This window comes from Bos grunniens, chromosome 20 (assembly GCF_055505025.1).
Source record: "Bos grunniens cultivar Pamir isolate PY7600 chromosome 20, Bosgru_T2T1.0, whole genome shotgun sequence".
In the NCBI taxonomy this organism is placed as follows: domain Eukaryota; kingdom Metazoa; phylum Chordata; class Mammalia; order Artiodactyla; family Bovidae; genus Bos; species Bos grunniens.
Window position 1 is genome coordinate 33,563,168 of NC_141184.1, and position 59,720 is coordinate 33,622,887.

Sequence of the window (59,720 nt, forward strand, 5' to 3'; positions counted from 1 at the left end):
TTGTTCAGACAGAGAAAGTATGATGCGTAAAACCTGGTGGGTCCAAGAGACCTATTAACACTGTTCAAGACCCTGGTAAAATGAGATACAAACAACTTGAAAAGCCACAGAGGTTTGAAAAATAAAGTTTCAATGCTTAACACTTGAGTTTTAATCTGGTGGATTCCTAAACCGTAAATCATGAGGGCCAATGCCTTTCTACTCTGGGTAAAGATTACTCATTAAGGAGGAGAAAAGAATTTTTCTCCTCCTTAATGAGTAATAAGGAGACTTTTATTTTTTTTAATAACGAATTAGTTGCTGCAAAGTTGCTGCACTAGTCATTAGATAAAATGCAAAATCATCAGAAAACACATTGGTATGAAGCTAAAAACACTGTTACCCACTGAAAACAGTGAAATATTACTTTATATCCTATGACATAGTTTAATTAGATAGGGGTTTAATACATGCTTCAGCAAAATACTGATGAATATGATACACTGTAAAATCTATTTTTTATATAAATTTATTTATTTTAATTGGAGGCTAATTACTTTACAATATTCTATTGGTTTTGCCATACATCAACATGCATCCGCCACGGGTGTACATGTGTTCCCCATCCTGAACCCCCCTCCCTCCTCCCTCCCCGTACCATCCCTCTGGGTCATCCCAGTGCACCAGCCCCAAGCATCCTGTGTCATGCATCGAACCTGGACTGGTGATTCATTTTATATATGATATTATACATGTTTCAATGCCATTCTCCCAAATCATCCCCCCCTCTCCCTCTCCCACAGAGTCCAAAAGACTGTTCTATACATCTGTGTCTCTTTTGCTGTCTTGCATACAGGGTTATCATTACCATCTTTCTAAATTCCATATATATGCATTAGTATACTGTATTGGTGTTTTTCTTTCTGGCTTACTTCACTCTGTATAATAGGCTCCAGTTTCATCCACCTCATTAGAACTGATTCAAATGTATTCTTTCTAATGGCTGAGTAATACTCCATTGTGTATATGTACCACAGCTTTCTTATCCATTCATCTGCTGATGGACATCTAGGTTACTTCCATGTCCTGGCCGAAGTGAACATTGGGGTACACGTGTCTCTTTCAATTCTGGTTTCCTTGGTGTGTATGCCCAGTAGTGGGATTGCTGGGTCATAAGGCAATTCTATTTCCAGTTTTTTAAGGAATCTCCACACTGTTCTCCATAGTGGCTGTACTAGTTTGCATTCCCACCAACAGTGTAAGAGGGCTCCCTTTTCTCCACACCCTCTCCAGCATTTGTTGACTTTTTTCTTATTTCTTGAGGTATGCCTCTATTGCTATGAACCTTCTCCTTAGCACTGCTTTTACAGTGTCCCATAGGTTTTGGGTTGTTGTGTTTTCATTTTCATTCGTTTCTATGCATATTTTGATTTCTTTTTTGATTTCTTCTGTGATTTGTTGGTTATTCAGCAGCGTGTTGTTCAGTCTCCATATGTTGGCATTTTTAATAGTTTTTCTCCTGCAATTGAGATCTAATCTTACTATATTGTGGTCAGAAAAGATGCTTGGAATGATTTCAATTTTTTTTGAATTTATCAAGACTAGATTTATGGCCCAGGATGTGATCTATCCTGGAGAAGGTTCCGTGCATGCTTGAGAAAAGGGTGAAATTCATTGTTTTGGGTTGAAATGCCCTATAGATATCAATTAGGTCTAACTGGCATATTGTATCATTTAAAGTTTGTGTTTCCTTGTTAATTTTCTGTTTAGTCAATCTATCCATAGGTGTGAGTGGGGTATTGAAGTCTCCCACTATTACTGTGTTATTATTAATTTCCCCTTTCATACTTGTTAGCATTTGTCTTACATATTGTGGTGCTCCTATGTTGGGTGCATATATATTTATAATTTTATGTCTTCTTCTTGATCCTTTGATCCTACATAAATTGATCCTTTGATCATTATGTAGTGTTCTTCTTTGTCTATTTTCACAGCCTTTGTTTTAAAGTCTATTTTATCTGATATGAATATTGTTACTCCTGCTTTCTTTTGGTCTCTATTGTGTGGAATATCTTTTTCCTGCCCTTCACTTTCAGTCTGTATGTTGTCCTGTTTTGAGCTGGGTCTCCTGTAGACAACATATATAGGGGTCTTGTTTTTGTATCCATTCAGCCAGTCTTTGTCTTTTAGTTGGGGCATTCAACCCATTTACATTTAAGGTAATTATTGATAAGTATGATCCCGTTGCCATTTACTTTATTGTTTGGGGTTCGAGTTTATACACCCTTTTTGTGTTTCCTGTCTAGAGAAGATCCTTTCGTATTTGTTGGAGAACTGGTTTGGTGGTGCTGAATTCTCTTAGCTTTTGCTTGTCTGTAAAGCTTTTGATTTCTCCATCATATTTGAATGAGATCCTTGCTGGGTACAGTAATCTGGGCTGTAGGTTATTTTCTTTCATCACTTTAAGTGTGTCCTGCCATTCCCTCCTGGCTTGAAGAGTTTCTATTGAAAGATCAACTGTTATCCTTATGGGAATCCCCTTGTGTGTTATTTGTTGTTTTTCCCTTGCTGCTTTTAATATTTGTTCTTTGTGTTTGATCTTTGTTAATTTGATTAATATGTGTTTTGGGGTGTTTTGCCTTGTGTTTATCCTGTTTTGGACTCTCTGGGTTTCTTGGGCTTGGGTGATTATTTCCTTCCCCATTTTAGGGAAGTTTTCACCTATTATCTCCTCAAGTATTTTCTCATGGTCTTTCTTTTTGTCTTCTTCTTCTGGGACTCCTATGATTTGAATGTTGGGGCATTTAACATTGTCCTGGAGGGCTCTGAGATTGTCCTCATTTCTTTTAATTTGTTTTTCTTTTTTCCTCTCTGATTCATTTATTTCTACCATTCTACTTCACTAATCCTATCTTCTGCCTCTGTTATTCTACTATTTTTTCCCTCCAGAGTGTTTTGGTCTCTTTTATTGTATTGTTCATTATATACTGACTCTTTTTCATTTCTTCTAGGTCTTTGTTAAACCTTTCTTGTATATTCTCAATCCTTGTCTCCAGGCTATTTATCTGTGATTCCATTTTGATTTCAAGGTTTTGGATCATTTTCACTATCATTATTCTGAATTCTTTATCAGGTAGATTCCCTATCTCTTCCTCTTTTATTTGGTTTGGTGGGCATTTATCCTGTTCCTTTACCTGCTGGGTATTCCTCTGTCTCTTCATCCTGTTTATATTGGTTTGTTTGGGGTGGCCTTTGTGTATTCTGGCAATTTGTGGGGTTCTCTTTATTGTGGAGTTTCCTCACTGTGGGTGGGGTTGTACTGGTGGCTTATCAAGGTTTCCTGGTTAGGGAAGCTTGTGTCGGTGTTCTGGTGGTTGGAGCTGGATTTCTTCTCTCTGAAGTGCAATGAAGTGTCCAGTAATGAGTTATGAGATGTCAATGTGTTTGGAGTGACTTTGGGCAGCCTGTATATTGAAGCTCAGGGCTATGTTCCTGTGTTGCTGGAGAATTTGTGTGGTATGTCTTGCTCTGGAACTTGTTGGCCCTTGGGTGGTGCTTGGTTTCAGTGTAGGGATGGAGGTGTTTGATGAGCTCCTATTGATTAATGTTCCCTGGAGTCAGGAGTTCTCTGGTGTTCTCAGGATTTGGACTTAAGCCTCCTGCTTCTGGTTTTCAGTCTTATTTTTACAGTAGCCTCAAGACTTCTCCATCTATACAGCATGATTGATAAAACATCTAGGTTAAAGATGAAGTTTCTCCACAGTGAGGGACACCCAGAGAGGTTCACAGAGTTACATGGAGAAGAGAAGAGGGAGGAGGGAGATAGAGGTGCCCCGAATGAGATGAGGTGGAATCAAAAGAGGAGAGAGCAAGCTAGCCAGTAATCACTTCCTTATGTGTGATCCCCAGTCTGGACCACTCAGAGATGTTCACAGAGTTATACAGAGAAGCGAAGAGGGAGGAAGGAGACAGAGGTGGCCAGGAGAATAAAGGGGGAATCAAAAGGAGAGAGACAGATCCAGCCAGTAATCAGTTTCCTAAGTGTTCTCCCCCATCTGGAACACACAAAGAGATTCACAGAGTTGGGTAGAGAAGACAAGGGGGAGGGAGGAGATAGAGGTGACCTGGTGGAGAAAAAGGAGAATCCAAAGGGGGAAAGAGCAGTCAAGCCAGTAATCTCACTCCCAAGTAAAAACGGGTTCTGAAGATTGGGTTCTTAAAGGTACAAAATTGATAACAAATACCAAAAAGCAAAGATTAAAAATCTAGAGTACAGGTTGGATTTTCAAAAATCTTCTTTTAAAGAAAAGAAAAGAGAAAGTCACAAAAATTATTAAAAAAAAATATATATATATATATATGAAGTTTGCTTAAAAAATAGGGTCTCTCTTTTTTTTTTTTTTTTGCAAAGTAACAGGAGGTTATAAAAATGAAAATTAAAGGAGTAATAGAGGACTTAAAATTAAAAAAAAATTTTTTTTAACATTTTTCAACTTTTTTTTGTTTTCTTTTGTTTTGTTTTTGTTTTTAATTTTATTTTATTTTTAAACTTTACAACATTGTATTGTTTTTGCCAAATATTGAAATGAATCCGCCACAGGTATACATGTGTTCCCCATCCTGAACGCTCTTCCCTCCTCCCTCCCCATACCATCCCTCTGGGTCGTCCCAGTGCACCAGCCCCAAGCATCCAGTATCGCGCATCGAACCTGGACTGGGGACTTGTTTCATATATGATATTATACATGTTTCAATGCAATTCTCCCAAATCATCCCACCCTCTCTCTCTCCCACAGAGTCCAAAAGACTGTTCTATACATCAGTGTCTCTTTTGCTGTCTCGTATACATGGTTATTGTTACCATCTTTCTAAATTCCATATATATGCGTTAGTATACTGTATTGGTGTTTTTCTTTCTGGCTTACTTCACTCTGTATAATAGGCTCCAGTTTCATCTACCTCATTAGAACTGATTCAAATGTATTCTTTTTAATGGCTGAGTAATACTCCATTGTGTATATGTACCACAGCTTTCTTATCCGTTCATCTGCTGATGGACATACAGGTTGCTTCCATGTCCTGGCTATTATAAACAGTGCTGCGATGAACATTGGGGTACACGTGTCTCTTTCCCTTCTGGTATCCTCTGTGTGTATGCCCAGCAGTGGGATTGCTGGATCATAAGGCAGTTCTATTTCCAGTTTTTTAAGGAATCTCCACACTGTTCTCCATAGTGGCTGTACTAGTATGCATTCCCACCAACAGTGTAAGAGGGTTCCCATTTCTCCACACCCTCTCCAGCATTTATTGCTTGTAGATTTTTGGATCGCAGCCATTCTGACTGGTGTGAAATAGTACCTCATAGTGGTTTTGATTTGCATTTCTCTGATAATGAGTGATGTTGAGCATCTTTTGATGTGTTTGTTAGCCATCTGTATGTCTTCTTTGGAGAAATGTCTATTTAGTTCTTTGGCCCATTTTTTGATTGGGTCATTTATTTTTCTGGAATTGAGCTGTAGGAGTTGCTTGTATATTTTTGAGATTAGTTGTTTGTCAGTTGCTTCATTTGCTATTATTTTCTCTCATTCTGAAGGCTGTCTTTTCACCTTGCTTATAGTTTCCTTTGTTGTGCAGAAGCTTTTAAGTTTAATTAGGTCCCATTTGTTTATTTTTGCTTTTATTTCTAATATTCTGGAAGGTGGATCATAGAGGATCCTGCTGCGATGTATGTCGGAGAGTGTTTTGCCTATGTTTTCCTCTAGGAGTTTTATAGTTTCTGGTCTTACATTTAGATCTTTAATCCATTTTGAGTTTATTTTTCTGCATGGTATTAGAAAGTGGTCTAGTTTCATTCTTTTACAAGTGGTTGACCAGTTTTCCCAGCACCACTTGTTAAAGAGATTGTCTTTAATCCGTTGTATATTCTTGCCTCCTTTGTCAAAGATAAGGTGTCCATATGTGCATGGATTTATCTCTGGGCTTTCTATTTTGTTCCATTGATCTATATTTCTGTCTTTGTGCCAGTACCATACTGTCTTGATAACTGTGGCTTTGTAGTAGAGCCTGAAGTCAGGTAGGTTGATTCCTCCAGTTCCATTCTTCTTTCTCAAGATAGTTTTGGCTATTCGAGGTTTTTTGTATTTCCATACAGATTGTGGAATTATTTGTTCTAGCTCTGTGAAGAATACCGTTGGTAGCTTGATAGGGATTGCATTGAACCTATAAATTGCTTTGGGTAGTATACTCATTTTCACTATATTGATTCTTCCAATCCATGAACATGGTATATTTCTCCATATATTAGTGTCCTCTTTGATTTCTTTCACCAGTGTTTTATAGTTTTCTATATATAGGTCTTTAGTTTCTTTAGGTAGATATATTCCTAAGTATTTTATTCTTTTCGTTGCAATGGTGAATGGAATTGTTTCCTTAATTTCTCTTTCTGTTTTCTCATTATTAGTGTATAGGAATGCAAGGGATTTCTGTGTGTTGATTTTATATCCTGCAACTTTACTATAGTCATTGATTAGTTCTAGTAATTTTCTGGTGGAGTCTTTAGGGTTTTCTATGTAGAGGATCATGTCATCTGCAAATAGTGAGAGTTTTACTTCTTATTTTCCAATTTGGATTCCTTTTATTTCTTTTTCTGCTCTGATTGCTGTGGCCAAAACTTCCAAAACTATGTTGAATAGTAATGGTGAAAGTGGGCACCCTTCTCTTGTTTCTGACTTTAGAGGAAATGCTTTCAATTTTTCACCATTGAGGATCGTGTTTGCTGTGGGTTTGTCATATATAGCTTTTATTATGTTGAGGTATGTTCCTTCTATTCCTGCTTTCTGGAGAGTTTTTATCATAAATGGATGTTGAATTTTATCAAAGACTTTCTCTGCATCTATTGAGATAATCATATGGGTTTTATTTTTCAATTTGTTAATGTGGTGTATTACACTGATTGATTTGCAGATATTGAAGAATCCTTGTATCCCTGGGATAAAGCCCACTTGGTCATGGTGTATGATCTTTTTAATGTGTTGTTGGATTCTGATTGCTAGAATTTTGTTAAGGATTTTTCCATCTATGTTCATCAGTGATATTGGCCTGTAGTTTTCTTTTTTTGTGGGATCTTTGTCAGGTTTTGGTATTAGGGTGATGGCGGCCTCATAGAATGAGTTTGGAAGTTTACCTTCCTCTGCAATTTTCTGGAAGAGTTTGAGCAGGATAGGTGTTAGCTCTTCTCTAAATTTTTGGTAGAATTCAGCTGTGAAGCCATCTGGACCTGGGCTTTTGTTTGCTGGAAGATTTCTGGCTACAGGTTCAATTTCTGTGCTTGTGATGGATCTGTTAAGATTTTCTATTTCTTCCTGGTCGAGTTTTGGAAAGTTGTACTTTTCTAAGAATTTGTCCATTTCTTCCACGTTGTCCATGTTATTGGCATATAATTGCTGATAGTAGTCTCTTATGATCCTTTGTATTTCTGTGTTGTCTGTTGTGATCTCTCCATTTTCATTTCTAATATTATTGATTTGATTTTTCTCCCTTTGTTTCTTGATGAGTCTGGCTAATGGTTTGTCAATTTCATTTATCCTTTCAAAGAACCAGCTTTTGGCTTTGTTGATTTTTGCTATGGTCTCTTTTGTTTCTTTTGCATTTATTTCTGCCCTAATTTTTAAGATTTCTTTCCTTCTACTAACCCTGGGGTTCTTCATTTCTTCCTTTTCTAGTTGCTTTAGGTGTAGAATTAGGTTATTTATTTGACTTTTTTCTTGTTTCTTGAGGTATGCCTGTATTGCTATGAACTTTCCCCTTAGGACTTCTTTTACAGTGTCCCACAGGTTTTGGGTTGTTGTGTTTCCATTTTCATTCATTTCTATGCAAATTTTTATTTCTTTTTTGATTTCTTCTGTGATTTGTTGGTTATTCAGCAGCGTGTTGTTCAGCCTCCATATGTTGGAATTTTTAATAGTTTTTCTCCTGTAATTGAGATCTAATCTTACTGCATTGTGGTCAGAGAAGATGCTTGGAATGATTTCAGTTTTTTGAATTTACCAAGGCTAGATTTATGGCCCAGGATGTGATCTATCCTGGAGAAGGTTCCATGTGTGCTTGAGAAAAAGGTGAAATTCATTGTTTTGGGGTGAAATGTCCTATGGATATCAATTAGGTCTAACTGGTCTATTGTATCGTTTAAAGTTTGTGTTTCCTTGTTAATTTTCTGTTTAGTTGATCTATCCATAGGTGTGAGTGGGGTATTAAAGTCTCCCACCATTATTGTGTTATTGTTAATTTCTCCCTTCATACTTGTTAGCATTTGTCTTACATATTGTGGTGCTCCTATGTTGGGTGCATATATGTTTATAATTGTTATATCTTCTTCTTGGATTGATCCTTTGATCATTATGTAGTGACCTTCTTTGTCTCTTTTCACAGCCTTTGTTTTAAAGTCTATTTTATCTGATATGAGTATTGCTACTCCTGCTTTCTTTTGGTCCCTATTTGCATGGAAAATCTTTTTCCAGCCCTTCACTTTCAGTCTATATGTGTCCCCTGTTTTGAGGTGGGTCTCTTGTAGACAACATATGTAGGGGTCTTGTTTTTGTATCCATTCAGCCAGTCTTTGTCTTTTGGTTGGGGCATTCAACCCATTTATGTTTAAGGTAATTACTGACAAGTATGATCCTGTTGCCATTTACTTTATTGTTTTGGGTTCGAATTTATACACCCTTTTTGTGTTTCCTGTCTAGAGAATATCCTTTAGTATTTGTTGGCGAGCTGGTTTGGTGGTGCTGAATTCTCTCAGCTTGTGCTTGTCTGTAAAGCTTTTGATTTCTCCTTCATATTTGAACGAGATCCTTGCTGGGTACAATAATCTGGGCTGTAGGTTATTTTCTTTCATCACTTTAAGTATGTCTTGCCATTCCCTCCTGGCTTGAAGAGTTTCTATTGAAAGATCAGCTGTTATCCTTATGGGAATTCCCTTGTGTGTTATTTGTTGTTTTTCCCTTGCTGCTTTTAATATTTGTTCTTTGTGTTTGATCTTTGTTAATTTGATTAATATGCATCTTGGGGTGTTTTGTCTTAGGTTTATCCTGTTTGAGACTCTCTGGGTTTCTTGGACTTGAGTGATTATTTCCTTCCACATTTTAGGGAAGTTGTCATATCCCACGTATGATAGACAAGCTGCTGAGATTCACTCGGTATAAGAGACCCTGAAAAGAGAGACAGCAGACATCTCAGGAATAACCCATGTGATCTGAGTTACACTCTTCCCCACCACATACCAGACTGAAGAATCATAGAACAGCTTAAGGTGGGAATTCCAAGAAAGACTTGAGTTACCTCCAGCCAGAACTGTATTTGAGACAGAACTGTGTTTGAGTGTCTCCTGTGGAGGTACGGGTCAACAGTGGACTGCCACAGGGGCAGGGGCTCTGGGTGCAGCAGACTTGGGTATGGCAGAAGACCTCTTGGAGGAGGTCGCAATTAATCCCAACATGGAGCCCCCAGAACTTACACAGGACTGGGGAAACAGACTCTTGGAGGGCACAAACAGAACTTTGTGCTACCAGAACCCATGAGAAAGGAGCAATGACTCCAGAAGACACTGACCCAGACTTGCCTGTGAGTTTCTAGGAGTCTCCAGCAGAGGCATGGGTTGGCGGTGGCCTGCTGCAGGGTTGGGGGCACTGAGTGTAGCAGTACATGCATGGGATCTTTTGAAGGAGGTACCCATTATCTTCATTACCTCCTCCATAGTTTGGTTTCAGGTCAAATAACATGGAGGGAACACAGCCCCGCCCATCAACAGAAAATCAAAGATTTACTGAGTATGGCACCGCCCATCATAACAAGACTCAGTTTGCCCCTCAGTCTCTCCCATCTGGAAGCTTCCATAAGCCTCTTATCCTTCTCTATCAGAGGGCAGAGAGACGGAAAACCACAATCACAGAAAACTAATCAGTCTGAACACCTGGACCACAGCCTTGTCTAACTCAGTGAAACAATGAGCCATGCCATGTAGGGCCACCCAAGACAGACAGGTCATGGTGGAGAGTTCTGACAAAACGTGGTCCACTGGAGAAGGGAATATCAAACCACTTCAGTATTCTTGCCTTGACAACCCCATGAAAAGTATGAAAAGGCAAAAAGATAGAACTCTGAAAGATGAACTCCCGAGGTCAGTAGGTGCCCAATATGCTACTGGAGATCCGTGGAGAAATAACTTCAGAAAGAATGAAGAGATGGCGCCAAAGCAAAAACAACACCCAGTTGTGGATGTGACTGGTGGTGAAAGTAAAGTCCATGCTATAAAGACCAATATTGCATAGGAACCTAGAAAGTGAAGTCCATGAATCTAGGCAAATTGGAAGTGGTCAAACAGGAAATGACAAGAGTGAACATCGACATTTTAGAAATCAGCAAACAAAAATGGACTGGAATGAGTGAATTTAACTCAGATGACCATTATATCTACTACTGTGGGCAAGAATCCCTTAGAAGAAATGGCATAGCCCTCATAGTCAACTAAAGAGTCTGAAATGCAGTACTTGGATGCAGTCTCAAAAACAACAGAATGATCTCTGTTCATTTCCAAGGCAGACCATTCACTATCACAGTAATCCAAGTCTATGCCCCAACCAGTAATTCTGAAGAAGCTGAACGGTTCTATGAAGACCTACAAGACCTTCTAGAACTAATACCCCCAAAAGATGTCATTTTCATTATAGGGGACTGGAATGCAAAAGTAGAAGTCAAGAAATACCTGGAATAACAGGCAAATTTGGCTTAGAGTACAGAATGAAGCACGGCAAAGTCTAATAGAGTTTTGCCAAGAGAATGCACTGGTCATAGCAAACACCCTCTTCCAACAACACAAGAGAAGACTCTACACATGGACATCACCAGATGGTCAATACCAAAATCAGATTGATTATATTCTTTGCAGCCACAGAAGCTCTATACAGTCAGCAAAAACAAGACCGGGAGCTGACTGTGGCTCAGATCGTGAACTCCTTATTGCCAAATTCAGACTTTAACTGAAGAAAGTAGGGAAAACCACTAGACCATTAAGGTATGATCTAAATCAAATCCCTTATGATTGTACAGTGGAAGTGACAAATAGATTCAGGGGATTAGATCTGATAGACAGAGTGCCTGAAGAACTATGGACAGAGGTTCCTGACATTGTACAGGAGGCAGGGATCAAGACCATCCCCAAGAAAAAAAAAAATGCAAAAAAGCAATATGGTTGTCTGAGGAGGCCTTACAAATAGCTGTGAAAAGAAGAGAAGCGAAAAACAAAGAAGAAAAGGAAAGATATATCCATTTGAATACAGAGTTCCAAAGTATAACAAGAAGAGATACGAAAGTCTTCCTAAGTGATCAATGCAAAGAAATAGAGGAAAATAATAGAACAGGAAAGACTAGATATCTCTTCAAAAAAATTAGAGATACCAAGGGAACATTTCATGCAAAGATGGGCAAAATAAAGGACAGAAATGGTATGGACCTAACAGAAGCAGAAGATATTAAAAAGAGGTGGCAAGAACACAGAGAACTTTACAAAAAAGATCATCATGACCCAGATAATCACGATGGTGTGATCACTCACCTAGAGCCAGACATCCTGGAATATGAAGTCAAGTGGGCCTTAGGAACCATCGCTACAAACAAAGCTGGTGGAGGTGATGCAATTCCAGTTGAGCTATTTCAAATTCTAAAAGATGATGCTGCAAAAGTGCTGCACTCAATATGCCAGCAAATTTGGAAAACTCAGCACTGGCCACAGGACCGGAAAAGGTCAGTTTCATTCCAATCCCAAAGAAGGGCAATGCCCAAGAGTGGTCAAACTACCACACAACTGCACTCATATCACATGCTAGCAAAGTAATGGTGAAAATTCTCCAAGCCAGGTTTCAACAGTATGTAGCCATGAAATTCCAGATGTTCAAGCTGGTTTTAGAAAAGGCAGAGGAACCAGAGATCAAATTGCCAACATCCATTGGATTATCAAAAAAAAAGCAAGAGAGTTCCAGAAAAACATCTACTTCTGCTTTATTGACTATGCCAAAACCTTTGACCGTGTGTATCACAGCAAACTGTGGAAAATTCTTAAAGAGATGGGAATACCAGACTGCCTGACCTGCCTCTTGAGAAATCTGTATGCAGGTCAGGAAGCAACAATTAGAACTGGACATGGAACAACAGACTGGTTCCAAATAGGAGAAGGTGTACGTCAAGGCTGTATATTGTCACCCTGCTTATTTAACTTATATGCAGAGTACATCATGAGAAATGCTGGGCTGGATGAAGCACAAGCTGAAATCAAGATTGATGGGAGAAATATCAATAACCTCAGATACACAGATGACACCACCCTTATGGCAGAAAGTGAATAAGAACTAAAGAATCTTTTGATGAAAGTGAAAGAGGAGAGTGAAAAAGTTGCCTTAAAACTCAACATTCAGAAAACTAAGATCATGGCATCTGGTCCCATCACATCATGGGAAATAGATGGGGAAACAGTGTCAGACTTTATTTTTTTGGACTCCAAAATCACTGCAGATGGTGACTGCAACCAATAAATTAAAAGATGCTTCCTCCTTGGAAGAAAAGTTATGACTAACCTAGACAGCATATTAAAAAACAGAGACATTACTTTGCCAACAAAGTGCAATCTAGTCAAAACTATGGTTTTTTCAGTAGTCATGTATGGATGTGAGAGCTGGACATAAAGAAAGCTGAGCACTGAAGAACTGATGCCTTTGAATTGTGGCATTGGAGAAGATTCTTGAGAGTCCCGTGGACAGCAAAGAGATCCAACCAGTCCATCCTAAAGGAAATCAGTCCTCAATATTCATTGGAAGGACAGATGCTGAAACTGAAACTGCAATCCTTTGGCCACCTGATGGGTAGAACTGACTCATTTGAAAAGACCCTGATGCTGGGAAAGATTGAAGGTGGGAAGAGAAAGGGATGACAGAGGATGAGATGGTTGGATGGCATCAACAACTGAATGGACATGAGTTTGGGTAAACTCTGGGAGTTGATGGACAGGGAGGCCTGGCATGCTGCAGTCCATGGGTTTGAAAAGAGTCGGACAAGACTGAGTGACTGAACTGAACTCCAGCTAGCTTGAATGGGGCAGTGAACCAAGTCTGAATGAATCTCTACTAGAGAAAATTACATTTCTTATACATCCGACTAGTAGACTATGATATAAAGATACATATATCCTTTACAAAAGAGGAATAGAAAAGGAAATAGCAAGTCAATCTTGCTAGAAGATTGAGGAAAGCTTTGCAAAATTTTAAACTTTTGAATTGAACCTTTAAATATGAGACAGTTTAGCAAATAATGACTTAGCTTGTCACTTAGATTGCAACCCCACAGGATATAGTATAATCCACTTCTGGCACTTACTACCCAGAGTTAAAGCTATACTGTGCTTAGTCACTCAGTCATATCCAACTGTTTGTGACACCATGGACTGTAGCCCACCAGGCTCCTCTGTCCATGGGGATTCTCCAGGCAAGAACACTGGAGTGGGTTGTCATGCCCTTCTCTAGGGGATCTTCTCGACCCAGGGATTGAACCTAGGTCTCCCTCATTGCAAGAGGATTCTTTACCATCTGGGCCACCAGGAAGTTAAAGCAGGTCCCAGAAATTAAAGGGCACAATCTCCAAAAAGAATGTTCTTCTTTCAGATATTTTCTCATTTCAGGGATCCCCAGGCTACTTCTACTTCTGTATTAGTCAAGATTCTCCAGAGAAACAGAACTAATTGTGTGTGTGTGTGTGTGTGTGTGTGTGTGTGTGTGTGTGTGTGTGGAGAGAGAGATATACAGATAAAGAGAGAGAGAGGATTTCTTTTGAAAAATTGGTTTGCATGATTGTGAGGACCAGCACTTCTGAAACCTGTAGGGTAAGCTGGCAGGCTGCCAGCAGATGGGAGTTGATATTGCATCTTGAGTCTGAATTCTGAAGGGCAGGCCAGGTCACCTGGAAACTCAGGCAGGGTTTCTATATTACAGTCTTGAATTTATAACCATTCAGTTAGAAATGAAGGTTCCCACAGCACCCTCAGATTCACCAATTCCCTAGAATGACTCACAGAACTCAGGAAAGCACTTTGCTTACAATTAGTTTTATTATTAAAGATACAAATCAGGAGAACCAGTCAGATGAAGATGCACTGGGTGAGGTCTGAGGGGAAGTTCAGGGAGGGACTCTTTGCTCTTCTCCTGGAATCAAAGTTTATCATCCCCCAGCGCATCCATTTTTTCACCAACCAGGAACTGCTACCGAACCTCAGTGTTCAAAGGTTTATACTGGGACTCTTTGGGTGGGCCTGCTTGATCAAATCACTGTCCACGGAACTAAATTCAATCTCCAGAACACTTCCTCTCCTCAGAGATTGGGATGCCCCAAAGTTTCCACTCTCTAATTATATGTTAAGTCTTTCTGGTGACCAGCCCCTCTCCTGAAACTATCTAGGTGCTCACCCTTTGTCACCTCCTCCCCTTGAAGTATCAAATCATGTCATTTGGTTATTCTGATGAAATATCTCCAGATAAAATCATTATCTTCTGATTTAATTTTTCCCTCTAGGGTGAAACAATAAAGTATCTTATTTCTATTGTCAGTTCACTGGGGCTACAGTAAGTTACACTCCAAATAATAGAAATAGAATAGCCCTGAGAGCAACATAAAATGGCTGTGGTATTTTATACACAATGAATTAGAACAGAAGTATATAAAAGCAGCCTAAAGAGAAAAAATCACCCGCAAGCAGGCAAGGCAGGCCGGATCCTGAGTTATTGCATTGACATGCTTCATTAACACATCCAAAGTGAAGTGTATGTCTTTCCTATGGGCTGTTAGTCAGCTATGACAAGTCAGAAAAAAGGCAAGTCAGAGAGGGCATCTTTGTTAGCCCCTCCATAGACTGGTCTCTGGAGGGTCTCACTAGAAAATAAATGCAATAAACTGTCGATCTAACTTCATTAAATATTTTAATCTTCATGTCCTATGTTCTGATTCCAGTGACTAAATAACTTCATGATTAGGTTTCCAATTAGAAGTCTGTCTCTAGGGCAAAATTTTTCTCATTTTCCAACATGAATAACTTGGTTCCAGTATGTGTGATGGGACATAGCTGCACCTACCCACAAAAATCCCTTACATAGATAATGTAGGGGAAAATGAGATGGAAAATTCCTAGGTCTTGTATCACAGGGGCAAATAAAGGATGAGTCACCTCGATGTTGTTAGGCCATGACTATCAAAACCTGGAATGGGGCCATGAGGTACAAATGACAGGACTTGCTGATTAGAAAACGATTACTTTATATGGGGGCACCATCCTTATGGCAGAAAGTGAAGAGGAACTAAAGAGCCTCTTGATGAAAGTGAAAAAGGAGAGTGAAAAAGCTAGCTTAAAACTCAACCTTCAAAAACCTAAGATCATGGCATCCAGTTGCATCACTTCATGGAAAATAGATGAGCAAACAATTGAAACAAAAACAGACTTCATTTTCTTGGGTTCCAAAATCACTGCAGATGGTAACTATAGCCATGAAATTAAAAGACACTTGCTCCTTGGAAGAAAAGCTATGACCAACCTAGACAGCCTATTAAAGAGCAGAGACATTACTTTGCCAACAAAGGTTTGTCTAGTCAAAACTATGGTTTTTCCAGTGGTCATGTATGGATGTGAGAGTTGGACTATAAAGAAAACTGAGTGCTGAAGAACTGATGCTTTTGAACTGTGGTATTGGAGAAGACTCTTGAGAGTCCCTTGGACTGCAAGGATATTAAACCAGTCAATCCTAAAGGAAATCAGTTCTGAATATTCATTGGAAGGACTGATGCTAAAGCTGAAACTCCAAAACTTTGGCCACCTGATGCGAAGAGCTGACTCATTTGAAAAGACCCTGATACTGGGAAAGATTGAAGGCAGGAGGAGAAGAGGATGACAGAGGCTGAGATGGTTGGCTGGCATCATCAACTCAATGGATATGAGTTTGAGTAAGCTCTGGGAGTTGTTGATGGACAGGGAAGCCTGCAGTACTGCAGTCCATGGGTTCGCAAAGAATCAGACATGACTGAGCAACTGAACTGAACCTTATATGGTTATAGAGGTTGTTTTCTTCATTGCCATTATGCCTAAGGATAGAGAGACCTCCATTCTACCTCCACCCTGGGAGATATCTTACTCCATGTTGGTTCCCAGACCATGAAGCATGCCTCCTTAAGGAAATGGAAGGCAATGAGGGTGCTATTTCAAAAGTCACTCAAAAATCTAGTTGTCCACCAGAATTTGTACTTTTCTGAAATTAGATAAATTTTCACTGGTGGGACTGCCTGGGACTACACTTCCTTAGATAAATTTTCACTGGTGGGACTGCCTGGGACTACACTTCCCAGCCTCCTTCGCATTTAGATGTAATTGCGTGACTCTTTGCCATCAAATGGAGTGCAAGCAGAAGTGACATGTGTCACTTCCAGACCAAAGCTTTTCAGAAAGCTCTTCAGCCTCCTCCATACCTCTTTCCCTTTAGCAGCATGGGTATCATTGATGATGAAACTCTAGAGAGCAAGAAAACCACAACACGGAGGACTCCTGCAACCCAAAATCCCTGCATGGAGGAGAGCTGATCACCGACTGTGAACAGCAGATACATACTACTTCAGGAATGAAAAATAATTATATATTTTATATTTGAGCTTTTGTATTTTGTTTTGTTATATTTTTAGTTAATTCTTATTGGAGTATAGTTGCTTTGCAAAGTTGTATTAGTTTCTGCTGTACAAAAAAGTGAATCTGGTATACATAGACATACATCCTCTCCTTTTTAGATTTTTTCCCATATATGTCATTACAGAATATTGAGTAGAGTTCCCTACAGCAATAGAGTAGGTCCTTATTAGCTGTCTGTTTTAAATATAGTAGTGTGTGTATATCAAACCCAATCTCATATTTTATCCCTCCTCACTTCCCCCTTGGTAACCATAAGGTTTTTTTTTTTTTCCCCTATATCTGTGACTGTATTTACTTCTTATAAATAAGTTCATCTGAGCTTTTGAAAATGTGTAGGTTTATTTGTTGTAGCAGCTAAATATTTATTGTAGCAAATAACTATTTATTTGTTTATGTGGTAAGCTAACATACCACATAAATATCCTCTTGCACTTCTTTGTCATATCGAGAATAAACTGCTAAAGGCAACCTTGAACTGAGAGCAAAGCTATCATTCTCTAATCCTCAAACCCAGATGAGGTCTTCTGATCTGGTCTAAGCAAACATGAGAATTGCATTCTCCATAGTCGATGAAGGATTTGGATTCCAGTTTTAGCATCAGTTGCTATGAGCTTGTTCAGTGGAGGTCTCTCTTAAGAGGTAAACCTTGGTGGCCTGGCACCCTCCAATCTTTGAGGCTGGAAGGCTGCAGGACTAGGTCTTGGACTATGAGAAATTATCCAATTGAAATGCCACCCCACAAGTGCTACTTCTCTCCTACACATAACCGGGAAGCACTTGCTTTCTTTGGCACTTTCTTCAGATTTTCACACCTTTAAAGTCGTGAAAGAGGATGGCCCAGCAGTCAAAAACCATAAATTAGCTTGGCCAACAAAGTGGGAAAATAATAAGCCAAATGCGCTGGAAGTAACCAAGCTGCTATCTCTTTACCCTCACTGCTGAAAGTTTTACCCAGAGACCAGAGGCATCAACATCACAGGGAAGCTTGTTAGAAAACCTGAATTTCAGTCCTCACCTCAGACTTCTGAATCTGAACTAGTGTATTAACAAGATCCAGGTGATGTGTAGGTTCATTAAGGCTTGAGAAGCCCAGCTTTAGCCTTCTGTCTCTTTTTCCACCTGCACTTCTTTTCCAAGATGAAGGACCTATGGGTATGCCCAGCTGTTTTTGTTCCCTGAGAAGCAGTCATTAGAGGCAGAAAAATGAGTCAGAAAATCTGACATCACGTGCCTTGGGGAGTAGCCTAGAAGCATGAGTTCGAAAGATGAATTCCAGGGACTTCCTTGGTGGTCCAGTGGCTAAGATTCCATACTCCCAATGCAGGAGGCCTGGGTTCAATCCTTGGTCACGGAACTAGATCCCACATGCCATAACAGAGTTTGCATGCTGCAACAAATGTTGATGATCCCACATGCAGCAACTAAAACCCACCACAGCCAAATAAATAAATAAATATTTAACAATAACAACCAAAAAAGATGAATTCCCAAAACAGTTTCAAAGTCCTCCCTCCCCAGTTTGCCCCAAAGTCCCAGAAAGCCTGCCTGGCTTCTAAAAGGCACTTCTCTTTCCCTTTTCATCTCTCTCAACCTAACAGGCTGATCCAGGAAGTGAGTCACTCCAGGAAGCTCCACCTTCAGTCAGGTGAGCCAGTTCAACTTACCTTCCTTTGGTCACAAGAGGTGTTTAGGTCCTCTGTTCATGCAAGTGTGGCAATTTGCTGAATTTAAATCCCCAATTAAAGTATTAAAATAGCCCCCCCAAAAGCCCTTGAATTTCAGAATAAAATAAATTTTATTTGTAAAGTAGTCACCAAGAGAAATATTAAGATGAGTAAGCTCAGGAAATTTTACACAGATGGATATTCCTCCAATTCTTTTATTATCACCTCCTACTACAGACTCCAAAGACGGCAGATAAAGTGAAGGTGTAGACAAGCAACTACATTTACATCTAGAAGAGGCACAACTATAACAAGGGCATTATTTCACTACGAAACTCCTCTCGGTCTCACTTCGCAGTTTTCTTTCTTCCTTCTTTCTTTCCTTTATTTCTGATTTGAAAGTATATCCTCAGGCATTTAAGGAAATGAACATGTTCCAGGTAAAGAAATAAGATGACTGAAGATCTATTGCTTTTAAACTTCCAGATCTCCCAGAAACTTCAGTTTATCAAAATCTACAGCATTGGACTTCTTTCAAACTCATTCCATTCTCTGAAAGTCCCTGATTTGCTAAAGAATTAATAGACAAAAGTCATAATCTCCAGGATTCTCTCATCATTAAAATGAAATAGGCATCGGTGTCAATAGAAGCACTAACACCAGCATAATAGTTCAAAAAGTCTTCTTTTGAAACCTGAGAGGGATAAAGGGCAAGGGGAAAGAAGGAAATGGTGTCAAAACATGTGGGTCATTGTAGAGCAGTTTACATCTCCCTGAAATCTTTTCTATTGAGTTTGCTTTGCAACTGGCCATCAGTCAAGAACAGGCAAATCAGGCAGGGGAGCCTGGCTTGCCTTTCCCCTCTGACCCTGAAATGGGGCGTCTGCAAGGGCCTGCCTGCCCACTGGCCAGCTATAGTTCCCCCATGACCATCATTTCTTGCATTAAGATAGAAATCACAACCATCATTTCTTGCAATAAGATAAATATCTCTAGAGCAGTGCTATCCAATTCAGTAGCCAAATACAGTGTTTTAAATCAATTGAAATTAAACATAATGAAAAATTCAGTTTCTCAGTCACACTAGTCATCTGTGACTAGTGGCTGACATCTCAGAGAATACAATACAGGACACTGCCATCATCACAGAAAGTTCTATGGGACAGTGCTCCTCCAGAATTTACTTTGTATGCTCTTACTGGTGGTTGTTATTAATACTTTAAGGTAGAGAAATTTATAGCATAAAAGAACAGGTGAAAAACTTTTTAGTGAGGGGGAGGCTAGACCAAACACTTAGATAGGGATAAAACTAGAGAGTGGAGTACTTCCCAGGATCTTTGAGTACCCAGGAGTATATGATGCCTAGGGCTCAGTAACAGGTGCAGGGGACTAGCCACAGGGGAGCTGCTAAAGGCAAACTTGTCCAGCCTCTCAATTTGGCGAGGATATGTGTTAGTGTTTCATGCTTGGCCCTGAGCTTCCTATAACAGGCAATAGAGTTAAGAGCAAAGAAACACAGAGTAGTAACCAACCTCTAGGTTCTGTCTCTCTCCCCCACCCTTAACCTCCCCTGTTCCTTAATACCAGCCCAGAGAGTAATAATATTCCCCATAGTCTTAGAAGCATCGCTCAGAGGATGGGCATTCTGGGAACTTGCTTGGCCCATTAGGTGGCAGTAATCCAACCCTGCAGGAAATGGAATATTAACATCACATTTTCAAACTCTCATTCTTGGCTGTCAAAAAAAAAAAAATGGTGTTTATGGGTAACTGAGTTTTGTTCCTTTAAAAGCACAAGAGAGTACAACCTGAACAGGCCTCATCATTTTCAAAGAAATTTCATCACTGTAACTGAAACATCACTCAGGTAAATTTTTAAATACTTCAGAAGCACCATCAGGGAAGTAAACCTGAAGAAGCATGATACGTAACATGTTTGTTAGTAAAAAGAAATATATTCTGGAAATGCTTTAAAATGGAACTAGAAAAGCTAGATGAATTCTTTTAAGACTAGTTAATGCTTCAGACTTCCCCTAGTGGCTCAGAGGTAGAGAATCCACCTGTCAGTGAAGGAGAGGTGGGATCCATCCCTGGGTCGTGAAGATGCCCTAGAGGAGGAAACAGCAACCTGCTCCAGTACTCTTGCCTGGGAAATCCCATGGACAGAGGAATGTGGTGAGCTACAGTCCATGGGGTCACAAAAGAGTCAGATACAACTTAGCAACTAAACAACAATAACAGTTAATGTTTCAAGCCTTAAAACTGCAGAAATCCTACTAGATCAGAATCAAGTTAACAGCAGGGCACAGTCAGATAATGTAACAAAATGACACGGTTGGTATTGTAAATTAGGCCATGTCTAACTTTGCAGCTCAAAAAGTCTCAATCTCTGGTTCCTAGAAATGAAATCCTAACTATTGCTATGAAAGAGAAGTTCTTGCTTTCAGTGTCTACCTAGCCTACCTCTAGAAGCATGCACAGTTTTTGAAACAGAATACTTAAAATTTTATATCATAAGTATCTTGGGAAATCTGCTTTATAAAACATTATTTTGGAGCATAATTCTATTCAATTTCTATTTAAAAATCCTACCTGGAGAGGATTTACATATAGGAACACGTCACTATCTTTAAATATCTAAAAACAAAATAATTTGTTTTCCAGTTATGCAATGAAAGCATTGTCAACTAACTGTTGACCTGGGATTGTTTTATATGCAGGAACTGTTTATGACTGGCATAAATAATTACATTTGCATGCAAATATTAATAGATATCACCAAGCACCTGCAAAGCACATATGAATATAGGTGGGCTCAGCCTTCACCATCTTCTTCAGATTACTGATTTGTCCCACTTGTTTTAGTATAGATGAAACAAAAGTAAACTGTCACTCAAACCCTATCTAAATGAGCTCAATTATTGCAGCCTGAATTAACGGTGATTCACTATATTCACTTTGTAGTTTCAGAGATCACCTGAAGCAAATGGATAGTGAATGATTTTGCTAAATGAGATTTTAGGCATGACTAAGTATGAAATTTGTAGAATGGTATTTTATTTCCCAGTGTTCTGGGAAACTAAAGGACCAATCTGGGTTTACCTGATGTAATGCCTGACATTTGATAATACCCTGCATTCACACAGCACTTTATCCCATCAAAGTGGAAGCACTCTGGCAGAACAGGCCACTTGGCATCTGTCATTTTGTCTCAACTGCAGGTCGTTGTCCTGCTCTAAGGCTCCCTCAGAGGACTGATGGCCTTCACCTCTGCATGGGGCCTGAGTGTTTCTAGGACATCAGCAACTCAGAACTCCCAAGTTTAAGATCAAGGTGTTCCCAGAATCAATACCAGTCCCGGAGTGCAAGTGTTAAGACAAGCAAAGAAATAGGTACCCGGGACTTCCCTGGTGGTCAGGGGTTAAGACTCTGCACTCCACTGCGGGGAGCAGGGGTTCCATCATTGGTCAGGGAACTAAGATCCCGCATGCCGCCCTGTGTAGCTGAAAATTTTTTTAAATAAAACAATAATAATCAAGAAATAGGTACCCAAGTCTTTGATAACAGGATTACAAACTACAGGCTCAGATTTTGATTCAAATTTCAGGTGCTTGAGCTCTGAGTCACAATTCAGTTCAGTCACTCAGTCATATCTGACTCTTTGTAAACCCATGGACTGCAGCATGCCAGGCCTCCCTGTCCATCAGCAACTCCTGGAGTTTACTCAAACTCATGTCCATTGAGTCGGTGATGCCATCCAACTATCTCATCCTCTGTTGTTCCCTTCTCCTCCCACCTTCAATCTTTCCCAGCATCAGGATCTTTTCCAATGAGTCAGTTCTTCACATCAGGTGGCCAAAGTATTGGAGTTTCAGCTTTAGCATCAGTCCTTCCAATGAATATTTAGGACTGATTTCCTTTAGGATGGACTGGTTGGATCTCCCTGCAGTCCAAGGGACTCTCAAGAGTCTTCCCCAATACCACAGTTCAAAAGCATCAGTTCTTCGGTGCTTGTAAATTTACTATGAGCAGAGTGAAATTGGAGATGAATGGCGGTTGCCTCACCAGCATAACATAAAGCTGGGTGCAATCCTTTCTGCATCTGAGCCGCTTACCTCCAGTCCACTGTCGGGAACAAAGACAGAGCCGGAGACCCATGGTGCTCATGGGACCTTGGGTGAAACAGAAAATTCATCTACAGAGTTCAATGGCTGCTAGGACCTTTATGATACTCTAGAGCAAGAATGAATGAATTCCATTCATGAAGAAGAGGGAGAAGATTCAGAACAAAAGAAGACAGGTCATTATGTTTGGAGATGTCCTCTCCCTGGTTTGGTATACTTTTCTGGTGGAGGCGAGGTCCAACCTCAGCTGCTGGTTGATTGTTCACATTTTTCAGGGAGGGGCTCTCTCCTGAGGAGCACCTTCCACTCTGTTTTATGAGGGAAAATACTGGCTCTGGCGAAGCAGGTGTGAGAATGAAACAAGAAGATGGTGCTATTCTCAGAGAGGAAGAGCTGTTTCACCACAACCCCTCACCGCACCAACTGAGACAACAAGAAGGTCCCTTCTCACACAGCTCTGTTCTCAAAACCCCCGGCGATCATGTGTTTATGTGTCTGTCAACAGATTTCACCCATCATCTGCTTTGGAACACATAATTTTAGGAGATTTATCTATTGTGTTTTTATTATAACAAATAACTAGCTATCTCTATCAAGGTTTATGTCATTTTCATATAAGCAACTTGGAGAAGTAGACTATGCTTAGAAATACAACTTTCAAAGGATCAATTACATGAAAATAACATTATACGACAGTCTATCAAACCCTCGGCATGTTTGTTTCCCTTCAGTTGTAGGCATTTCTAACATTTAAAACTTGGCTATGTCTTTGAACCAAGCTCTTCATTTAAGAGAACAGGCTATAATTTCCATGAAAGCAAGTTTGCTGACTAATCTAAAAAACTGGAAGCTGTGAAGTTGTTTATTCTGTGCCCCAAAGAGATACCCATAAATCCAACAAGAGATAGTCCTTAGAGCATGTTAGTAGAATTACATGAAGAAAGAGTAGAAAGACACCCACACACCATCTAAGAACACATTTGGTTAATTTAATTTCCACTTGATTAAACATCAGCTGAAAAAATTGCATCTGTAAGAAGCCTGATGTGGGTGGAAGCATCCATCACCTGTCGGTACTCTCCTGGTTCAATGAGGCAATCCACACCCGCTAAGAGAAGTGAAAGCCCAGTGACCTGCCTCCAAGAATAGAGGGGTATTTTCCTTGATTGTCTATATCCATCAGAGTTACAATGGAATCTCCAATATACCACTGTGTGAAGGGTCCCAACTGCCCTGCTTCAGAAGCTAGACAAGACAGAAAGGAGAATTTCAGTGCCCGCTTTTCCCTTCCTCTCTGATTTCTTAAAGACTGTGTGCAGTTAGACTGGTGTGAGAGCCAGTAGTTTTATTTGCATTTATTCTAGCACATTGCTTCCAGTTCCAGTTCAGTCACTCAGTCGTGTCTGACTCTTTGCAACCCCATGAACCGCAGCACACCAGGCCTCCCTGTCCATCATCAACTGCCAGAGTCTACCCAGACCCGTGTCCATTGAGTCGGTGATGTCATCCAACCATCTCATCCTCTGTTGTCCCCTTCTCCTCCTGTCCTCAATCTTTCCCAGCATCAGTGTCTTTTCAAATAAGTTAGCTCTTTGCATCAGGTGGCCAAAGTATTAGAGTTTCAGCTTCAACATCAGTCCTTCCAATGAACACCCAGGACTGATCTTATACCACCCCTTTAAAAAGCTCCAATACTTTGGCCACCTAATGCAAACAGCACAGTCATTGGAAAAGACCTGATGCTGGGAAAGATTGAAAGCAAAAGAAGAAGAGGGTAGCAGAGGATGAGATGGTTGGATAGTATCACTGACTCAATGGACATGAATCTGAGCAAACTCTGGGAGACAGTGAAGGACAAGGAAGCCTGGCGTGCTGCAGTCCATAGAATCACAAAGAGTCAGACACGACTTAGTGACTGAACAACAACAAAAAAATTGCTTATCCCCACAACCAGAGAAGAACATGGTACATGGCAGTGGCTCAAAAAATATTTTTTGATGGGATATCTCTTCACCCTAAAACCATGATGCATGCAGCCTACTTGGAGGGGGCCCAGCAAGCAGAGACATTAGTTTGCCAACAAAGGTTCGTCTAGTCAAGGCTATGGTTTTTCCTGTGGTCACGTATGGATGTGAGAGTTGGACTGTGAAGAAGGCTGAACACCGAAGAATTGATGCTTTCGAACTGTGGTGTTGGAGAAGACTCTTGAGAGTCCCTTGGACTGCAAGGAGATCCAACCAGTCCATTCTGAAGGAGATCAGCCCTGGGTGTTCTTTGGAAGGAATGATGCTAAAGCTGAAACTCCAGTACTTTGGCCACCTCATGTGAAGAGTTGACTCATTGGAAAAGACTCTGATGCTGGGAGGGATTGGGGGCAGGAGGAGAAGGGGACGACAGAGGATGAGATGGCTGGATGGCATCACTGACTCGATGGACGTGAGTCTGAGTGAACTCTGGGAGTTGGTGATGGACAGGGAGGCCTGGCGTGCTGCAATTCATGGGGTCGCAAAGAGTCAGACACGACTGAGTGACTGATCTGATCTGATCTGATCTGATTACTGTATGAAATGTGACTCTGTACTTGGCCACCAAACCACAAAAGAACCATACCATACATTGTCCCCCAGAGCACCATCTGGGCCTGGGAAGAAATCCTATCAAGGTTGACATGACTTTGGAAATCAGCCCCATTGACTGGCTGGAGGAGATCTGCCTCAGTCCATAATTCTACTTGTGCATCATGGGTTTCTCATTTGCCCTCTAACTGGAATTCAGTCAGGATGCCCTGCAGCTCTTGACAGCGGCTGAGTCAGGGGCTTTTCTGGCCTGGCCTGGGTTTGTTTGCCTTGGGAGGGATTAGAGGCCCAGATTCAGTGCAGATACTGGCGGCCTGTTCTCAGCAATCCTGATTCTCAGAATGTTTTCATACATTGTTCCTGCTTCATGAAAAGCTGCCAATTTCACCCTCTTCTCTTAGGCTTGCTTGTCTAATATCATATCTAGGGTCTAGGCCCAACCTGTCCAGGTCCAGGTAAAGTGCTCTGAAGTGTTCTTCTGGAGACCCTTTTTGTCTTTTATCTTCTGACCCAAGTGGTGAGTTTATATTTGCTTTTAATTGCAAAGGGAGTAACATTTTAACTGTATAAGTTAACTAAAAAGAAAATATATACTGAAAAATATTAGCAAATGATTTTTAATGATTCTTCTCTGTTCTTCCCACTGCTACCAGAAGGAATAGATTTAAATAATAAGTGATTTCTGGCCTAGTCACAGGTTAAGGCTGACAGCAGGAATGGAGTGACCCTGACCAACAGGCTATTAGATTTGTTTTCTGGAGGGTGGCGGGGTGGAGGGGAATGCGGATAGAATCCTCACTGTCAACCAGAACCGAACCTATTAGAAGGGAGGTAACTGAATGTGACCAGCTGCACTGTGAGGCATGGATTATCAGAAATCTGATAGCAGTGCCCTGCACCCCAATTAGACAGGAAGCAAAGTACTACTGGGGAAGACAAAGCTGATAGCTGCAACCTAGTCCTTCTAGAATCACATGTTTATTCTATGGCCCTAGTTAAGCAGAGGCATGAGTCATTCCCAGAATCAAAGACACAAATTATCTAGAGCAGAAGGCTTGAAACCAGTGTGCCCAGGTAACCGGGGACCCCTTCCTTAGTCACAATATGCAAGGCACAGGCTGCAGAAAACATGAATATTTTTCTGTCCATTTCTTCATAACTTCTTCTGGTTTTCTACATCATAACTACATGTGTCTTTATAATATTTGGTGCCTTTTGGACAACCACTGTCTACATAAGCATTGATAATAAGTCCAATAGAAAACCAGATTTGTGCAATTAATTTGCAAAAAAAGCTAGCTTCCCATGATATAGAGTTGCTCTCACCCTCAAGAAAAAGGTCCTTTTTCCAGCCTTTCATCAGGGTAACTCAACAACAAAGAAACGTGTCCTCTTTAACAACTGCTATAATTCTCACCCGGAAACATTTGTTTTCACAATTTTTAAATCAATGTATATCCTGATCTCAAATTCCAAATTCACCAAGTAAACAAGTGAACTGATAAGAAAAATGGCAAGTGTGTTCTGACCCTAAATCCAGGGCCACTTGAATACATAAGCTCTTAAAGGGGACCAATACTCCAGTCTATGTCCCCAAACCGGGGGAGGAGTGCAGCCAGGGTCAGAATGACAAGAAGGACTGGGACTGTCTTCGAGTAACAAGGTCATCACCTCCAGCACCATAGCCAGAGGACTGGTCTCTGTGTTTTGATCTCTGGCCCAGGAACAGAAAACAGGCAGAGAGAGCTGTAGTTTCAATATCTACTCTCCAGCAGCAGGCTCTGCCTTTGCTTAGAAGCGTCTCCTGAGGAGATGCTCACACATCAACAACATGAAGCCAGAGCTTAGACCTGAGAGCAGGAGACTCCGAGCCACGAAGTGTCAGGATGGAAACTCTGCTTTGGGGTATGCCCATGGTCCTCGTCTATGCCTCACTCTGTCTTTTTGTGCTGGTGGGAACTTCAGCGTAATGGGCCCACAGCAGGGAGGGGAGAGAGGAACATTCCACCAGATCCCTGATATGATGTGCCCGCTCACGGGGTGAGATGTCCCACATAAATCCTGAGAGCACAGCCCAGTCACAGAATTTAACCACAGGAACTGCCCTGACTCTACTGCTCAAGGAAAAGGTGTCTAGTCTCACATCAGCCTTTAAAATGACCCCAAAATGTCATTTTAAATCTATTGGCCAAACTGAGGCTTACTGAAACCACAAGCAGAGAAACTCAAGTTTTGAAACTTAAAACTTTGAAACTTGAAACTCTATGAAAATAGAGGCAAACGTGGAGTCTTCTTCTGATCCCCAGATTGGTACTGAGACTCATGAAGATTTACCATCAGTCTTAAAAATAGATAAATTCTTCAATCCAGAAATGGACCATCTAATGGGAGGTGGAAAAACACTCTGGGTGCCTGGGTGGGATTATAATATTCAAAATTTTATTAATAGCCAAGGAAGGAATCTAATTTTTTTTAGCCTGGCTCTAGGAGATTTATGGACCTTATTTTAACTGATATATATTTTAGAACTAAGGAAACAGCCTCAGAGAAGTGACAGTTAAATACTCAATGTCTTTATTTCTTCTGTCCTAGAAAATGCAGTGTATGTAAACACCTAAGAAACCCTGGAATGAATATGAACTCAGTGCTGCTCCTGGTTTTGAGCTGATGTTTAATCATTTGGAGCCACATGGCAGCCGTTACAGTCCCCTGTTCCCAGGTAATACATTCAGAGCTTCCAGGCGGTTCGCATCATGACGATGAAATACACATCAGTGTCAATGGACGCGCTCACCCCAGCATAGTAGTTCATGAACTCCTCAGGGGTCACCTGCAGTGTAAAAGTCAGGGGAAAAAAATAACACAAAGCTTTGCTTCTCACCATTTCAGTTGAGGCACGTCTCTAGAACCTGTAAATGGGAGGGAAATTTCAGTCAAGTAGACTTCTTAGTGACACCACTGAAGAATAGATCTAGAAAAAGAGAAAAATGAGGTTGAGAATGGCCATGAGGGAGTGGCCAACAAGAATAAAGGAAGAAAGTCTCGAAAATTTCCAAACCAACCTAAATGGAAAGTGAGATGCAGGTCTCGTTTTCCTATAAGAGCAGAAGCCCATCTGTCCAGGTAAGTGAGACTGAAACTCAGAATAAGAAACATGTGTTCTTTAACTGTAGTGAATACCGTCTTTCTGGGACATGTCAGAAATACCACCCTCATGTTCTTGTGTCAAGACAAGGCATGCTTTTTACCTTTAAAAATGGAGCTCCATCCTACAGAAAAGGAAAGAGATTTCTTGTTAAATACTCCTTGGCTTCATGCTTTTTTAAGATACATATGATTCATTTCAGGCACAGAGTTAAGTTCTAAAAGATCCCCCCACTCCATCCCCACTTGGGTTCTCTCTCTTTCCATGCCTGTTTCAACTAATATGTTTACTTATGCTAAGATTTTACTTTCCTTTCCTTTAAGAGAGAAGAAATGCAGTTACCAATGTATTTTTAAATAGGTCCATGTGACAAGTGCGCTCTAATTCAACTGTATTAGCAGACACAATTAGTTGACTCAGGGAAATAATTGTTTTTTGGTTTGATCTCTATGACCAGTGAATTTAGCCCCAAGTACAGGCCAGCTTATACGGGAGGACACAGACACAGTAATGATGGTTGTCTGGGAAAGTTATCACTTTTCCAGTTAGCCCTCAAATTTCAGTGTCATGAGGGATTGAAAACACCACAAAAAGTGAAATCCATAAATAATTCAAAACCCCTTTCTAGTCCCTAACAGCAAACTCTTCTATCACCAAGTCTTGGGGAACATTCTTATCTCTTCCAAGTGTTAGGTAGTTAGAATAGGAAACAGGAGTCCAGAATGGTGGTGGCTAAAAGACAAGGAAGGGAAAAGCCCGCAAAAACAGAACAAAGGAAGGTCAAGGAAGGTCCGAGGACCTGAGTGAGGACCTCAGGTAGAACAAACAGCACTCCTGGCTAGCCCAATTTACATAGGGCAGGCCCAGAGGGGAGGGAAAAAAAACAAAAAAAAAGGAGCCAAAGGACTCGCTCTCGCTTGTGCTGTCTCTTTCTCCCGCGCGCTGGCGTGCTCCTCCACTCTCTTCTCTTCGCGTCTTTGGGTCCGCATGCCCTCACGCCTCGAGGATGGATTCTCCTGCTATCTTCTAAATAAAATAGAGCTGCAACAATGATTTGTCTAAGAGCTATAACACGGTTTGTCCAAGACCTGAGAGCTGCAACGCATCGAGGGCTTTAATGTCCATCACTCTAAATCTTTGTTGTGATGAGACAGAACCGAGGAGCATACACACTTGCCCGACACAAGAATCATGAGTTGACTGACCCACTTGCATTTTGTGCTGAAATTATAAGGGAACAGAGAAAAAAGTCATAGGATCCATCCTTGTCTCCTTCTCTTCTTCCCTTCTCTCTCTTCCTCCTGCTTCTCTGCTCCCACCCCACCCCATAAAAGAGTAAAAAGCAGTAGGAAGAAAGACGTTGAATGGAGCTAGTAACTGAGCTGTGCCTATCAATGCCTGGAAGTAGAAATAAAGAATACATGTACAAGAGCTTTTGTTAAAAATTATAGAGTACCATTAATGTGCTCCTTTCTTGAGTTTTTTTATTTCTGGCCTGCTTTGCATTCCCCAGTTCTCCAGCTTTCAGCTCCATCTGGAGTTCCTTTATAGCAACAGCTCTTTGTTCATTTAAAATGTGACTCAATTTAGAAAAGTCTGAATCATGCATCAGGTTTAAGAAATATTTTCATTACTCCCTGGAATATCCCTGGAAAGTCCTTGGCACATCTGGGCGATAATAAGTGCTCAATAAATACTATTTAGATTTATGATTATGCTAAGTGAAGTTTCTGTGCATAATATGTGCATGTGTGCATGCTAAGTCACTTCAGTCATGTCCAATTCTTTGTGACCCTGTAACTGTAGCCCACCAGGCTTCTCTTTCCATGGGATTCTCCAGGCAAGAATACCGGAGTGAGTAGATTGCCGTTTCCTCCTCCAGGGTGTGCATAATATATTTAGTCATTAAACCAGGCACTTCTGAATCTTTGAGAGGAAAGATCTCGAATACCAATGTGAATAAGAGTCATTTGGGACACTTGTTAAAACTATAAATCCTTGTGTTCCACCTGCCGCCCCCCCCCCTTAAAAACAATCAAATTCTGCAGTTCTTCAGGGCTGCCAGCAACCTGCATGAATAATTCATTCCCTGAATGATGAGCACTCAGAGAGCTGGGGGTTTATGCAGAGTCTGTGAAATTCAGGTGACATCAAATGCTATAACCGCTAAAAACCCCAATAACCCTTACTTTGAGTATTTGAGAACCTACTGTGGCTTGTGAAGATAAATGTCAGAAGAAACGGGGTGGGAACTTGAAATCAGCTGAATCACAACAACTGGCTATTCTGACTTGGGTTAGAGAAAAGGGCAGCTGAGGTTTCCCCTGGCAAAGGGGAGGAACCACCTGCAGAAGAGGGGTAGATACAGGCTGGGACCCTGCATCAAGATGGGCTAATTTGGGGAAATGACAGTTGACTATTTTTCCACTGCCATCTCAGAGATCAAAGGCCAGCCTCACGGGAAGAAAACACAGTTCTGCTGTTTCTGTCCCCAAGCATTTGACTGCCCAACGGAATCTAGGCTCCTTTTAAAAATCTACTTCTGCAATCACTTCAGGCTAAAATGGAGGATATTTCTCTGCCCCTGGCAGGAAAATGTCAGCAGAAATGACATAAAGACCTCCCTCCCCTTGGTCATAGGGCTCACCATGAAGTTTCACAGAAAAAAAAAAAAAATGGGGAGGGAGGGGCGGGGAATTCCCTTTAGGACAGGAAGGCTTGTTTCCTCTCCCTATCTCCAGCATCTCCGCTTCCAGCCCACTGCCACATCAAGCCTTCCTGTGTGGCAAAAAGGTCAGGAGTCACTGTCCCCGGGGTCCTGCTGCCCCAGCCACACAGGGAACTCCCTTCCCCATCACCTTAAACCTTCAGGGCATTTCAGAGCAGAGCTGATCCTGGGTCAAAAATCCCATTTCTGGATGTTGATAAAAGACAGACAACATTCTGTCTTGGACTTCCCTGGTGGCTCAGATGGTAAAGAAAGAAAGAAAGATTAGTCACTTAATCATGTCCAACTGTTTGTGACCCCATGGACTGTAGCCTGCAAGGCTCCTCTTTCCATGGGATTCTTCAGGCAAGAATACTGGAGTGGAGTGGATTGCCATTCCCTACTCCAGCAGATGGCAAAGACTATGCCTGCAATGCAGAAAATCCGGATTCCAACCCTCGGTTGGGAAGATCCCCTGGAGAAGTGAATGGCACCAACTCTAATATTCTTGCCTGGAGAATCCCAAGGACAAAGGAGCCTAGTGGGTTACAGCCCATGGATTCGAAAAGAGTCAGACATGACAAATGGCTACCACTTCAGTTTTCTTTCATTCTGTCAGGGGAGTGTGTAATTTCCTCGGGTCTGTCTCGTCACAACAAAAATTTGAAGCAACAGACGTCAAAGCCTTCGGTGCATCACAGCTCCCAGACAGTGTTATAGCTCCATGTTACAGCTCAGTTTTATTTAGAAAATAAAGAAAAATATATCCTCAAGGTGTGAGAGCATGCCAACCCAAAAGACGCGAAGAGGAGAGAGAGAGAGAGTGCACGCACACATGCATGCGTGCAGGAGAGAGAGACCCTCGGCCCTTTGGCTCCTCTTTTTATATGTTTTTTTCCTCCCCTTGGGCCTGCCTTATGTAAATTGGGCTAGCCAGGAGCACTGTTTGTTCTACCTGAGGTCCTCACTCCGGTCCTCAGACCTTCCTTTGTTCTATTTTCGTGGGCTTTTCCCTTTCTTGTCTTTTACCCACTGCCATTCTGGACTCCTGTTTCCTATTCTAGCCACCTAACAATTCCATCTCAGTTTAAATACAGTTATGGAAACAGTATTCCTTATCCTACCAGGCAACATGTTTTGTCACTTGAAGACACGAGTTCTTGGAAATGGGTGGTTGCTTTTGTCCTTAAGTTCACTGGAGTTTAGAAATGTAAGTCCATCTCAAAGCCCACCAAAGATTAAATCAGAGTAAATTCTGTTATCTGGCTTTCCCTTAATTGATGCTTCCCTGAAATGACATTTTCATGTAGCGAAGTGTGATGACAAACAATGCTCAGGGGGATGTGTGAAAAGGCAGGCAGCATCCCAAGATGCCCTGTGAACCATGTTCCCCAAAATTGAATTATGGTCTCATTTTGAAGTTGGATATGTATTAGCATGAAGTTTGTTGAAATTAGGCTAGCTGTGTATGGCAAATATGGCAATCAAGAAACAGAACCTTTAACCAAAATGCCACAGTCTTCAGATGATGGATATTTAGCTGTATGTGGCTCCCCTACAAATATATGTGTGCACACACACACATTTTTACTACTTTTGTTCTAAGCTTTCTAGATAGTCACCAAGGAAACATTTTACTTCGATTTATTTTATATATATATATATATGTATATATATATATATATGGTATAAGTCTTTTTAAGGCTTGGGGCCCATTTCCCATTTATAATTACAGAAAGAAATTTCACTAGATTAAGCTCTTCCACTCACCACTCCATCTTTGTCATAGGGTGAGTCAAAGTTATCCAGAAATTTCCGGAACACTTGCTCCTCCGTCCATTCACCATTCTGGTACTTTGGATGGTGTTTTGCATTGTACACCTCTCGAAGGTCTTCAATTGTTATCACACCATCTCCAGTCTTGTCTAGCTTTCGAAAAGCTTGCATAATCACCTCTTTTCTGGCTCTGGACATTGGAGGCTAGAAACATTGGGAAAAAGCCACATACACAAGTCGATGAGCTTTCCTTGTATCATCTGCAGTGAAATATTTGATTCCTCTCAATGATGTGCAATTGCAATCATTTGTGTGCCTTTAAATGATGTGCATTGTGACTGATCCAGAAAATCCCTAAGCCTGTATTGTCTCCTGCCCATCTCCTCCATGGTGTGCTATCAGCTTCCAAACACCAAGTCTTATGATAGCCAGTTCAAACCACGTGAAAGCCAAACCCAGTGGATACAGTGATTCATGGGATCACTTACTCTTAATGTGAGAAGAAACTCATTGAAGTCTATTGTTCCATTTCCATCTTTATCGAACCTCCGGAAAAGCTCTTCCGCCTCCTCCTTTTCCATGACCACAGCATAATCATTTAACCCTTTCACAAATTCTTTGAAATCAAGGGTTCGGTTGTTATTGTCATCCATAATTCGAAACACTCTGAAGATAATATACACATATAAAAAGGAAGAAAAAAACACAAAGAACAAGATATAAGAATAAAAATTCAAGGAGAAAGCCACTCTCAAGGTTTTTTGAAGTAAAGACAAAAGTCTTAGGTTCTTCTCTGGTGAGCTTCTTCCCAGCCCCTCAGAAAAGAAGACAAATGTTTAAAAATATACTGTCTTCTCTAATTATATGACATTCTGAAAATGCCAGAACTGTAAACATGGTAAAAAAAAAAAAATGCAGGGAAGAGGAGACAGATTGGGGAAAGCCCAGAGATTCTGGGCAGTGATATTTCTCTGTATGACACTAGAGTGGAAGATACATGACATGCATTTGCTAAAGCCCATAGAACCTCACAGCACTAAGAGTGAGCCGTAATGCATACATTTTAAAAAACTGTTTAGCACATCAGGGAATCCCAGGAAGGAATACAGATTGTGCTGAGAGAATTTAACTGTTTTATAAAAGTTTGAGACCATCTCACTGAAGGGGGATGGAAAGATGAAAGTGCTGACTTAAGTAACTCTGGAAATGAGTAGAGTTCCTAAGACTGAAGACAAAATGAGTTACACATAACCTCTGTACTCCAGTTGATAAAGATATTTCTCATGGAGATACAAGTTGACAATTTCCATGTTGCTATATGGGTGCCCTGGATCCGAACAATTAAAGGGATGATGGGAGCTAAGCTTCTCACTGTTGGAGTGGGGATTTATAGATAAGCTAGGACAGGGGGCTAGAATGATCTGATCAATAAGGATTGAGTTGGAGATATCGGTAGGAACTCACGTTTAGCTTAATATAAACACAGATGAATACATATAAAATATTTACAGATATGTATATAGAGAGAGGGGTTAGCCTATACACCTGTATCTTCTTGTTCTGTCAGTTAAGAGAATCTAGAAGTAACACCTCAGTCAGAACAAAAACATCTAGAGTCTAGATCTTGGTTTAAAGTACAATTCTCCAATAAAAGGAAGTGAGCTTCTTGGAGAAATGTCTGATTCTAGAACTGGGGCAAAAAAATATGCAAGATAAGCTTGGAGCATCTTACACCAAAAAGTAAAGAAGTGCTCAAAGAATCTCTGCACTGATGGAAATACATCAAACGGATACAGAAGCCAACCAAAAGACCTCCCAAGGCCAAAACTGAAACAATTTGAACAATAAAAATGTGTTGGGTTATAACCCAAAGTATAAAATACATATCCATGAGTTAATAATGGTTTAAATAAATGCTTGAATAAGTAGATAAATGTGGGAGAAAAGATAAATTTCTCTTGCTGAATTTCAAATAAATTATGTTCATACTCTGTCCTGAAGGAGGAAACCATGCTCCCCAGGCCCTAAGTGGGGCTCTACATAGGAACTTCCCTTTGAAGAGTCCAATATGGAGAGGCAGAGGGGAAAGCAAGTTTACAGAGGAGAAACCAGGCACTGTCTCAGCCAGGAGACCAAGATCAAGGCCAATGGTGATAAGCCATTCTGATAGTTGGAGAAGGAAATGGCAACCCACTCCAGTACTCTTGCCTGGGAAATCTCATGGAGAGGAGCCTGGAGGGCTACAGTCCATGGGGTCACAAAGAGTCAGACACAACTGAGAGACTAAACCACCATCAGCCTCATGTTGAAAGTACACATGCATCCTTGATTTGATGTGACGAGAATCTCATTTTACTTCTGTGGCCCCCAAAGAAACATAATCCCACTCTAACAATAAGAAGAAAAGGGGCTAAGGGGCAGCCAACCCTTGATGAGAAATGTAGGGAAGGGCAAAACCAGTTAAGGGGAGGAGGCAGAGGGCACATTCATGCAGAAGGCCAAGGAGGAGACAGTGTCTTTTCACAGTAGACTAGTTCACGGTGGAAGGGCTGGTAGGGGCGTGGGGTGGAGGTGGCATAGATGGCAGGAGAGATGCAACTGAGGGGGGCAGGGAGTAGACGAGACAGTGGTTGTCACGAAGGGTCTACACTAAGGACAAGATTGTGGCCCCAGCACGAAGGTGGAGGATGGATTGATACAATGTTGAAAGGAAGTGGGCTGGTCTTCCCATTGGACCGTGACAGCCTGGCCACCAGGAACCATTTGCCCCCATCCTGAGCTTCTGACAGACCTGGGCTTGGTCCAAGAGCGGGGGACTGTTGAAAGTGACATTCCAGTGCTCAGTAACCTGTTGGAAATGAAACCTCATGGCCACCAGGTGGGAGGTTGGAGATCCCCAGCATGGCATTCTGTATGTCTCTAACACACAACTTCTCACACCAGGAAGACACCCGTCCTTGTGACTCTTGGTGTCCTGAATTCTCCATGAACCCTGGAGAAGCCTTGCTCACCCATGAAAGCCCTGAGAGAGCACGATGCCCCACCCATGGCAGTCACTGGGTTTAGTCTTTGGAAATAGGTAACAGGACCCAGGACTCACCCTTAGGAGGCTTACAATCTCTTTCGACTCAGGTTTCCCAGGCCTGAGGACTAATCCCAGGATCAGAGGGTGGGGAACAGGAGCTGTTCTCCTGTGAAACTGAGGGAATCCCTGGGTGGCAGGTGATTCCTGTGTCCCTGGAAGTGATGGAGACACAAAATCTGCAACTGCCTCTAAATCCCTATTGCTCCCTCCCTATTCTAATTCACTACCCCTCTTTTGGGGGAACTTTCAAATTTTACTCATGCCAAATGATTGATCCTAAGCTCAGTGAATACTTTAATAGTACATCCATTGCTTTCTCTGGACATACAGAGTCATTTCTCAGCCTCTCCTGAACACTACTGAGAGCTTGAGGTCAGCAGAGGCAAACTGTTACATTTAGCATGGATAAACAAGGTCCTACTGTAGACCAAAGGGAACTGTATGCAAGTCTCCTGGGATAATTCAGCCCTTATTGTCACCGCTTTAGGGACTGTCTCTCTCATTACCCTACTTGCTGCTGTTCAGTCGCTCAGTCATGTCTGACTCTTTGCAACCCCGTGGACTGCAGCATGCCAGGCTCCTTTGTCCTTCACTGTCTCCCAGAGTTTGCTCAGACTCATGTCAGTTGAGTCAATGATGCCATACAACCATTTCATCCTCTGTCACCCCCTTCTAGGTGTCTCTAATATCTGGGAGTGCTTCTCCCTTCACTTTGATTTGTCCCAGTAGCTGCATTTAAGAACCAAATATTGTCACAAGGGACCTCAGAGATCAATGCTTCCAAACTCTGCATTTTACAAAGGAGGAGCTGAGATCCAGGAGGAAGTGACTTGCCCGAGGGCCCATGGCTGGTCTCAGCCTCACTTGGCCACACTCTGCCTTTCTCCTTCATCTCCCTGCAGCCCACAGCCCAGGTCCTACCTGCCAAGCCCTTTGATGCCCGCTGAGCCCCTGGCCAGGCACTGCAGGCGAAGCCTCTCGATGGGGTCAGTGGCCACGGTGAGCTTCTTCTTGGCCTGGATCGCCATCTCTCGGTCGTGGCGTGCGGTCCCTGCCATCTGAGAGGGAATACACACTGGTCAGTGGGGCTCATGCCTCCCTGCATGCCTCTGGCTCAGTAGGGGGACCACAGCCTCACTGAGAAGGACATTCACAGCACACTCTCCCACCCACTTCCTGAGAACCATCTCAAACATCCCAGAATTTCCAGATTTCAGCTGCAACAACCATGTCCTGGCACATTTATTACTGGCTTACTAGTCCTGAGAACATCAGATCCCTGCAGCCTGGACAACAGTTTTAAATATACAGCCACCCCTGTTGATGATACACTTTCACCTCTCAGAAGCTCTCTTCCCATCACACAAAAATAAATCTCATTTCTCCAAACACTTTTTGAGCCAGTCTTACCTGCTTTATTCTTTTATCTAGAATTTTCCATATTCCCTTTGACTGCAGATTTAATATTCTCCTTTTTGGTCTAAAGATTAATTTTGATGCTTCTATCTTCATGGAGATTTTCAGTATTGGGCTTTGATGATTCCTACGAGTAATGAGTATGTTTTCCTGGGTTGACTGGGCTTCCCTGGTGGATCAGTGGTAAAGAACCTGCCTGCCAATGCAGGAGACGTGGGATCAATCTCTGGATCAGGAAGATCCCCTGGAGAAGGGAATGACAACCCACTCCAGTATTTTAACCTGGGAAATTCCACGGACAGAGGAGCCTGGTGGGCTACAGTCTGTGGGTCACAAAGATTCGGACATGACTGAATGACTAAGTACACATGAATGCCTGGATTGACTGGTTAGTGTCCATTAACACCTAAGTAGGTTCTCAGGACAGAAAAAGGTAAACAGACTCTCTCTCTTGAAGAATAGCTATATCTTTTTTCTACAGTTTGCCTTTTGTGTTTTAAACATTCAGAAACAGGAGAGAGGGTGGCTGTAAGGAAGCACTCCACTTTTCAAGGTCTATGAGCAACGTACTGACTGTACTGACCCTGCAGCCAGGCATTGAGAATCCTCACAACCGTGGAAAAGCCACGGAGCTGGAGCCTGGAGACCCAGGTTCTAAGCCTGACTGCAACCCACTCCTGGTGAGATCGGAGCAAATCTCAGGGCCTCCGATTCCTCCTCCTCTGTTAAATGAAAAGATTAGACTAAATGATCTTTAAATTCCAGCTCTGCTCCAAGAAACACTAATCTTCCTAGGAGCCCACTGACCCAGTTAATTGGGGAGATTCTAGAAATTTCTTTTTCAGGGTGAGCTGTGAATAAAAGGAACAAGAGAACTTGATGGATATGCAAAAAAAATAATACTCACGGTGCAGAAAATACTGGTGTTAACAAGGGTACTGCCCTTGACTCAAAGGCTCCCCTCTGACCCCACCCCCCCCAGGTGCTGGCACTTCCTCCTTTCATCAGCGATGATGACAATCTTGCCCTCAAGGGCTGTTCCCTCCAATACAACCCAGAAGGTCTCCCCACAAAGTTCTCAACCCGAAGGTTTGTATGTAGGGGACGAGTTGTATATGAAATATCCAGTAGAGGCAAATCCATGGACAGAACACAGATGGGTTGCTGTCAAGGCCTGGGAGGGGGGCCGTGGGAGTGACTGTTTCATGGGACAGGCTTTCCTTTTGCAGTGCTGGCATTTGATATAGGTGATGGCTGCACAACAGGGAGATTCAACCGTACATTTTTAAATGCCTGATTTTATCAGGTGTGGATTTCACCTCATTGTTTTAATACCCTATGAGCTAATTACTCCTATGATTCATATTTCACAGATTAAGAAACTGACAAGCACAAAAATCAAGCAACTTGCCCAGCTCCCACCATCATCGTGGCTCACGGAAATTCACACACCATCAGGACTGCAGAACCCTGAAAAGTCGTCCAATGCCACCCCTTCCTCTGGCAACTCGGAAACTGGAGCTTGTTGGTTAAGCAACCTGCCCCCAAATCCCGGCCAACAGGGAAAATTGGGGCTTCAGACCAAGCAGGGCTCCACCACCTTTTTGAATACTGCAAAAGCATTTTAAAGTACAATTTGATGGCCCCCCAGGCAGAGGAGAGCAGGGTAGAGTCTGGGAAAACACCCCACCTGATCTGTCTTTGCAAAAGTCCCTACCCAGTGACCTCACAAACAGTTACCTCCAGAATCTAAGCTGATATATCCAGGAAAAAATGACATTCTCTCCTGCCATCCAGCCTACTATGGTACTTCAAATGCCTGTGTTAACTACCCTTTTTAATCATTTAATGACCCAGTTCATCAACAAGTAGCTAATGTTTATCATGTGATAGTTTCAAAAAGTGAAAGTGTTCGTTGCTGAGTCTATCCAACTCTTGCTCACCAGGCTACTCTGTCCATGGGATTTTCCAGGCAAGAATACTGGAGAGGGTTGCCATTTCCCTCTCCAAAGGCTCTTCCTGACCCAGGACTCAAACCCAGGTCTGCTGCATTGCATGTGGACTCTTCACTCTCTGAACCACCAGGGAGGCACCACTGGAGCAAATTACTCCAAGAAGCAAGCCCTTGATTGAATAGCTTAGAATCGTGAACTTCGAGTACTGAACTCCTCTAGTTAGCAAGGCAGGAAACAAAATTTGCTAAGAACTGAGGGCTTTGGGAAAAGGCAGGATGAGTAGAGTTTGGGTGAAGACCATACTCAAGCTTCTGAAGTTTGCATGAAGGTACCAGGGCAGGAGTCTGTTCCCAAACGTATGTCACCGGCATCACAGCACTGAACAAGCGTCCCTGACTCCAGACGACCCTCTCTCAGCCTGGAGAAGCCCGCGTGGGGACAACAGAGCCCATCTAGCCGGGCCTGCGCCAAGCAAGAGGCTGCCCTCCGAAGCGCGTGGCTGCAGCGCCACCTTGTGTTGGCACTGCGTCTGCGCAGGTTGCTGGGTGAGGCGCCAGTTCTGTCCATTCGCTCAACAAACATCTAATAAGCTCTGGGCACTGGGCTAGGAGTCCAGCGGAAGTGGGAAGACAGCTGAACCAAGGGAACTCAGGAGATGTGGCTAAGCAGCCTTGGAGTGGGGCTTTCTCAGGATTTTTCAGAGGAGGTGAGGGTGGTAATCACCCAGGCGAGGGTCGTGGGAATGCGAGAAGCGAGAGAGCAGTTGTCTATTTCCCAAGTGCAAAGGCCAGAGTGAGAAAAAAAAAAAAAAGAAGAAGAAGAAGAAGAAACTATTATAATTAGAGAAACAAAAGTATTTTAGTCTGATTGAAGACTAGGGGTGTCTGTAGCGGCGGGGGTGAGAAAGAGCCGTGGAGATCGGGCAGGGATTTGGGAGTCTGGAGTCAGACATAGTCAGGAGTCTGTCCTGAGAGGGGCAGAAGGCCACAAGTGTTTCAAGCGAGGGAGCGGCCGTTTGTACCAAAGACCCCTCTGGATAAAGTGTGGGGAATGGACAGGAAGGTGGAACAGGCTGACTGTGGGAGGCGACGCCAGGCTGGCAACAACCAGATGAGAGCTCATGCTTCCAGGAAGGCGGTGTTGGCGGTGGGGGCAGAGAAGATAGAGAGATCCATCCGTGATGGAGAATAAGCGCCCAGGGGCTGCAGAGGGAGAGGGTCCCAGGCCCCACCCAGAGCTCTCCCTTGTAGCTTCGCATCCCAAGCCCCATGGGGGCAGGCCTGGATATTTGGGGCACAGGATGAGCCTCCGCAATACGTGAACCGTGAACTTTCAGATGTTCAAGATGGTTTTAGAAAAGGCAGAGGAACCAGAGATCAAATTGCCAACATCCGATGGATTATGGAAAAAGCAAGAGAGTTCCAGAAAAGCATCTATTTCTGCTTTATTGACTATGCCAAAGCTGTATTTGACTGTGTGGATCACAATAAACCGTGGAAAATTCTGAAAGAGATGGGAACACCAGAGCAGCTGACCTGCCTCTTGAGAAACGTGTATGCAGGTCAGGAAGCAACAGTTAGAACTAGACATGGAACAACAGACAGGTTCCAAATAGGAAAAGGAATACATCAAGGCTGTATATTGTCACCCTGCATTTAACTTATATGCAGAGTACACATTGAGAAACGCTGGGCTGGAGGAAGCACAAGCTGGAATCAAGATTGCCAGGAGAAATATCAATAACCTCAGATATGCAGATGACACCACCCTTATGGCAGAAAGTGAAGAAGAACTAAAGAGCCTCTTGATGAAAGTGAAAGAGGAGAGTGAAAAAGTTGGCTTAAAGCTCAACATTCAGAAAACTAAGATCATGGCATCTGGTCCCATCACTTCATGGCAGAAAGATGGGGAAACAGTGGCAACAGTGGCTGACTTTGTTTTTCTGGGCTCCAAAATCACTGCAGATGGTGATCACAGCCATGAAATAAAAAGATGCTTACTCCTTGGAAAGAAAATTATGACCAGCCTAGACAGCATATTAAAAAGAAGAGACATTACTTTGCCAACAAAGGTCCGTCTAGTCAAGGCTATGGTTTTTCCAGTAGTCATGTATGGATGTGAGAGTTGGACTGTGAAAAAAGCTGAGAGCCGAAGAATTGATGCTTTTGAACTGTGGTGTTGGAAAATACTCTTGAGAGTCCCTTGGACTGCAAGGAGATCCAACCAGTCCATCCTAGAGGAGATAGATCAGTCCTGGGTGTTCATTGGAAGGACTGATGTTGAAGCCGAAACTCCAATACTTTGGCCACCTGATGTGAAGAGCTGACTCATTTGAAAAGACCCTGGTGCTGGGAAAGATTGAGGGCAGAAGGAGAAGGGGACGACAGAGGATGAGATGGTTTGATGGCATCATTGACTGGATGGACATGGGTTTGAGTGGACTCTGGGAGTTGGTGATGGATAGGGAGGCCTGGCATGCCATGTTTCATGGGGTCACAGAGTCTGAAACGACTGAGCAACTGAACTGAACTGATGAGTGGAGGGACCAGCAACAAACAAAGGGACTGGTGATGGTCACCATATCTCCTGACATCAGACTGGGTTAAAGGCTCTGTCATCCCACCATCCTGAGACACAGCTGCCTGCCACAATCTAAGTAAGCTCCCTGCCTGCATTCCGGGAACCGTTGTGGAACAGGTTACAGAAAACTGAACATGCATGGAGGTCTGTCTCTTCATAATTCTCAGCAAGGTTCATGGAATCTCTCTTGCTGGATTCAGAGGAAAAAAAGCTGAAGAGAATCTTTAGGGAAGAGAGAAATGCTCAAGTCCTGGGTTGCTCTTTATTGGGTTGTCTTTGGCGCCATCTAGTGGCATTGCAACCTCCCTCCCTGTACCGGCTCTTTCGTCTCTCTCTCTCTCTCTCTCTTTCTCTTCCCCTCCCTCCCTCTTTCTTTCCCCTCCCCTCTCTCCTTCTCATGCCAGGTTGTGTGTACAGCTAACAACCAACAACACAGGTGGATCTAGTTACAACAGACAATGTTTGAAGGCAATAACTGGGGAAAATTGAACCATCTCTGCTGACTCCAATCTATTCAGTTTACTGGTCATTACTACGTGGTAGATGGCAAAAATAACAGTGGTTCCTGAGGACGCTTCCCTATAGAAACTACTTCTCTAGAATAAATATTAGATCCCAGTGTGCAAAGGAGCCTAGCAGGTGGCTAGCATGTCCCCGTTCTGAGACTGAAAGACTTAGTCGTGGTTTCTGCAGTAAAGACTGGGAAATCCCCAGAAAAGGTATAATGACAGGTGTGTGGCTGTGTTGTTAACATTGTGAGAGTTCCCTTGTCTAATCCATCTGAGCTTTATTCAACTAAAAAGACCTTTAACATCTCTAGCTATGCGAGCTGCTGCTAAGTCACTTCAGTCGTGTCCGACTCTCTGCGACCCCAGAGACGGCAGCCCACAAGGCTCCCCTGTCCCTGGGATTCTCCAGGCAAGAACACTGGAGTGAGTTGCCATGTCCTTCTCCAATGCAGGAAAGTGAAAAGTGAAAGTGAAATCACTCAGTCGTGTCCGACTTTTAGTGACGCCATGGACTGCAGCCTACCAGGCTCCTCTGTCCACAGGGATTTTCCAGGCAAGAGTACTGGAGTGGGGTGCCATTGCCGTCTCCACTAGCTATGTGAGGGACTATGCTAATTCTGCAGGTGATGTTATAGAGCTGTGCTTCCAAAGAAACATAATCCTGCCTCCCAGGGGACATCTGACGATGTTTGGAGACATTATTGGTTGTCACAACAGGGGTGAGTGATGTTACTGGCATCTAGTGACTAGAGGCCAGAGATGTCGCTCAGCGTATGAGGAGAGCCCTTGACAATGAAGAATTCTCCAGTCCAAAATGTCAGTCGTGCTCAGGTGGAGAAGCCTCACTGTAGAGAAAGACCTGGGACCAGTAGGGGTGCTGAGACCACCACTGAAAAATAGACATTCCCTCCCTCCACCCCAAACACAGCATCTCTAGGTGTGAGTGCTGGGAATCTGCATTGTCATGTTTCCAGGTGGTCTTTGCTAACACACACCCAAGTTTGAGAAGCTCAGCTGTTAGCGACCAGGTCACTCTTTAGTGGCAGGAGCAAGACCTTGAGGGGAAAGGCTGGGGGCAAGGTTATAACCTAGCACAGTGGAGGATGCAAGCATGAAGCAAGGCCAGGTATACTGACCATTATAACCAGGCCAGAGACCAAGCCCTTGCTCAAAGCTTTGCACACATCAGCACACTGCCTCCCATGGAGGATTCTAGTGAGTAGAAGTCCCTCACCTGAGAATGTGCCATGAGACAGAGGCAGGGTCGAGGCTGATGTCCACTTCTGTCACAGCCACTGTGGACAACAGTTAGGGCAAGGTGCTGAGAAATTGCTTCGGGAATTCAGAGAAAGACCATGAAATGAGATGAGTGGGAGGCAAGGCTTCAAGGAAAAGATTCCTTGGAGAACTGCAAGATTTCCCGGTGGAGGAGGACAGCGAACAGCAGTGCAGAGCAAAGCAGGACACTCGTGGGTCCTAAAGAAGACCCCTCTGTCTCACTGTGGGGTCCTTCCTTGGGTTTTCAGTGCTAGAGTATCAATACTAAAGGTTCCATGTAATTTCCTTCTGGTCAAGATGAACAATTTTTCTTAGTCTCTTCGTTTTGAAGTGGCTTCCCTGGTGGCTCAGACAATAAAGAATCCACCTCCAACGCAGAAAACCGGGGTCTGAACTCTGGGTTGGGAAGATCCCCTGGAGAAGGGCATGACAACCCACTCCAGTATTCTTGCCTGGAAAATCCCTGTGGACAGAGGAGCCAGGCAGGCTATAGTCCATGGGGTTGCAAAGAGTTGGACAAGACTGAGCGACTAACTCATTTTGGAGCCTTAGTGTTATTTATTTGTTAGTTTGCTTATTTTAGTAAAATGATGTGTGAGGTGGTTTTTCCTGCACAAATTATTTTTTTAATTACTTCTACAGTGTATTAATATATGAAACAACTGGTTTTGTTTGGATTGCCAACCCCCATATAAGATTTAATTTGTTATGGTATTTAATCTCACCTGTAATGATATAAGTACACTGTGGAAATAAAATGTCGTTTAAGTCTGGCTTCTTACCAAATTTTCTCTGCACAAAAATACATTTTCTCAAGATGTTTAAAATTCAGTGTTTCAGTTATTGTCAATATGCAGGTTTCCCTAAAGCCCATATCTGATAATTCATAGTCTTTTATTCTTTCTACTGACCTTTGGAATGTGAATTAATTCCTTATTTTAACTTTTGTGATATGGCACAGTTTAAGAAAAAGTATTTCACAAATATTATTGTTATAAAGTGTTTATTTCACACATCTTCTTTAAATTTCATTTTATAATCATTCAATCAGGGTTAAGATTAGGGCTAGGTGAGTTACATGCCTAGGGCACAATGTTTAAGGAGGCCCTCAAATCTCAGGATTGTACAGATGTCAACCCTGAATTTGCCCAGGGCTGAATGTAAGTATCTCCTTAAATATTTTGCCCCAGGGACCTACCTCAACTCACCCTAGTCCTGGTCTTGAATGCAGCATATATTTATTAAACATCTATTGTGTGGCGCACAACAGCGGTGAATGAGACAACCAAGGTCTCTTCTAGGAGTTTACATTCTTCAGGGTAGGTTTAACTTTGTTGAGTTTGAATCACAGTTGATTTTCTGGAATAGCCAACTGGTTGATTCCAATCTCCTTTCTCTGCTTATTTTGCTTTCAGTTAGGTGGCCATGACTCTCTGGCAGAGACTCAACTGGAAGTGCTGAGGGCTATGGGAGAAATCTCCCATATCTTTTGCCTCCTCCTGCCTTAAACAAGAATGTGACATCAGGAGCTGTGGCAGCCTTTCTGTAATTGTGAAGAAAAGGCCAAGGAAATCACAAAGATATCAACCTAGAACCCAAGCATCACTGAGCTACCAAACTGGTATAGCCAACTACTGGACTCCACCCTCCCATCATGTGAAAAATATAGCTTCTATTTGCTTAATCCAATGCTGATCAGGTCCTCTGTTACTTGAAGCCAAAAGTATTCCTAACTGATATATCTGGCAAAAGCTTATTCCTGCAGTGTTTAAACTGACCCTAGATTTCAAATTTTACCTGGCTAAAATAACTAGCAATCCAGTAGGAGAGCGTTGGCTCCTCTGAGAACTGGGAGAAAACATAAAGTAAAATTTTTCTCTCAGAAGAATTTCATCAACACTTAGCAGCTGCTTCAGCATTTTTGGCTATCAAGGAGACTGGGGGGAAACTGCTTAGCATGATAGTCAAGGATTCGTGTAACTACTACTGTTCATGGGGTTCTCTGGTTGGATGGCATCACCAACTCAATGGACATGAGTTTGAGCAAACTCCGGGAGATAGTGAAGAATGGAGAAGCCTGGCATGCTGCAGTCCATGGGTCACAAAAAGTCAGACACAACTTAGCGAATGAACAGCAACAAGTAACTAACACAATGTAATATGAGCCCAGGTTTGATAGGCACAGAGGCACCAGGGTTAAGGGGTCCTTGTCATAATGAGCATCCCCTGGGAATCTCCAGAGGCAGGAGCTGTCTTAACAGCACTCCCCTGGTTCCTTCTCCAACTCACTCTTCCCCTCCACTCTGTCTTGAGCCTCTGGGGTTTTACCAGGAAATTGCTTGCAATCTATTCTAGTCAGGCAACCTGCCAGATCTTAAAGAAGCAGAGTAAGAAAATATATAAACTACCCAAAGGTAAAAGCAAGGCTTTGGCTGGATTTGTGTACAAAATGCAAATGAATCAAGGTAAATTGGAAGTGGTCAAATAAGAGATGGCAAGAGTGAACGTCAACATTTTAGGAATTAGTGAACTAAAATGGAGAGGAATGGGCGAATTTAACTCAGATGACCATTATATCTACTACTGTGGGCAAGAATCCTTTAGAAGAAATGGAGTAGCCCTCATAGTCAACAAAAGAGTCCAAAATGCAATACTTGGGTGCAGTCTCAAAAATGACAGAAAGATCTCTGTTCGTTTCCAAGGCAAACTGTTCAATATCATAGTAATTCCAGTCTATGCCCTGACCAGTAATGCCGAAGAAGCTGAAGTTGAATAGTTCTATGAAGACCTACAACACCTTCTAGAACTAATATCCAAAAAAGATGTATTTTTCATTATAGGGGACTGGAATGCAAAAGTAGGAAGTCAAGAGATACTTTGGAGCAACAGGCAAATTTGCCCTTGGAGTACAAAATGAAGCAGGCAAAGGCTAACAGAGTTTTGCCAAGAGAATGCACTGGTCACAGCAAACACCCTCTCCCAACAACACAAGAGACAACTCTACACATGGACATCACAGATGGTGCAGCCTTCTTTGCAGCCAAAGACGGAGAAGCTCTATACAGTCAGCAAAAACAAGAGTGGGAGCTGACTGTGGCTCAGATCATGAACTCCTTATTGCCAAATTCAGACTTAAATTGAAGAAAGTAGGGAAAACCACTAGACCATTCAGGTATGACCCAAATAAAATCCCTTAAATTATACAGTGGAAGTGAGAAATAGATTCAAGGGATTGGATCTGATAGAGTGCCTGAAGAACTATGGATAGAGGTTCACGACATTGTACAGGAGGAAGGGATCAAGACCATCCCCAAGGAAAAGAAATGCTAAAAGGCAAAATGGTTGTTTGAGGAAGCCTTACAAAAAGCTGAGAAAAGAAGAGAAGTGAAAGGCAAAGGAGAAAAGGAAAGATATACACATTTGAATGCAGAGTTTCAAAGAATAGCAAAGAGAGATAAGAAAGCATTCCTCAATGACCAATGCAAAGCAGAGGAAAACAATAGAATGGGAAAGACTAGAGATCTCTTCAAGAAAAGTAGAGATACCAAGGAAATATTTCATGCAAAGATGGGTACAATAAAGGACAGAAGTTGTATGGACCTAAGAGAAGCAGAAGATATTAAGAAGAGGTGGCAAGAATACACAGAAGAACTATACAAAAAAGATATTCATGACCAAGATAATCACAATGGTGTGATCACTCAACTAGAGCCAGACATCCTGGAATGCAAAGTCAAGTGGGCCTTAGGAAGCGTTGCTACAAACAAAGCTAGTGGAGGTGATGGAATTCCAGCTGAGCTATTTGAAAAAATAAAAAATGATGCTGTGAAAGTGCTGCACTCAATATGCCAGCAAATTTGAAAAAGACCAGTGGCCACAGGACTGGAAAAGGTCAGTTTTCATTCCAATCCCAAATAAGGGAAATGCCAAAGAATGTTCAAACTGCTGCACTATTGCACTCATCTCACGCACTAGCAAAGCAATGCTCAAAATTCTCTAAGTCAGGCTTCAACAGTATGTGAACTGTGAACTTCTCAATGTTCAAGCTGGATTTAGAAAATCTAGAGGAATGCTGGGTGCTTTTGAACTGTGGTGTTGAAGAAGACTATTAAGAGTCCCTTGGAATGCAAAGAGATCCAACCAGTCCATGCTAAAGGAAATCAATCCTGAATATTCATTGGAAGTACTGATTCTGAAGCTGAAACTCCAATACTTTGACCAACTGATACGAAGAACTGACTCACTGGAAAAAAAAAAAAAACCTGATGCTTGGAAAGATTGAAGCAGCTTGGGAGGGATCAGATAGTTGGATGGCATCACTGGCTCAATGGATATGAGTTTGAGCAAACTCTGGGAGCTGGTGATGGACAGGGAAGCCTGCCATGCTGCAGTCCATGGGGTTGCAAATATTAGAACTTGACTGAGCGACTGAACTGAACTGAAATAAACATTTCTTCCAAACTCCCTGGTTTTAATGAAGACACCATAAGAACCAGCCATGTAACTTCTAAATATCCCATTTTTCAGGTGCCGTAAGACCTTGGCAACAGTGATTTCAAACCCACTGCAAAGACCAAGCCCAAGTGTACGTTTTCCTCCACTTTTCAGTTCAGTTCAGTTCAGTCGCTCAGTCGTGTCCGACTCTTTGCAAACCCATGATTTGCAGCACGCCAGGCCTCCGTGTCCATCACCAACTCCCAGAGTTCACTCAGACTCACATCCACCGAGTCAGTGATGCCATCCAGCCATCTCATCCTCTGTCGTCCCCTTCTCCTCCTGCCCCCAATCCCTCCCAGCATCAGAGTCTTTTCCAATGACTCAACTCTTCACATGAGGTGGCCAAAGTACTGGAGTTTCAGCTTTAGCATCATTCCTTCCAAAGAACACCCAGGGCTGATCTCCTTCAGAATGGACTGGTTGGATCTCCTTGCAGTCCGAGGGACTCTCAAGAGTCTTCTCCAACACCACAGTTCAAAAGCATCAATTCTTTGGCGCTCAGCCTTCTTCACAGTCCAACTCTCCATAAAGCATCAGCTGTGTCACCACTTGCTTTTTTGCAGTATTAGTTACCAAAATCACCTACTTAATAATTATTTTACATTTACTTAAAATGCTCTTTTTGGAATCATTTGTCTATTTAATGTTTATTTTATAGCCACTTTATTTGCAACCTATGTGCTCTTAATTGATACTTCTAGAAAGCCAAAAAAGTGTTAATGGATAGAAATTCAATATCAGAATGCCACCTTCAGTGTAAGGATTGTGCCCAGCTACTCATAACAGAAACAGCTTGATTTTTCCTAAAAATGGTAGAGGTAGACTTTTCTTTCATATCAAAGAAGTCTGGAGGCAGTTTGAGTAGTCATCAAGGTCCAGAAAAACTACTACCTTTTACCTTACCATGGTTGTTTTTCCTCAGAGATGCCTAAAGTTACAAAATAAGTACAGCAGTGCCAGCCATTACATCACCCTCCAGGTGACCAGAAAGACAGATGTGAAGGCAAGAAGAATGCACTTCCCAGCTCAATCAGCCTTTTATAAAATGATTCCCAGAAGACTCTACCCAACTTCTTTCATTTAAATCTCATTGGTCACTCCTGCAAAAGAGGCTGGTTCTGTGGTCTCAATGTTTGTGTCCCCCCCAAATTCATATGATGAAATCCTAATTCCCAAAGATGATAGTATTAGGAGTTGGGGCCTTTGGGAGGTGCTTAGGTTTTGAGAGCAAATTAGTACCTTGTAAAAGATCCCCTGCAGAGACCCCTCACCCTTTCTGCCACAAGTGAGAAGCCATCCTTGTACCAGTTAAAGGGCCTTGACCCTTTAACCATGCTGGGTGCTTGACCTTAGACTTTCCAGCCTCCAAGACTATGAGAAATGACTATCTGTTATTCATAAGCTGCCCAGTCTGTAGTATTTTTTTACAGCAGCCCAGATGAACTAAGACAGCTAGGAAACCTAATGTTAAGCTGGAGACTTTGCCATGCTCCGGGTTCTGTTTACAAAGAGGAAGAGACTGGTAGAGATATTAGAGTCCCTCCAGAAAGTAACAGTGTAAGAACTTCTAAATCAGTTTATTTCACAATCTCACCTGCAGCCTGAGGTTTTTGGAGGCAGATGGGGCCATAAGACCACCCTGATGGAAGACACTAAGCCAAGTCCTGGGAGCAAAAGTTAGCACCTTGGTGATTTCTCACTCCTCAAACTCAGTTGTTCCAAAATGAATAAGGTCATCTTAACACATGCTGTTATCAAGCATACTCTGAGTTTAGACAAACATAGCCTAAGATGAACTAGGCCTGAGGACATCAAATCACAGCCCATGGGCTGAATTTGCTCCTCTGCCTAGTTTGGTAAATAAAGTTTTATTAGAAAATAGCCACATATGTTTGCTTATGTGTTACCTGTGGCTGTTTTCAACCCACAACTGCCAAGCTGAATAGCTGCTACAGAGACCTTCTGGCCTACAAAGCTTTGACTATTCAGCATCTGATCCTATACAGTAGTAGGGTTTCTTAGGTGGCTCAGTGGTAAAGAATCAGGAGAAGCAGATATGGGTTCAATCCCTGGGTGGGGAAGATCCCCTGGAGGAGGAAGTGGCAACCCACTCCAGTATTCTTGCCTGGAGAATCCCAAGGACAGAGGAGTCTGGTGGGCTATGGTCCACGGGTTCGCAGAGTCAAACACACCTGAGCGACTAACACACACACACACACAATTGCTTGACAATTCTGCGTTGGTTTCTGCCTTACAGCCACGTGAATCAGCCGTAAGTACTGCCCTGCTCACACAAATGACACTGTACACTTTGAAGTATTGGGGAAATCTTAATTCTATTTGGCTTCAGGTTTTGAAAATATGTAGGAGCACTGGAGGGAAAACAGGGTCCTGGGTGGCAATGGAATCATGCCTGGAGGTGTGCAAGAACATCATGGATGGTGGGAACGTTCACGGACATTAGTGTCCCATGGAGGCAGCCGTGGCCTTTCTGCACCCACAGTGATCATTCCTGTAACACTGTCTTCTCCCAAATGCCAGTGTTTGTTTCTGGAACATAGAAAACTGCTTCTACGCACCTTGCTGTTTTTTAATATACAAAACTGAGACCAGAATGAAGATCAAAAATTTGTAAGGAAAATTCAGTAGGGTGAAGTCTGTTGAATGTATTAATTAAAGAGATGAAAGAAAAAGCTGATACCAGAAACTAAACACTCTGCTCTTTGCACCTGCGCACCCATCATAACTGCAAGTTACCAGGCGAGGCATGTCCCTTGAGACCAAGAGCTCCTCCCGTGCAGAGACACCAGACTTTCCTCAATCCCTTATTCCACTATCAATCTCCTAAATCTCCTCAGCCTCTGGATTATCTTTCACTGAAAGTGAAAGTGTTAGTCACTCAGTTGTGTCTGACTCTGCGACCCCAAGGACTGTAGCCTGCCAGGTCCCTCTGTCCATGGGATTCTCCAGGCAAGAATACTGGAATGGGTTGACATGCCCTCTTCCAGGGGATCTTCCCAACCCAGGGATCATACCCAGGTCTCCTGCACTGCAGGCAGATTCTTTACCATGAGTCACCAGGGATGCTGAGCTCAATATTCTGTTTGCCCAGCCCCTCCCCTGCCCCATTCTCCATCCACATCTGTGCTACAGGAGGTTGACCTCTATGAACTGCATTAACCAGATTTCTTTGCTTTAAGGCTTCAGGTGAATTCAGCTCACAGGAGGCACCAGCAGGGAGATCAGAGGGCAAGCAGAGAAAGTATTAGTGGCTCAGTCATGTTCAACTCTTTTCGATCTCTTACACCCAACAGCTTATACCTCTCACTCCCCCATCCTCAGACTCCTCCTCCCTCTCTATATCTGTAACCATCTGCTCCCTTTCATTCATGAATCTGCAGTGGTCCCTCAGCCCTAGACTCCCTCCAGCTCTCACCCTTCAAAGCCAAACTACTTGGAAGAGACTCTGTTTTTAACTTTCTCATGCCCCATTCCTACTTCAGTCCACGGCAGTCTGGTCTTCACTCTGTCACTCCAGAGAACATACACTCAGGAAGTCATTACCAGCCTGACTGCCAACTTCAACAGTCACCCTATTTCACTCCTGCCAGCAAGACCTTTTTCAATCCTTCTTGAAACTCTTCTCTCAATGTCTATGAATCTAACTTCCTATCTCCCTTCCTCTCGGGTCTGATCTCTTTGGTGTCTCCCTTGTCTTTAAACGCTACTATTTTCCAGGATTCAATGATTTATCCTCTTCTCACTCTCATATATCCTGCAGCAATCTCAGCCTCATCCACTGTTTATTACAACTCATCCCATATCTTTATTCCAACTTGTTCACTCTCCTCAGCCTCAGAGCCAGATCTCAAATTTCCACACAAAACATGCACTTTAATAACCTACAAACATTGCAAGTTTAATGTACCAGAACCAAATTTATTATCTTTGCCTCCTTATTATTCCTTGCCTCAGGAAATGGCAACACCATTTTCCAGGTCATTAACTGAACATCATCCTAGGCTCCTTTTAACCCTCTGCCTTGAATTAGCAGCCAATTCCCTAAAATATCACCATTTTGACACCTCCGGAATCTGTTCCTTCCCCTGCCTCCATTGCCATGGATACCACTTTAGCCCAGGACCTGGTCTTCTCCTATTTCCATTGTGGAAATTTCCCCTCAACTGGTTCCCAGCCTCCAATCTTGTCCTTCCAATCTATCATTCAGATGACTGGCCGAGTGATCTTCATAACATGGAAATCCGAACTGCATACTCAAGTCTAAGATCCTTTGGTTGCTCCCCACTGTGTACAGGTAAAGAGCAAACATCTTAGCATTTGATGTGTACATTGGCCCTGCCTATCTCTCCAGTCTTTTTTCTACTAATCTCCATCCCTTCACAATCTATTCTACATCCATACTCACTCATACTCCACAAACACATCATGGTGTTCTGGACCTCTGTGCCTTTGTACATGAACTCCCATTTTCAGGAACACCCTCCATCCCTTGTTGGTCTAGGGAAATCCTACTCTTCCTTGTAGAACCACTATGGTGAAGCCTCATATAACCACTGTCTTCAGAGCGAAACAGCCTGCATCTTCCTTGGTATAATCTGTGCAAAGCCCACAGACATCCACACTGCACTATGACATAACTTCTCTTTCAGGACTGCCTCTCCTGCTAGGTCCTTAAAGGCATAGACCTTTAAGTTTCCTGTTATCATATTATCAACACTTAACAGAATACTACAGACTACTACTGGAATTCATCATTAGTATTATTAGATAATTACTATTTGAATAGAAATACAAATGAATGTTCACAATTTAAATCTCACTATTTAAAATACACAATGACAAAATTAAAGGATTTCTGTAGTTGTAAGATTTTGAGGAAAAAATAAGAGATTTAAAAACAAGAGAGAATTCCATCTACTTAGTATGTTTTAACTATGCCCCAGACTGGAGGCCAAGGGGGTGGACACCTGGATAAATGGCATTACCATTTGCTAAGGTTCTTTTCAACTTCGTGACCAATCCAATCAACTCTTTAGTAAAATTTTTAACATACTGTGTCAGTTTAATAAGAATTCTGATTCTTATCTGATTCTAAGTGGTCAGTTCAGCAGGCAAGGTGTCACAGAAATAACATAACAGAATGTTAGACAAACCAAAGTCTAAAGCAAAGCTCAATCTTTTCATTGTTTTTAACTTGGAGATATTTAACCTTCCTGAAGCTGTTTTATCAATGGTCATACAGGCTCCTTACAGCAATTTACCCAAACACTTCACACTCAAGCACCCAGGACCTAGTGACTGCTCACTGATGGTTGTTTCCTTCTCCTTTACTGAAGGAAATTGATTTTCTACATGCTTATCCAAGCACCCTACACAAAGATGACAAAAACCTCTCCCAGTACCAGGCCATTTCCATGCTAGACCGCCAGCCAAGAATGCTCATAAACATTTTGATTTTCTTTTTAGAAAGTCACATCTACTGTCTTCTTTCCTTTTTAGCTAAAGTGAAACAAAAGTGATCAAATCAATATAGTGTTAATGGAAAAAAAAACTTTGATTTACCTTAAATGCTAATCTGTTGCCACCAGTTGCTTTGAACTGAAACTATGGACGCTCTCTCTTGCAACTGGGAAGACTGGTCCCCTCCCATCCCCCTTTGCCCCTCCCTTTTACCTTCCATCCTCACCCCTCCTGATCTGCCTTCTTCCTGACAATTGGATATCTTGGAATCACTACTGCAAACTTACAGTCTCATTGGCTCAGCTCACTGTCAATCGTGATCCCGGCCCTACCTTTTCTTGAGTTTACACTTCTGTTGCCTAGGAAATGCAGTGACCGTCAAAGCCTGAGCTGTTTACCCTAGGAGAGAAGCCAGCCGGAAGTTGACTGGCAATTGTTTGGTTTCTAAAAGGGCATAAAACTTGCCTCCTAGGTTTTATAAGATAATGTTAAGCAAATTCTCTTCCTTCTTTAGGCAAATCTTGCCTGCCCTTCTGTTGTCTCCAGATGACTTGCTGCTAGAGTGTCTAATTATCAGGTGAGACTTAAAATCATAACACAAGGGAGCAGGCAGGTATAATTACAGGTGGTTCAAAGTTCTCCCACCTTCTCACAGACACACAGAGAAGATGTCATTTCCCACTGTTTCAATCCCTGGTGGTTTTTTTTTTTTTTTCTTTCTCCTCTTTTTTTCCACTTCTCATCTCTTTTTATACTTATTCCCTAACTGTAAGTTTGCCAGAGGAGAAGTGGCCCTGTTTAGAAAAAGAACTCCTGACTTATGTTCTCTCTCATTGTATCTATAGCATCTCTCCTCCCTTCATCATCTCTGCCACTTTTCTTGCTTCCATAATGAAATGACACAAAGAATGGAAGACTAGAACCATGAAGATCTGTTCTTATCTTACATTATATGTATTCTCAGGCAACTGTGGCCATTAATTTCTACAATCTCTAGAGTAGGCTCTAAATCTACATTGTCAATTTCTCAGAATTACCCTGGAGGTCAAGGGGGTGTGTTCTCTGTGGATTTTAATGGAGATTTGTCTTGGTTGAGGGGATTTCCAGCAGAGTGTAAATTGAAGGGCCAAAAAAAAAAAAAAAAAAGCCACTTGTTTGAAAATAAGTCCTTTTCTCTTTTTGGGGGTTGGATGCTGAGGGCCTCTGCCTATGGTTCATGACTCTGATCAAGCACTAAGCTGGTGCTGACACTGACAGGGATTAGATGTGCTCCCCACCTCCACTGCAGGCTTGTTCTGAGTGTCTTCTCCACACACCACTAGCCATTTTCATCCAGAAATGCCCCTTCTTGCAGCAGCTGACCTCATGGCATCAAGCTGTCTGTTTAACTTTCACTAAGTGAAATTGGGCTTCCCTGGTGGCTCAAATGGTAAAGAATCTGCCTGCAATGCAGGAGACCCAGGTTCAATCCCCAGGTTGGGAAGCTCCCCCTGGAGGAGGGCATGGCAACCCACTCCAATATCCTTGCCTGGAGAATTCCATGAACATAGAGGCATGGCAGGCTACAGTCCATGGGGTTGCAAAGAGTCGGACACGACTGAGCGACTAACACAACAAAGTGAAATTACTGCGAAATTACTAAGCCAAACTAATAAGCTCTTAGGGAGTAATCACTTAGAGAAGATGCACCACCAATGACAGATACATCTGCTTTTTAATTAAACAGTAAGATAATGGGAAACTGAGAGCCAGTAGAGGGCCAGGAAAGTCTGGATCATCTTTACACATTCCAAGGTGCTCAGCACGGTACACTGTACAGAGATGAACTCAGTCAGTGCTAGTTGAATCAAATTGTTGACCTGGATTAAATGCATTCATATGAAGGCTATTTAAAATATCTGCTTTTCAGAAGAAGTTAAGTCCTGTACTAAGTAGGAGTTTGTGTAAGACCACATACATTTCATTTACTTCCTTTCACTTGAATAACTGGTTGACAATTAAATAAATAATGTAATCACCTTGTAATAACTTGCAATTAGGGTGTGATAAACCAAACAAAGAAAGGTTGACATACATTAAGACAGTATGGCACTGCCACAAAGACAGAAGTATAGATCAATGGAACAAAATAGAAAGCCCAGAGATAAATCCACGCACCTATGGACACCTTATCTTTGACAAAGGTGGCAAGACTATACAATGGAGAAAAGATAATCTCTTGAACAAGTGGTGCTGGGAAAACTGATCAACCACTTGTAAAAAATAAAAAATGAAACTAGGATACTTTCTAACACCATACACAAAAATAAACTCAAAATGGATTAAAGATCTCAACGTAAGACCAGAAACTATAGAACTCCTAGAGGAAAACATAGGCAAAACACTCTCTGACATAAATCACAGCAGGATCCTCTATGACCCACCTCCCAGAGTAATGGAAATAAAAGCAAAAATAAACAAATGGAACCTTATTAAAATTAAAAGCTTTTGCACAACGAAGGAAACTATAAGCAATGTGAAAAGGCAACCTTCAGAATGGAAGAAAATAATAGCAAATGAAGCAACTGACAAAGAATTAATCTAAAAAATATACAAGCAACTCCTACAGCTCAATTCCAGAAAAATAAATGACCCAATCAAAAAATGGGCCAAAGAACTAAATAGGCATTTCTCCAAAGAAGACATTCAGATGGCTAACAAACATGTGAAAAGATGCTCAACATCACTCATTATCAGAGAAATGCAAATCAAAACCACAATGAGGTAACATCTCATGCCAGTCAGTATGGCTGCTATCCAAAAGTCTACAAACAAAAAATTCTGGAGAGGGTGTGGAGAAAAGGGAACCCTCTTAACATTGTTGGTGGGAATACAAACTAGTACAGCCACTATGGAGAACAGGGTGGATATTCCTTAAAAAACTGGAAATAGAACTGCCTTATGACCCAGCAATTCCACTGCTGGGCATACACACTGAGGAAACCAGAATTGAAAGAGACACGTGTACCCCAATGTTCATCGAAGCACTGATTATAATAGCTAGGACATAGAAGCAACCTAGATGTCCATCGGCAGATGAATGGATAAGAAAGCTGTGGTACATATACACAATGGAGTATTACTCAGCCATTAAAAAGAATACATTTGAATCAGTTCTAATGAGGTGGATGAAACTGGAGCCTATTATACAGAGTGAAGTAAGTCAGAAAGAAAAACACCAATACAGCATATTAATACATATAAATGGAATTTAGAAAGATGGTAACAATAACCTTATATGCGAGACAGCAAAAGAGATACAGACTTTTGGACTCTGTGGGAGAAGGCAAGTGTGGGATGATTTGAGAGAACAACACTGAAACACGTATATTACCATATGTGAAACAGATTGCCAGTCCAGGTTCGATGCATGAGACAGGGTATTCAGGACCGGTCCACTGGGATGACCCTGAGGGATGGGATGGGGAAGGAGGTGGGAGGGGGGGTTCAGGATGGGAGACACATGTAAACCCATGGCTGATTCATGTCAATGTATGGCAAGAAAACACTACAATATTGTAAAGTAATTAGCCTCCAATTAAAATAATTTTTTTAAAAAGAGAGGTTGACATAAGGGAAAATCACATCTACAGAGCATTGGTATACATTGATACACAAAAGTATCAGTATGAGATCACAGCCGGTGGTGATGCAAAAACAGGTAAGCACAACAACAATGAAAGGAAACGTACATGACATCTTGACCTTCATCTCAGAATCTTAAAATGAACCTCCAAAAATAGGTATTTAATGCATAAATCCTTAGTTCATATCATGTTTAATGTCCATTAAAGCTCAAAATTAAATATTTTGCTGTGCTTATAATTTCTCCAATGTGTAATTCTATGTCATAATTATGGAAGAACCCAGGAAACCACTCATAAAATAGACATGGATTAGGTCTGAGTATGTGAACTTGACCCCTAATCTGACCAAGGCTTTTACAATTAGTCCTCTCCAGAAAATGGCTCTACTTCTTGCACACATATATCTCCTCCTTTTTCAAAATTTGGAAATTATAATGTACTTGCATTTTCAGTTATATTTGAATGCAACAATAACTCCCAAATACTAAAATTTGAGGTACTCAAATAGAAAAACACTTAAAAACATGTATTATCCATAGAGATTTTCAAATCAATTTTAAAGTCTAATCTGTGTAAAAATGGCATCCACTTTTGATGGATGTACCCAACTACAAAGCCACCACTGAAATCAAGATACAAAACATTTCCATCACCCCATTTACAGTCCACCCTCCCACAGCCTATAGCCCCATGCAGCCAATAGTCTACCTTTTGTCAGCAGAGGCTGGTTTACATTTTTTTGAATTTATATAAGTGAATCATGTGGATATATATTTCTTTGAAGTCTGGCTTCTTTTGCTCAGCAAGATCACTTTGAGATTCATGGATACAGTTGGGTACATCAGTAGGATGTTCCTTTCTATTGCTGAGCCATAGTTCTTTTATGGATGTTCCACAATATGTTAATCCATTCACCAGTTTTCTTAAGCTGAAGCTGTTACAAATAAAGCCACTGTGAACATTTATGTTCAAGTTTTCAGGTGGACACATGTTTTCATTTAACTTAAATAAATACCTGGAATTGGAATGGCTCAGTCAAATGGTAAGTGGATGCTTAACTGTTTGGGAATCTGTACAGCAACTTTCCTAAGTGGCTGAATCACTTTATGTTCCCATCAGCAGTGAAACATATGGATTCCAGTAGCCCTATCTCCTTGCCAACTATTGGTATTGTCAATGTTTTGAATACGAGTTGTAATTCAATAACTACCTACACTATGAAGACTTTCTTTTGGAACTTTTATACTCTCAGCATTTATGTTTAGGCCTTTTTGATACACTTTGAGTTCATTTTGTGTGGTATGAAGTCCAGTCAAAATCCTTTTGTGAAATCCATGTACCCTTATGTTCATAGCAGCACTATGCATAATAGCTAGCACAGGAAACAACCTGAATGTCTACTGACAGATGAGTGGATAAGGAGATGTGGTGCACATATACCATGGAAAAGAATGCATTAATGCCATTGGCAGCAACACAGATGAAACTAGAGATTATCAGACTAAGTGAAGTCAGAAAGACAAAGAGAAAATGCCATATGATCGCACTTACATGCAAAACCTAAAATACGACACAAATAAACCTGTCTGAAACAGAAACAGACTCACAGACATAGAGAAAGACATAGTTTTCAAAGAGGGTAGGGGTATGCGGAGTTGGGGAAGAGAGGAATCAGGAGTTTGGAATTAGCAGATGCAAACTATTGTATATACAGAATGGATAAACAACAAGGTCCTACTGTCTAGCACAGGGAACTATATTCAATATCCTGTGATAAACCATTGTGGAAAAGACTGAAAAAGAATGTGTATATATATACACATATATACATAATAAATAACTGAACCATTTTGATGTCCAGCAGAAATTAACACAACACTGTAAATCAACTATACTTCAATGAAATATATTTATAAAAAATATCCTTTGTGTGTATTAAATTAAGGCCAAATCCCACTCAGATATACAATTGTTCCAGTACAGTTTGCTGAAAAGATTTTTCTTTTTCCATTGAACTGTCTTTGCACTTTTGTCAAAAATCAACAGAACCTATTCAGTGGGTCTATTTCAGAATTTTCAAGATGTGCCTGCTGCAGTTGCCAGAAAGAGATCACAGAGACCCTGTATTCCCTGCAATGGGAGCCAACAAAGGACTGTGATCAGAGAGTGATGAGATCAGATTTCCATGCTATCAAGGCCATGCTGGCAGCCAGCCCTGCAGAGGATACTTGAAGGGAACAAGCTGGAGGCCTCATTCTGGCTCACGGATTGCTACTGATCAGATTTCCTGGACTGGGACAGAGCCTAGAAAGCAGCAGAAAGGGTTGGCTTCACTGAGTTACCTGATCGTCAGGGAGGATTTTGTGGTGAGAGCAGGAAAGAGGAGTTACCAGCCAGGGAGCCTCATCCTTAGGTCCCTGTGTTGCCTGTGAGGGGAACAAATAAATTCATTCCAGTGACAACCCAGATAGGGCTGCATGTCTGTCCCTCAAAAAATTTATGTCAGAGACCAGTTTATGAGATTTCATTAAGAATTATAGAAATAAAACCTTATCTCTGACACA

At 42.0% G+C, this 59,720-nt stretch overlaps 1 protein-coding gene across 7 annotated transcripts; it reads right to left on the reverse strand.

Annotated features, from left to right (window-relative positions):
• Positions 1–18,599: 18,599 nt before the first annotated feature.
• Positions 18,600–53,778, reverse strand: CAPSL (calcyphosine like). Of its 7 annotated transcripts, none has more exons than XM_086361410.1 (6): positions 53,633–53,743; positions 36,736–36,872; positions 33,218–33,395; positions 32,724–32,933; positions 27,983–28,010; positions 18,600–19,096 (listed from the first exon to the last, which is right to left on the reverse strand). In XM_086361410.1, exons 2-5 carry the CDS (start codon positions 36,870–36,872, stop codon positions 27,987–27,989), a joined length of 549 nt encoding a protein of 182 aa, XP_086217536.1. In that variant the 5' UTR covers positions 53,633–53,743; the 3' UTR covers positions 18,600–19,096; positions 27,983–27,986. The 7 variants fall into 7 exon arrangements, 6 of the variants coding, with proteins under 6 accessions (XP_086217536.1, XP_086217534.1, XP_086217530.1 ...); XM_086361408.1 differs by having other exon boundaries at positions 27,983–28,072; XR_015148651.1 differs by lacking the exon at positions 18,600–19,096 and adding an exon at positions 28,164–28,370 and having other exon boundaries at positions 27,991–28,072.
• Between the last annotated feature and the right edge of the window lie 5,942 nt (positions 53,779–59,720).

Coding starts and splice junctions, on each gene's coding strand:
- CAPSL (XM_086361404.1), bottom strand. CDS start 36,872: ATGGCAGGGACCGCACGCCACGACCGAGAGATGGCGATCCAGGCCAAG. Junction 32,934..33,217: donor AGTTTCTTCTCACATTAAGA/GTAAGTGATCCC, acceptor CAATGTTTCTAG/CCTCCAATGTCCAGAGCCAG. Junction 19,097..32,723: donor CCTATGACAAAGATGGAGTG/GTGAGTGGAAGA, acceptor TATCCCTCTCAG/GTTTCAAAAGAAGACTTTTT.